The sequence below is a fragment of the Fundulus heteroclitus genome, chromosome 13 (assembly GCF_011125445.2).
Source record: "Fundulus heteroclitus isolate FHET01 chromosome 13, MU-UCD_Fhet_4.1, whole genome shotgun sequence".
Lineage (NCBI taxonomy): Eukaryota > Metazoa > Chordata > Actinopteri > Cyprinodontiformes > Fundulidae > Fundulus > Fundulus heteroclitus.
Window position 1 is genome coordinate 12,019,337 of NC_046373.1, and position 72,089 is coordinate 12,091,425.

Sequence of the window (72,089 nt, forward strand, 5' to 3'; positions counted from 1 at the left end):
TGAAAAGTGCTTTACAAACAAACTTGACTTAAAAGCATCTTGTAGAGAAAATGGGATAATTTCCCAAAACATAGATGGACATGTTTATTAATCAAATCATGGACAAACCAATCATTGCTTCTATCTGAAGAGGCATTCAAGAAGCGTGGATAAAAACCAGACAGATAAATAATCATCAATTACACCTTGAATGTGATAAAAAAAATAAATGTTCGTCATTGGGCAAAAGAGAGCGAGGGTTAAAAAAAAAAAAAGCATCCAATGATGTCGCTCGGAAATCTGAAGTTTGCTAATTCACAGTTTAACTCCGACTGCGCCATTAATTGAGATGTTCTTCACCAACACTTGTCATGATTAATTTCAACCGTTCCCATCTGCTTGTTTTAATGATTGACACGTCAGGCTGAGGGCAGCATTGGTGTTGCTGGTTGGAATCTTGTCAGCAGATTATTGCTCTACAGTTTTTAATCTTTTTTTTTTCAGTATGTTGTAGTAAGCTAAGGCTCCTGGTGGGGTCTAGCTCAACAGGAAAAAACAGAGGGTTGGACTGGAGGCAAAATTGGAACAAGTCATCCTCCTTTGATACTGTTTTGGCTGTTTTTACAGACATGGATTAAATGAGCTTGATCCTACAAGCTGAAGAGGGCTTTCAGCTGAGTCGGGCCGCGTCTTTGAGAATAGCCCCCTTAAGTGGTTAGATAAATATCTTTTGTTCCCATCTCAACACTGCTCATATATTGTCGTCCCCCCATTCTTTCTGTGTCACTTCAGTGCTGCTTCTTGGACTTTTTCAGGTAAAAAACAAGAAAAAAAAAAACAGATTTGTATGTAGTGCATCATCTCAAAGTCAAGGAAAGTGACACATGGTTTTCATAATTAAACAAAAACTTTATGTGAAAAGTGTGGCAGGCCTTCGTATATAGCTGTCTGAATCAAGACACTATAGAATCACTTTTTTACGGTGGCCCTGAGGTGCAAAGCGCTACAACTTTAAGGAAAGCACCCCAACATTAATGAAAGCGCTACAACTTTAAGGAAAGCACCCCAACATTAATGAAAGCGCTACAACTTTAAGGAAAGCACCCCAACTTTAAGGAAAGCGCTACAACATTTAGGAAAGCGCTACAACAATAAGGAAAGCACTCCAACATTAACAAAAATATTACAACATTAACAAAAGCACTTCAATATTAACGAAAGCACTCCAACAATAACGAAAGCGCTGCAACATTTAGGAAAGCGCTACAACATTAACAAACCGGAAGAGGTACGTCCCAGTGGGAGACCTAAGAAATCGCTGATTGGACTACAGCTCGTTTTTACTTTTGAACCGAAAGTATTTCTGGCTTTACTGTGTTTTTTAAAAACATGAGTGTTATCGGTGATCCAAACCGTAAGATGCAGTCTAAAACGCCACTTAGTCTGTTTATAAGTTTCGCTTTTATTCATTATGCTTTTTTTTTTTAACTACGTGCGCTGTGTTTCTGTACCTCAACGCTCTGGTCTGCTCCTCTCCCCTCCCTCCCCTCGGACCCAGGGGCTTTTATCAGCGGCAGCCTTATCACTACGTTTAATGTCTCTCCACTCCTACCAAAATGTCCTAATTAAAATCAATAGGAGTGTCCGTAGCTGTGTTTCATGCTATTTTCTTTTTAACGACACAGAACCAGTGGCGCTTCGGTGGGCGTGCTGCCTTGGCTTGAATTCAGGTGCGCAAAATTACGTTACATATAATTTAGGTGTGCACTTTTAAGGGTCATTTCAACAAGCTTGTAACATCAGGAGCTTCAGTTCAGACCCAATATTCATTCTCTTCCCTCTAAAGGAGCCATATACAGTCTTTATTTATGCTTTCCCCCACTGTTATCCCTCGCGCGCAGCGCACCAGGGTGAAATAGAGCAGCTGCGGATCATGCGTAAAGACGCAGCGTGAACGACGCAGCCCTGTATGCTTTAAGGGTTACAGCTGACTGGAAAATGTTGGACCTTTTAGGCTTGATCAAACTCCGCCTCATTCACAAATGAGACCAACATGGATAGATTAATGATAAGCTGTAGTTTCATTATCAACTACGATAACATAAAATCTGTTTGGGGGGGGGGGGGTGGTCTTTACGCATGATCCGCAGCTGCTTTATTTTACCCTGGTGCGCTGCGCGCGAGGGATAACAGTGGGGGAAATGCATAAATAAAGACTGTATAGGGCTCCTTTAGAGGGAAGAGAATGAATATTGGGTCTGAAACTGAAGCTCCGATGTTACAAGCTTGTTGAAATGACCCTTAAAAGTGCACACCTAAATTATATGTAACGTAATTTTGCGCACCTGAATTCAAGCCAAGGCAGCACGCCCACCGAAGCGCCACTGGTTCTGTGTCGTTAAAAAGAAAATAGCATGAAACACAGCTACGGACTCTCCTATTGATTTTAATTAGGACATTTTGGTAGGAGTGGAAAGACATTAAACGTAGTAATAAGGCTGCCGCTGATAAAAGCCCCTGGGTCCGAGGGGAGGGAGGGGAGAGGAGCAGACCAGAGCGCTGATGCACAGAAACACAGCGCACGTAGTTAAAAAAAAGCAGAATTAATAAAAACGATACTTATAAACAGACTAAGTGGCGTTTTAGACTGCATCTTATAGTTTGGATCACCGAAAACATTCATGGTTTTAAAAAACACAGTAAAGCCAGAAATACTTTTGGTTCAAAAGTAAAAACGAGCTGTAGTCCAATCAGCGATTTCTTAGGTCTCCCACTGGGACGTACCTCTTCCGGTTTGTTAATGTTGTAGCGCTTTCCTAAATGTTGCAGCGCTTTCCTAAATGTTGTAGCGCTTTTGTTATTGTTGGAGTGCTTTCGTTAATGTTGAAGTGCTTTTGTTAATGTTGTAATATTTTTGTTAATGTTGGAGTGCTTTCCTTATTGTTGTAGCGCTTTCATTAATGTTGGAGTGCTTTCCTTAAAGTTGTAGCGCTTTGCACCTCAGGGCCACCGTACTTTTTTATGCAAAATTGGCATTTTTTACCAGTAGAGACAGAAGTTTTTTTTTTTTTAGTAAGACTGGAATGAGAACATCTATTTTCAGCTGGGTTTAGGTTATTGTGGGCTATTCCAGCACATGAATATGCTTTGATCTAAACCAGTCAATAATAGCTCTAACTGTGTATTTGGGCTCACTGTCCTGCTGTTATTTATCAATGAGTGGTTTGTATTTAGGAGAGTCATAATAAAATAAGATTCTGAATACATTGCACATACATTATTTGTAAATCTATTATAACCATGCACAGTTTTCCATCCACTACACACCTACGCCTGTCAGCACAACTTTGCGTTCTTCACAAAAAAACATGTCTAGAAAATACTTTGACTTTTGTGGCTAAACTTGAATAAAAACACACTTGCAATGCACAAAGCAAAGTGTTTGCCGCTCTTGACTTTTTAATGAGTGCACAGTAATATTCATCATATGCAGCCCGTTTTTTTTCCCTCCTCTTCTTCTTACAGTTGTGTTTCCCCTGCAGTGTTGAAGTCGTTTTTTTTTTAAGCTCAGTCTCGGTTCTATTTAAATCTGCAAAATGGAAGCACACACGTCTTCTGGTAAAGATAGCTGTTGCTGTATTGTTTCCGGCACAACCGCTCAACAACGGTTAATTGTTGCTGATTCGACGACTGATGGAAGGCTCAGCTCACCGAATGAGCCACGCTAATCAGGCGTCAATCAGACGGGGTGCATAAGAAATGTAATTGTGTCTCTGTATCTAGGCCTCACGTGTTTTCTGCACCGTCTGTAGTCCCTCCTGAAAGTGAAAGTGTGTCATCTAGAGTATGCCGCCAACAGCTTCAGCTCCTGAGCCGTTCTGGGTATTGGGGGATTACATAAACCGCACCGACAACAGTGTGGAAAAGACTTACAGTCGGTGTGTGTGTGTGTGTCTGTGTGTTCAGTTCCTCCTATGGTTCTCCAGCTCCCTGACAACTGAAGCCTAAGCATCTCCAATGACTCGCTCCACGGGGAGCCTTGTTTTGCATTACCATTAAAGACACATATGGGGTGTGTGTGCGAGAGAGACTGTAGTGCAGCATCTATTCACCGGATCAAAAACTACGCGTACAATCTGCGAGTAGGCTGCGACAACATGCAGGGTTTCCTGTGAATGCGTTTGCAGGATTTCTTTTACAAACCTGTGTCTAAAAGACGAGGCCTGAGAGTGGCGGCATCGCAGACCTCTGCAGTGCTTCTTTTTTTTTTTCTTTTTTTTAAGCAAGCAGCCAAGTGGTTCTGCACCAGAACATGTCCTCCTGGGCCAGGCAGAACATGGCTTGATGCATACCCAGCATCTTCGATGGGCCACGAAGGTGTTTTTTTTTTTTTTCCTTTCTTGAAGCAAAGGATACAGACTAGTAAAATAACATTTAACGTTTTAGGTGAACTGCAGAAAAAGCATGTCGTCCGAAAACAGAGCGCAGAAAAATAAACAGCTGAGCATCTCCAGTGAGTAGCCTAACCGAGACCGATTTCAGGCCCGACTGTCAGCTTCATAGCTTTGGCGCCACATCTCACCACCTCATTCAGCAGCTGGTGACCAATCCAATCAGATATGGCTGGAGAAACTTAGCCCCCCCTCTCTCATTATCCCCTCAGCATCTCGGTTCACATCTCCGGCAGTTGAATATGGGTGAAATGAGTCTTTTTAAATCATTACGGATGTAGATGCTTCACTGTTCAATTGACAATAATAATGGAAAACAGGGGAATAAAAAAACTAATAAAATATGGCCGGTTTTTGCATCCCCGTTTCCATTGGAATATTTCCATATATTTGAAAAACGAAACACTCCAAACTACCTAACATTTTATTGAATAAGACATAAATCAGTAAAAAGGTGGTGATTTCAATAACTGTGGTCCATTATTTTTCGATGGGAAAACAGACTCTGTATATGGAGCCCTGTTTCACTGATTCATTGTAAAGATATAAAAGCCAGTAGCATAACCTCGGTTCTGTCCCTGTGTTAAGTTACTACCCTTAAAAATACCCCCACTAAATATCAGTTTATCACTCGCTGCCTGCTTTCATCACTTACTGAGAAAAAGAATCAGAAAATGTGCAAGTCTAACATATGGTTTCAGGTAATGGTAGTTTCTGAAACCTTAACATTACATACTATTTTTAACATAAATAACTTAAAGAGCCACATTTCCCTACAATAAATAGAATACTGGACACATGGTTGATATAAAGCAGACGGCCCTATTGTGTACCAATAAATAAATACATCTAGCATGGACTCCTGTCCTGCTCATTTTGATGTTCCCTAAATGTAATTTTTAAAGAAAAATGAATACATTACAGGTAAAATATCCTTCGACCGATTTCAAAAGTTTTTTTTTTTTTTTTTTAAAGAAAAAAACATCTGTTCCATACATTAATATTAATAGTTGCACCAGTGATTTGTAAAAAAAAAAATATTTAATATTTTATCCCACTAAGTGTACTCAAATCAAAGGTTGATTTTTTTTTCTCTACATTTTTTTCATTGCTGGAATATGTTAAAGTAATAAAAATCGATTTATTTTTAAGGCATTTCATACCTTTGCATTGCAATCGAAATTACAGTTTCAGTACAAACCGTCCATCACAACCGTTCCCCTATTTGATGGACGGTTTGTACTGAAACTGTAATTTCAATTCCAATGCAAATTGTAGTTGACAACAAAGATTGATTGATTGATTGATTGATTGATTGATTGATTGATTGACCTTTACCAGGGGTGCCAGAAATAAGAAAGAGGCTAATAAAACAAAAACATCTCCACTGCAACTGCTGTTTTTGACAAACATCACATGGTCCAGTTTAATCATTACCATTACAGACTTCCGTACTCCAACATGTCCAGGACAATCTATGTTTATGACACAGGTTTGGTTGCTATACAAAAAAAAATAATAATTAAAAAGTATGATCAAATAATACATACGATCCTGAACTGGCTAAACAGTGCTGGAATCTGTACCGTATCGACCCAGCATACAAAACAACACAACACTGACATGGTCGGAAAACACATGGCGACTCAGGTACAGCGTACATTGGGCTCATACTTGTTTAACTGATCAATAGAAACGTCCGATTGTCTGAATCTAAAAAGTTTCCTACAGGTGATGTGACGATCGCCCGTCCAACCGAGTCGGCTGATCCGTCAGGACTAGAGGCTGGTAGTGGACCATGAATTAAAAAGGTAAGGTCATATTGTTGAGCATCGCCTCATATGGGCCCCTCCAGCTTTACTACACATCGTACAATCATAACAAAACATTTTTTGTGCCCCCCCCCTCCTATCATGAAGGATACCGTTCCCACTGGTCATTTGGTCCACTTCACTTAGCACTTAGCAGTGTACCACTTCTAATCCTAACAAAAAGCCTTCTTATGGACTACAGGGAACTGAAGCCCAGTAATTACATCCATATTTCAATAAGCTTGGTGCTTATTTTTGTGCTTCCCTCCAGCTCAGTACAGCTATCTCACGGTCCGGTCTTCCAAAGCTCTGCACAGTGAAACAAACCTCTGAGTGTAAGGTGCATATTGCAGCGAAAATCTAGCGCTGCGTCTTTGGGCTCGTACGACGCGGGCTCAAATGTGCAGATGTTATCATCTTCCTGCGACAGCGGCACGCATTACTGTACATTCATTGCATTTGGCAAACGAAGGGGGGTTCTCGTCCAGCTCAGTTCCCAGCTTTAGTGCTTTGAAAAACGCCTCCATTGAGAGTCTTGTAAGCAAACACTCTGAATCAATATTGAAAATCTTTTTCAGCATGATGGTCTCTTACCATTAGTTTCTAACAGCGCTCTTTTGAGGCTGATGGTGGAAAGAGCCTGTGAAGGTTAATGGTATGGAAGGGGTCACAGATTGCTTCATTCACTCAGCTCCATTATCAAGAATGGAGCCCTGATTAATCTTTTTTCTTCTTCTTTTCTAAATCAAACCTCAAAACACGTGTATACAGGTGCAAAATCTAAAGTCCTGTGACATGCTGTGGAGAGGAGGGAGGTGTGATAAAGAATTGGGAGCAGCCCAGAAAATCAATCAGGAAGCCATCTGGCATGGCGACACTCTGGAGACACCAACAACTGTCTGCCCCTCTGCCGTTTCCCTCCGCGTGTCATGAGGCAGAGCCACGCGAGCAACGGCGGCTCCAGCTCGGACTGGGTATATTATTCTGATGGACGAACGCCGAGGCGTGTTCCGATCAGCGCCACCCGCCGCCGTAAAGAAGCTGAACTCCACGTGTGTGTGCAAATGTTTGGCGTGGAGCCCGTTGGTTACAATCCTCGCAATCCTGATGCATCTCAGAGTGGCAAAGTACACGTTAAGGCATTTCCCTACATGGATATTATATTATATTATATAACAAACAGGTTAATTTTTTTTCCCCTCTATACAAAAAAAAAAAAGGCACAAGTGGATGAGCTAGGAGCTCCTGTTCTGATTTCAGTGTGTGCTTTTGTATGCAACTATCAGGAAACTTAACTTAGTTCTGACAAACGTGACAAGAAGTTTTAAAGAAACATAAACGCAAACCATAAGCAAGTCTATGTAACAAAGATAGAATTTAACGTCATTATTTCACACCTTTAAAAACAGGCATTTGCAGTTCCACCCAGAAGTTTACATCCAGTCACTACAGGTAGGAATCCAATTCATTTTGGGCTGATAATGTCACATTTGAATTGTTCTTGTACACAATGGGGTGAGGTGGGGGTGGGGGTTATACAACACACAATTAGAGAGTGTACTAAAAAAAGACGTGGGTGCGCAGGTGTGGATTTTTTTTTTAAAACATCCACTCGGAATCACGCATGCGTCACAGTCCGACAGTGAAGTTTCTGGTCAGAACGGCCTTCGTAAAAACCAGAAGGTATTCTACGGATTTTCGGCAGGGATATATTCGCTTGCCTTCAGCGCCGTGCCAGACCGGGTCTGAAGAAAACGTCAACACAAGATGAGGAGGATTCAGTTTTAGGGTCGACGACATGTGCAAGAGTCACAGCGTTGGCGTAAAAGTAAAAAAAAAAAACATGCTGTTTATTGTAATAAAGCGCTTCTTCAAACCAGAGGAGGCTGCTTTGAAGAATACCAAGCGTTCAAATACTTTCTCATTTCAGCGTGTATTCTCATAAGCCAAAACTTGCGTAAAAATAATGTTTTTGGCCTTGCTTCCAAATTGTTGGCCTGTAGTGTCAAAAAGATCTACAGACTACAGACTTTTTGTTGCGCTCGATAAAAATGTGACAGCAACAACAATTGCAGCTGAGCGTTTGGCCATTTCCTTGGTGCCGATCATTTGAATCGTTTGGTTCTCTTGCACAGAGCCGGCTTTTAATCATAGTTTATACACTTTTTAAACAAGATTGAGGGGAAGCCTTAGGGAGGACTTGCCAAAAGCCTGATGTTCACCCGTTTCAACTTTGCCACAAACAGTTGTTTGGGATCCATATTCTACTCGAACAGCTTGAAAACGGTTAGTGCATCCAGAAGCAATCTAGGAGTCTAGAGCTTTCAACCATCCTAAGATGAAAGCTGCCAGAATCAGCAGCTTCCAGCTTGACTGAAATTTGCAGCAGCCCACCATGGACAAGCTAAAGGAGTCCTGGGGGAATGTTTTCTGTTCAAACGGTAAATATTGAGCTGTTGGACCATTAGAACGAGACGCAGATCTGGAAGGAGTCAATGAAAGATCAAACCTAATTACACTGTGACAAATGTGAAGTATGGAGGTGGCAGCTCACTACAATGCCCATCGTACTGGTAACGCACAAAGCGAGTGCAAGAAGAAGATGGAGAACCACTTCCAAAATTCTTCATCTTTGCCCTAAACCTCAGAAATATGGTTTAAACCCTGAGTGAGGAATTTCAACAGGGCAAAGATCCTTAGCAGACATCACGACTGGTTTGAGAAGGGATAAAACACGTGGCTGTTAGGCTTCTTCAACCCTCAACGTTATTGAAGATTTATGGACTGTGATCAAAAGCCGGGTTCATGCCAGGAGACCGGCCAATTTAAACGAGCTCCAAGATTTCCGATGAAAGGAATGGTCCAATACAAGCCAGCGTCATGCCAGAGGCTTGCAATAAAAAGTACAATTGTCTGCAACTTTCTGAATGGGACAATTAGCCAAATACTAACAGAGCTGTATGTGTAAATTTGAGATTGTGTGTAATCAGAAAAAACTAACCATACATCCAAAGCCTAATTCAGATTTTTTAAAACCTGTGGAATTGCAGCTTTGATGACAGAACAGTTCAAACAAATGATTAAAAGCCTCAAATGGACATGACATTCAATGTGACTGATTGGAAACTTCTGAATGGAACCGTCCCCAAGTGACCAATGTCGTTTCACCACAAGCCAAAATAGGAAGTCAATTGATTTAAAGCAGAGTAAGCGTGTTGTTTCCCATGTTATCAGTAGTAATGCAATGTGAAGCCAGCAAACATGGATCTTTGTAAGTTCCCCGCCATAATAAAGCATCAAGCAGTCAAACTATTTAAAAAGGTCTGTATTAAAACACCTGAATATTTTTTGTCGCCCCCACTGTCACATGATGGAGAAAGGAGACGCTGACAGAAAGGATCAAACACAGAAAGGAGTGTTAGCCCCCTCTACAGGAAGAAGTTCAAACACCAAGAAAGGACAAAAAAAAAAAAAAAAACGATGCAGTTCTCTGAAAATCTCCATCAGCCACTTGGTCATCACAAGATCTCTGAACACATGCTTTCTGTCAGACTGATGCACGTTTCTGTGTCCTTAGCCCTGTTTGCATAAAGGCAAAAGGAGCTAAAACAGCCTCTTTCTTCCAGCAGCAACAGCAGTGAAATAAAAAAAAAAAAAAAAACTGAATGCCTCCATATGTGGTTCTGATGATCGCCTCTTCCTTGACCAAGTTTTCCCTCTGACGAATAATCACAAGTCCCGTCATCTGTTTGTGCGCACAGCGCTTCGGGACGCGGCAACGCTAACTGTTGCCGAGGGGTCAGCCGGGGAGATTTTCCACTTATGTTAAGAGTTTACAGCTTCTCCTCGAAAAACCACTTCTGTCGAGGTTTGTCAGAGCAGGGCTGCAGCGCCGGGGCCGGTGTCCCGTTGTCGGTCTGGTCCACCGCTTCAACACACTTCTGGCTGGAGACGTGGAACAGACTCCCGTCCTGGAAACAACCATTTGGAAACTGATTCACAAACACCACGCAAAGGATTTTTGTTAATTACTCATGTGCCGGAAAGGCAGTTAAAAGTTTTTGCACTATACAAAAAAAAGAGGAACAATAGAGAGGAACCATGTCTGGCTCCTGTGAAATGCTAATTCAAGCCCCCCTCCCCCCCTTCCTGGGATGGATCAGCTTCTCTCTAGATACTTTTCCAATTCTCCTCTTTCCAGCATCTTTCACCCTTGCTACATATATTTCATCTCTTCAGATGCATTTACATTTAGATGGCATGGCGGTGCAACAGGCACTGCCATCCTCTGACTACATTCAGCACATGCTGAGCAGCTTCCAGCACTGCATGGTAAACACGCGGCTTGCTTGTTGTTCTCAGACCAGCCCTGAATTTTGTTTTCTTCCGGAGAGTCACTCGTAATCAGCCCCGATCCAACGCTTCTTTAACGAATGTGGGAATTCCTTGTGAAACTGCACACTTCAAAAGAGTTTTGGAGGATTTTATGTTGTGACTAAAACTACGTAATGCCAAATTAAGTGGAAAATGACGGGCTTTTTCAGCTTTTTCTTTAGGATTGAAAAATCTGAAAAGTGTGCACGGACCCGTTTTCAGCCCCTCTAAGCAAATACTTTGTAGAATGACCTTCTTCTGTAAACAACATTGGAACTCAAAGTCTCTCTCTAGAAGCTTTGTACACACAAAACTCGGTCTCGTTGGATAGGGAACATCTAGAAATGTTTATTTATAGGTTTTTCAATACATTTTCAGTTGGATTTAGATATGGACTTTGACTGGAGCACTGCCCTGACTTTAGAGTTGTAATGAGAGGAATCCAGTAGCAGCCGAAGTCCTGAGAAACTAACTTTCAACTTTCTAACTTGATTAAATTTGGTTTCTCTGCAATTCAGGAGCTGCTGGAGTCTTCTAACTAGACTCCTGACCCTCTGCACGCACCTTGGAAGTTGTGCCAGAAATCTTCGGGCTTCATACTTTGGGCTGGTGTCATGCTCTGTCCATTTGTGACTGATGAACCGAAAATTGCTCTGTGAGCGGTTGAACGTTTGGCATATTGTTTTCTAACTTGATTCAGCTTTAAATGTAAGTATTTCATGAACTGTGACGTTCATAAAACATTTTTTATCACTAATACCTTCACAGAACCGCTGTCCTGTCCTTATACTGATATTAAAATACACACAGGAACACTATTTGCTAAAAATTGAAGCTTTATTTAGGGGTTTGAGAGTAAGAGGGGGTTGAATATCAGCACACACTAAATTGTTAAGATTTATTTGCGATGTAAAAACCTTTGTTAGGTTAATAACAATGCATTAATTAATGCAAGAAATGAAGTTTTGCCCCAAGATGGTTTTGCGATACCTTTCGGAGGACAAATTTCTGGTCCAAGGGGACAGCTTGTCCTTGCTTCTTGCAGCGCTGGACAGTCAGGTAGGTGCTGATGTTGTCGCCCACCACGCATCCAGCAGGTTCTCGTGTGTTATAGCAGATTTCCCCGTCCACCGAATATTCAAAAAACTGTAGGCAGAACCAAACCAAGAGAGACAGTCACAAAAAAAACACAATGGGTAAAAGAATTTGCCTGCCTGCATGGGCGTTTGTGGAGATCAAAACCAGCATTGCAATTTAACAGCAGGTTTAAAGTAGCCAACAGACGTCTAAATAAGTTTAAGTATTCATATGTTCTGTTATTATTAGCGTGGCTTTAAATACTTTTGTTATGATGCAACAACGTATGGCTCAAAACCCTGGTCCACATGTTCAGTTCAGGCTAAATCCAAACTACCCAAACTCGACAGCCAAGTGTATGTTTTTGAAACCCTTTACGTACGTTAGCGTAGGGATGTGTTACTTAGGGGAGCTATAAGAAACTAAATATGTGAGTTTTTGGTATCACAAACCTGATACGCCTTACCTGGTTCTGGCCCATGCCGTGACACGGGTAGAGGATGACTCTGTGGCCTTCTATCGCCTGCTCATCACCAGGGTTATAGTCGAAACAGTGGTTGGCCTTTCCCCGACTCTTCAGCTAGCAAAACAGGTCACATGCGGGTATATTACAAAGGCAAACACCCTAATTCCACAATTCTCTTATTCAGATTAGCTAAATATTGCCAGACATATTCACTCCTCTGTCTTCGTATCATCTATAAGGATAATATGACAATCCTTTACAACTTCAACTATTCTGGGATGTCTTTCCACAAGGTGTAAGGGTGTATCTATTAGGAATTTGGTAGGTCAGACACTGATGTTGCACAGCCTGACTCTCAGTTTTTACTCTAATTCAGCCACACTAAACCCGCCCATCCTTGTTTTGTTTGCAGCTGTGCAGCCATTTTGGAACAGGAAGGGCCGATCTGCACACTGTTCAAACCAGGTTGGTAGTTATGCTGCAGCATAGGAGTCAACGGCACTGGAACTAAGGGGCCAAGCACAACTTTAGCAAAAAAATACAGCCCCACACCTTAATCCGCTCTGATTCCCATCTTCACACTTAGCATCATGTGTTTTGTCACTCCTAAGATCATGTCTTCGATGCTGCACATCCACCCCGTTTTAAAACCACAAAAAAATTTACTGTGCAATATTTAGTAAGTGGGCAATTTTCCCGGCTGGACCTCATGCACACGTGGCATCCCGTCACAAAAGCCCCTTCCTTCACTTGCCTGTAGAGGCAGCCCGCGTGTCCAGGTGCTTTTTATTACTGCTGGTGCCACATGGCAGTGATTAAAAGACCCAGCCAAAGATTTTGAGTGGTGAGTAAATATGTTTGGCGATATAGTGCACATTTTTCTCATGTGCGGAAAATGTTTACAAATGGACAGACTTATTCGAAGCTTCCTAACCATTCCAAACATGCCTGGCCGATCACGTGGGACGGGGATGTCGGGGTACACGTTTTCCAGATACCACTTGAAGCTTTTGCAGCCCAGCTTCTCCCTCAGCTTCCTCCTCTCAGTCACATCTCCAAAGGCCTCCTAGAAAACAAACCGAAAAAAAAAACGAAAAAAAAAAAAAAAAAAACACAATTCATCTTTACAGGCCCAATTTCTGACAATTTTTTATAAAACAATCAGACTTCATGTTTTACAGTATATACTATGTTAAGCAGCAAGACAGCTGCTGTGTCATGTATTTATAGCTTAACACTGATGTGAAACGGTGAACAATAGCACCCTCTGTAGTTATTTCTTCTTTTAAACAAGTCAAATATTAACACACACACTGAATCACATCAGACGTTTTACCGGTAAGCCGCTCCTGAATTGCAGTTAAGGACCAGACGGCTGTCTCTGTGTATTTTTACAAGGTTCTGCTGTACATGCCGACACGGACGTCCTTATGCAAATACCTTAAACAAACAGGCATTGTCACACTGACGAGGAATAGCCGATCACTATCAGAGGACAAACACCTGTACATTGCATTGCCAGCGAGCATGAGCTCGCCACACCTTCCCTGCTGGAGGAAGGAGCTGAAAACACACTGCAAGGGTGATGGATGCTGGCCGTGTGCCCAAACACAGCTCTAATTGGCTCGTTATCAGTTTATCTGGTCATGAGACAGATTTCCAAAAGGCGACAACAGTCTTTTATCAACTGCTAGGGAACAACAACAACCCAGAACTAGCCTCGTGTCTCTGAGGGAGAGCGCTGCCTCCATCTGTCAGGAGATGGAGAGGTGGAGCCCCGGCAATGATGCGTTGGTGATGTGCGTGATATTTTTATCTGAGTTTATTCGTCAAAATAAAACATCTAAGGTCTTGGCAAGATTTTGCCAAACTACAAGCATTAACATAAATGTGTTTTAATTCTGGGTTTTTTTCAGGTTATAGACCTACACGTAGTACAGCTAAACTGAATAGAAAGAAACATTATAGTCAGTTTTAAAAAAAAAATTACAAATTACAAATTAAGAGGGAGTACTTTGTTGGACCACCATCCGCTGCATTTAAAGCTGCGAGGAGTTGGAGTCTTTTTAACAACTCTGGCCAGCTTTTTTGTCCCTGCTTAAAGGAAATACCTCCCCATAGCATGATGCTGCCGCCACCATGCTTCACAGTGGCGGCAGTGCTTTTAGATGGCGTGCAGTGTTAAGTGTTACCTAAAGAAAATACATAGCATTTTCCCACCACTTCAGAACTATACTCGACATTACCGTGGTCTGTTGCTCAGATCCCAGTAGCATACGTTAACAGTTGCCGTTGTAATGCTGCATAGTGAATTATCATCCAAGGCACTATATGGACTCAAAATAAATAACAACACCATTTGGAGTAATGGACAAAGTTAAAACTAGGGTTGTGTGATATGGCTGACAAATGTATAACGATACAAGCCTTTCACATCAGTCCATATTGATAATAATGAATTTATTTTTTTTTACCTATTTGAAAAAAGGATCATGGGGGGGAAAAAGGCTCAACTTAAATTGTAACCTCAACCCTATTTAACCATAACCTTTATCCTTTAAAACAGATCAGCTCTATCACCAACTTTGCTTAGCTTGGTTGCAAGAGGTTGAGAGGCTCAGTCCTTTCCTCTGCCTACATTGCCCAGAATGCTGTGCAGCTCTGGATTGGAGTTCAGTGAGGTTATAGATCATCTTATTGGACATATTTTCTATCGATATTGATTGCAATATATATATTGTTATAGTTTTATTGGCCAGCCTTGGTTAAACTGTGTAAAATGCTAGAAGTGTGTAATATTGCCTGTATTTGTCTTGTGAGCAATTATTCAATAAGGAGCAAAATGCTTTTGGGAGCGGCAAAATACCAGTGAAGGGTAAGGTTCTCGATGACTACATTACAAAAGGTACAACGACCAGTAGACGTGCAGAAGAGCCCAGATTCTTCTCTGCAACAGCTCTAAAAATGAAACGCTGTTAATGCAGATTAAGATTTACGCTGCCCTCTAACCACTCTGGAAGGTCGCCTCCGATCCCGGCACAAACAACGATCAATCACAGAAAGGCTCCTTCACAGTTATACGACATAAATCATTTTACAATCTGAAATGTAAAACTCAAACAACTCAGGCTTTTGTTTTTCACTCAGGTAACACACTATTTAAAAGCAGTCAGTATCTTTATAATCATTTTGCTAAAAAAGAAAGTCTTGATTTAAAAAATTTTGTGGTACAAAAAAAAAAAAAAGGGGGGTGTATCGGTGCATCAAATAGATGCATGCTTTAAATAATGACAAATGAATTGCAAAAAAGCTTGAATGAAAGCGATCCGTGTGTGGCGACATGGTGAAAGGTGACGCAGCGGTGCATCACCTCTTGGCGAGGTTTCCTCCTCTCAGGGAGATGAGCGCCACCTGATCTGTGCTTAGAGAGCTTCTCCTCTTAACTACACTGTCACCACACACTCCATGCATACACACACACACACACACACACACACACATTAAGACAGGACACCCCACAGGTTTGCACTGATACGACCCCGTCAAGGACAGCTAGGCGACACCCGTTGGCACAGAGCGACACGGAAAGGTGGTAATGACACACCGGAATGCCCCGGCACTCCTGTCACCTTGAATGTGTCGCTCGCGTATCCCGAGAGTCACTTAATCAGGTGGGGGGAGCTTTTTACACCACGCTGGGAGAGTTGTACCTACGTGGTTTGTGTGAAACGTACAAGCAGGCGCGGATGTAATTTATTGCATCTGTGTGTCAATCAAGGGCTGGAAAAAAAAAACTAATCTAATCTTATTTAAACTAATCTAAACTCCCTAATCTAACTCCAACCTAAATGTGCCTCACATCCTTTCCAAAGAGATGTTGGCTCTGTTTGACACCCATCAAACGCCTCCTTTACGCCCTGTGTGGACTCACCCGTCGCGCATGGGGGTTGCGGTGGTAGTAGAGATCCTTGTACTCGTCCATCCACACCTCGGCCGCCCTCACGCTGTTCGCCAGCGCTTTGCTGCGAGAGTAAGGGGCACTTTTGGGGAACACGTGACCCACGTGGGAGCACGGGTGGATCTCCAGGCTGCCCCCGCATTGCCAAATCTGAGAGACAAGAAGCACAGCGCCACGAGGATTTGGTTAGGCTCGCAGCGGTGAGTCGATCGGTGGGCTACACACACAGAGACCAATGCTGTGGAGGAGTTTGGAAACAAAAACAGGCTATTGTTGCCGCTACAGAGGCATATTTTTGGTTACAACTCTTTAGGGAAATTGTGTTTACTCCAGGAAAAAGGGATGCTCAAATTCTTCACAGCGATTAAAGTATTTAGGGCCTTCGATCCGTTTTTTTTACTCGGAGCGCACTTTTAATTTAATCACTGTGGTTTGCAGAGGAATTTGTCACATGGTTTCCAGTAAATTTAAGCCAGGCCCAAATGTCTGTTCAGTGCTGCATGCAGTGAATTACTGCGGTAAACGGCGTGTTAACAGTTTGCAGACGCCACGCTGTACATGACACTTGAGCCGAGCGCCACGCATTTAACATAATGTATGATTACACGAAGACATACACCAGATCGCTCCTTACTCTGAATGAAAACTCCAGGTTTTCTCCTCCCCACACCTCCATCCCCGTGTCATACGTCCCCAGGTAATGGAAGTAGCTCTTGCTCACAGAAAACAAACCACCTGCCATAGTAGGAGATCTAAAAAAAAAAGAAAAAGAAAACAGATCGAAAGGAAGTTAATCCGGGACTCCCTACCCATCACTAACCTGATAAGACACATAAAATCCTCAGAAGAAGGAGACAGAGCACAACACAATATCCTAAATGACCACGGGGGTTTGGCGAGTCGCACCTGATGACATCGGTGGGCGAGTGACGGCGTTTCTGTTCATACTCTGGGACCGAGTGCCAGGTAAAGACCAGCCGCCAGTCAAAGCCACCGATCTGAGGTTCGCCGGCGTTGCCCAAGTACTGAAAGGTGTTCCAGTCGATCACATCAATGATGGGGCACACCACGGCGGTCGGCTCCTCTTTGATCCTGGAGAAAGGAGAGAAAAGCTGCTGACACGGCGGAAGGGGGTACAAGTCAGCGAACACCTGCGTCAACTTCCTGTACTGCAAATGCTGAGCTGTGAGCTGCACAATGCACCGCAAAGGTATTCAGCCCCCTTTACTCTGATGCCCCTGAAAGACATCCAGTGCAACCAATTGCTTTGAAAAATCACAGCATTAATAAACAGAGTCCACGTCTGTACATCCAAAAAGCCAAGAAAGCTTCTGCTGGCAGTATCTGTTCACGGTTTTCTTTAGACCATGTCCACAGGAAACATGCGAAAGGTAAACAATAAAATAAACTTATTGTTTTTAAAGTTTACATGCAAAAAGCCAAGTAAGTAAGCAAAGACTGCGTGTCAACCCGGAGACTTCACCCCCAGAATGAGACATGGTAGTGGCTGCATCATGCTGCAGGGGGGTTGCATTGTCTGAGCAGGGACAAGGAGGCCAGTTAGAGTTGATGAAAAGATGCTCTGAGCTAAAAAACAAGGCAAGCCTTGGAGAAAACCTGTGAGAGGCTGCAGGAAAACATACAGCCAGAGCTACACACTGCAAAAATAGAACTAAAAATAAGAAAATATTTCTTGAAATTAAAGCATGTTATTCTTTATTTGAGCAGGTAAATGAGACTATTTGCCAATGGAATAAGATTTTTGCACTTAAAATAGGAACAACTCATCTCCATCATCTTATTTCAAGTGCAGGATATCTAATTATCTTATTTTAGGGGTAAAAAATACTCATTCTATTGGCAAATAGTCTTGTTCACCTGCTCAAATCAAGGGCAAATACATTCATTTCAGGAAAAGTTTGCTTATTTTTAGGTCTCTTTTTGCAGTGCAATAACATGGTTTGGATTGAAGCCCATTTGTGCGTTGGCCCTGTAAAAGACCCGACCTAAATCTACTTCAGAATCTGCAGGAAGACTTGATAACAGATGTCCACAGATTCTCGCAATCCAAGCTGGAATAGGCAGCGCTATTATTGCAAAGAAGAAGGGTCAGAAGTGTCTTTTTCTAGATGTGCAAAGCTGGTAGACACAAAAGAATCAAGGTTTCCAATTTTTAATGGTGGAACTTTGACAAAGATGTAAACCCTTTCTTTGTATCTGTCTACCACATAAAATCCCAATCCAACATATTGAGGTTTGTTGGTGCAGCGGGATCAAATGTGAGTAACTTCAAGGGGTGTGAATACTTTCTGCAAGCCACCGCATGACTGTGCTCCCGCAGAAAGCTCGCGACTAGCTCGGTGACAGGCGAGCTTCAAAAGACGAGCTCCAAATTCACCACTGGAGAGAAATACTTCAGCTGAAGAGTCCTACAGTCTCCTGGAAAGCAATTTCTCACCTCTTGAGCAGAGGCTCGAGCCAGCCCTCGTGGCACTCACAGTGGCAGTCCAGGAACGTCAGCACATCGCCCGTGGCGATGGAGGCCCCGAGCAGCCGGGCCCGGACCAGCCCCTCCCTCTTTGTGGCTCGGATCAAACGCACCTTCCTCAACCCTGAGAGGTACTTCTCCAGCGGCTCCTTCAGGTGATCTACGAGAAATTAAAGTAAAACCAAGAAACCCTTAAAAACCTTTTAACTCTATAAATAGTTGAACCGATCAGGAGTCAATCACGCTATCTGAGTAGCCATCAATTCATAGTCTATAGAACCTGCCGGGGCTGCAGGGGAGCAGAGGTAAAACACGCAGATTGCATGCAGAGAGAGGCCGGGCCTGAGTTTGAACCTGCAAGGCAACAATGCATCTGAATTGTCTGATAATCATGTTTACATTTATGAAAGCTGGACGGCAGCCTGCTCAAACTCCAAACACGTTTTGGGAAGAAGATTCATTAAATTACTTTACAGCCACATCTTTAATTTGCTGGAGTGAGTGGCACACACACCGTCAAGGGACTTCACGTGTGCATATAGACCGAAGACGGATGCTGCGGATGGGTTCTGTGATCAGCTGACATTTGCGACGCAACAGGTAAAAGGAACCGTCCACCTACTCAGATGCTAAATGGATCAGATTTGTGCAGAGTTAGCAGACGCTTATAAGCCGAACCCGCCTCATCACTTCACCTGGTGTTTCTGTAGACTTTTGCGAGAGACAGTCGCGCCTCGATCACCCCACGCTGTTCAGCTCGTCTCTTCCGCTGGTGCGTCCTCGCTCCGGGTCGTTAGAAGGTTACATCACACAGTCTCACAACACTGGCTGCTTAAGATGCACAACGTTTCGCCGATCAGATCCCCCGATTCCCAGCCCGGAGGAAGTCTGCATCTGTCCGCTGCGGTTGAGGTCAGTGGGCAGGGCGAGTTAGGACAAAGGTCTGCCGGTGTGAGACGAGGTGAAGACTGGAGTATGCTTCAAACTCTCTACATGAGTATTACAAGAAACGCAGTCAGGACTATCCAAATCCTATTTCATCTGGGGCTTGCATTTTTGAGCGGGAGTGGCACCGAAAAGCAGTCTCTCCAACTTGGAGAATATTCTCTATTACCGCCAACTGCTGGTAAGTCTAAGGCCTTCAGCACAGCCAGTGGTTACGTGGGTGATCCCAAGTCTTTCTATTGTGAAACAGAAGATGTGGTACGATGACCCCCAGCTTTATAGCCTCGTGAGACCATCCTGATCTCGCGAGCTTTCAAGGTTTCACTCGCAGATCAGTCTGGCTACTCTCCGTTAAAGAAAATTTGGAGCCGTTCACCAAACGAACGTCCAATCAGCGTTGGCTTTGAGGCGGGTTGAGGTGTGACGCAACGGGAAGCGCGACAGTTCAGTCTAAAGAACATGGCGGCTTCAGCCGATGAAACTAGCGTTAGCGTGGCTATCGAGCAAGTTTTATCGGAATTACAGAGTATTTCTTTGCTGAGCTAACGAGCCTTTACCTGCAGCAGCAAGAGTAGCTTGGCTTGTGGTTGTGTTTTCGTCGTCGCTCGTAACAGAGCGACGACGAATCTGATTGGTTTATTTGGCCCGTCTATCACCAACATAGGCCAATCAGCTAACCAGTATTTTCGCCCCTTCCCAAAATTACTTCAACGGAAGGTTTCCAGATGGATATGCGGAGCAAATCTATCTGGCGGAATCAGGTAACCAGCTTTAGCCCTCAGGGGAAAGAAACATTTTCCACTTAAAATGTGCCGTATCAAATAGGCGGTTTGGGAATGCAAACCCATCCCACATCAGATGTCGCCTCAGACCAGAAAACACTGTTTAATGTGTGACCTCCAGCTCTACATACTGCTTCTAACTCTGGATTAAAGCCTTTAGCATCCTGACAGAAATGAGTCTGACACAGCGGCATCGCCCTGGCTTAACCGGACACGTGTGAACATGTGTTAGAGCGGAGCAGGCAGGCCACGCCCCCTCTAATTGTTCTGTTAGAATTACGACACAACAAGAAAACACTTACAAAGCTTTCCCCACACAAAACCACGCAGTCGGGAAATGTCCTTTTAATTCAGGCCTCCGTTCGACTCGCCCATTCCCCGTTTTTTTTCAGGCCGCGGCTCATTTGGCAATCTATTGAGCGCGTCCCTGTCTGTGTGCTTCCATGCGAGCACCAATAACAAGCCCCCCGTCTCCTGTAACCATCAATCAGCCGGCTCTCCCACCCACGGACCCTCCGCCTGGCCATCAGTCGCCTACCTCTGTCACTGTAGTCGTCCACCAGCACCAGCTCCCTGAGCAGGATGTCAGGGGACGTCTCCAGCACGCTGTGGACGGTCCTCAGCAGCGTAGACCAGGCCTCGTTGTAGAAGGCAATCACCACAGAGGTTGTCGGCAGAGACTTGTAGTCGTACTTCAGGTGACTGCAACTGAAATGCACGATGGGAGTTTAATCGCGAGATCAGAGGGGAACCTGGGCAGCGGTTGCACGTTAATGCTTTTGTTGTGCACGTCATATGGAGGCAAATGTAAAGAACACAGCAGGCCATTGTTATTATGTAAAGCAACAGGCAGTTTTACATTAAATTACATTTTCCGTTTTACGTCAAATGACTCTAGCAGACCTTGGGCATTTATAAAATGTTAACACATGATAATATTGGGTAAAAATAAAAGTATTTCATACCGTCATAGCATTTATACAAAACCTGAAGAAGGACTAATGCAGTAATTTTTAATCCAAAACCAAGAAAGCAATTGTTCCTACTGCATCTGGAATACACTGATTAGTAAGGTTGTAACAATCCTGTTTTACATTACAATGCATTTCCCCAAGGCTGATTTTTAGACCCCTTTTTATTTTTAATATTTGATCAATATGTCTTGAATGTGCACGGTGCAAAGCCAGAGGATAAATCATCTCTCTGGCAGAAGATAGACCAGCCCTGTCCTGAGATGCAAACGGCTGGCCTGCACTACCAACAAGGCCAAACTCTTGCTTGACCCCCACTGTTAGCCAGCTGTCAATGGAAAAACCAAAAATCCAAGCCTTCTCCCTCCACAGCCAAACATACCCCTACAGAACAGATTTGCACCACTACAGAACTCTGGATTTCCACCTGACCCGGATAAAGGCTCTTCAAACCAGAACCCAGGACTCTAATTGATGCTGCTGGGGGGAAAAAAATGTAGAAATTGTGTGTGGTAAACATACAAAAAAAAAAAACACCAAACATCCCAAGGATAGACTACTGTATGTGAGAGACAGCGTACAGCAAATTCTGGCTGTACATTGTGCATCCAACTGTAAAAAGCCTTGTATTACATGTCGGCTCAAAACATTTTGTGAAACAGCGGTCTGAAGTATTAGAACGAGACTTCAAGAAACGATGTAATACAATAATTAGTCTGGACGCTGAAGTGTTTATTAGGGGTCTTTTATTAGTGGATTCAGCGGGCTGTTCGGCCTTAACAAATAGCTACCAGGTGTGTGCACCATTTTATTGACAATTACAGCTTTTTATGGCACCTCAGACATTTTTTCTACGGAAAATGGCCTCTACCTGAATAGATCTGGATCTGTTTGCAGTTCATCATTCCGGTGTTCTGCTCTGGCTTACTATTCTGCTCCATTGGACTAACCTTGCCACCACACACAAACTCCAAACGCTAAAACATGGTCTTCACTGACCAGATGAGGCCAGAGATGCTGGATTCTCCTGGGAGATCACCGCTATGGAAATCACTTCATCGCCCGAGTCATCTGAAAAAGCTTGTGAAAGAGGCTTCCAAAACCGCAGCGTCCAAAACCCCCTCCTTTGCACAAACAACAAAACATAATCTCCCAAAACAGCCAGAGAACATATCAGCGAGTTCAAACTGATATGTGCCGGGTCCAGGCGATAGTACTGTGTGTACGCATGGCTCCTTCCAGAATAAGCCGGGGGCCCGATGAGGACGTAGCTTCCTCCATCCCCGTTTTGATACGTAGCAGATAAAGATTAGTCATCCTTAAGAGCCCAAAACATTGTGTAAATTAATCAAATCTTGTGTTCACTGCTCATCAGCCACAGCCAGCCCATAACCCCGACAGGACGGATAGTGCCATTAACACGCCGTAACTAGCTTCACTAAATGTCAGGCCTTTGGCAGGGAAAACTTTAATGAATCCATTTATTTCAAAACCCAAACTAGATTTTATGTTTTTAACAGAAAAACATAAAATCTAGTTTAGTTTCTGTTTAGTGACTCGCTTCAATTTAAGCAAATGTGTTATGATAAATATGCTTCATTTGAATAAGCGGCGATCCGGTCGTTTCTCAGTGTCTAGACCACCTAAGTACCATGCATCCTTCTTTGGTGAATTTACTAGACTGCGGTATGTCATCTGTGTTGATTTTGAGTCGTGCAATTGTTGTTGGTGGTTTTAACATCCATCCTCAGGACATATTGGTAAAGCAATTGAGATGTGCTCTTGAGCATTTTGATCTGACCAAACATGGTGGAAAAAATAAAAAATTGTCTCAACTTAACGTCATTCAAAAGCCTAAATATCTCTAAGGTTATGGTGACAGATGTTACTCTATCTGACCATTTATCTGTCTTTTTGAGTTTTATTAAAATGTGGATAGTGCAAGTTTTGAAGTTAAATATTACTGTTTTTCTTTCCCATGCATGCCCTTATACATACTGGATTAGAGAGAGTGTGATTGGAGCCCCTTCGCTCTCGTTTACTCTGCTACTCGTTCACTACCGCCGTAAATGATGCATTAGCGAGAGAAAATGGGCTAGCATCAATATCTTTAGCTTTCTTACCTCAGAAAGACATTACACCTCTAAACAAAATACCGGTGCAGTCGGAACAGTAGATTATTGTCCTCTTCTCCCATGCAAATTCACAACACTGGTGTAATTTTAACTTGTCGCCAGAGGGGGCAGACGACTGCAAAAATCCTGGAAGTTACGCTATGCTCCTTTAATGCAAACAGAGGCTTCCAAGGCAGAGATAATCAAGAGACGGTACTTCGACCCAACCATGGCTGCAACAAGTTTGCCTCTTTCTTTACAGACAAAATTCTGAAAATATGCATGGCCCCTGTGTCAACAGAGATGAACCATGACAGGGTTTTGTCCAATCACTTGTAAGAACCTGGGTGACATCACACATCACCTGAATTCCACCACTTGTTGCCTTGACCATCCGTCAACAGGTTTCATCAAAACTGTTGCACTTTGTATGACCCTGGAGCGTCTAGGGATTGCAAATAAGTATAATAATTTTAAAAAGCTGATTTTCAACAGCTGTATAACCTCCTGACACTAAATGGCCGCTTTGATGTCTTCCAGTCAGGTTTCGGGCCACATGGCAACACAGAGATAACTCTAGTAAAGGTCCTTGGTCTTACAGGATCTCAGTGCTGCATTCGACCCGGTCGACCACAACATCTTGAAAGATCAGTTGAAGACTCAGCTGGGACCTGCACAGCATTTGCCTGGTCGGAGTCCTAGCTGAGACCCAGGAACTAGTTTGTGTCCTTAGGTAACTACAATGCAGAGCTGACAAAAAAATGGCATGTGGAGTTCCTCAAGGTTCAATTCTTGGGCCTCTGTTGTTTAACATCTTTATGCTCCCACTCCTTCAAATTAAAACGAAACAAAATGTTACCATAACTACACAGATAACATAAATCTATATAACCATCTCGCCAGGAGACTATAATCCAGCTCTATCCAACTGGCAGCTCGCAGGCCATATCCAGCCCGCCAATGGCTTCTTTGTGAGAAAAAAAAAAAGAATAAATATTTGAAATAATCCATGAAACAAATCCCCCAGGCCAGCAGCATGAATGAACAACATGTGAAAGTTGTTCATTTACTATCCTCTAGCGTTATGTTTCATTTTTGTCTTACGCAATCCCCAGTCAAGGTTATCGTACAACTGGCACAGGATCTGACATTTGGACAGTTGTGCCCTGGAGTCAACTACTTCATGCTACACGCCGTGTGGGAGAGCCCGATTTAAGACGCACTTTGTCTTTCATTGTACTTCACTCATTGCTCAACAAAGAGCTGTCAGAAAGCAGATTTAACAACCTGACCGAAGAGCACGCAGAGGCTGTCACTAAACAGAACAGACACTTAACTCGTGGTGCAGAACTGCCGGCCCTCGAGCACACCGACACCAACAAACAGACTATAAAAGGAACAATGGGTTAAACTGAAAAACAGTTAACTAATGAACTGTCCCAGGACAACCTAAGCCCAGCAACAGTACAGTTCCTCTCAGGAGCATGCTATGGTGTTGTAAGAGTGTTTTGAAGAGAAATATTAGCGCTTACTTACCCTCTCAGCGCTAATGTTTTTTGTATTAGCTGCCACTTTCCTGTCCACAAGCTTTTAATCTAAGGCTACTAAGTGAAACTGAAACAGCCACATACTTCTCTGGTATTGTCCGTGTGAACAGAAACAGGTCAAACCGTCACTTGTTTCGGCTGAAATGACAGGAGGGTCGTGCATTTTCCTTTCGTTTGTGTGTTTATTTTTAGACCAACAGCCAACATGTAAAGTGTACAAAAACTGATGCACATTTTCTTTTTCAGTTTAACGTAAAAGATGGAAAGCATTTTTTAACGCTCAACATCTTTCTTTGAATGACACGTCTGGGTTCTGCTGATTACATTTATGACTTGTTGCAGAAAAAATAAACCTAGTTAAAAAGTAACAGATCATTGCAATCATTTAACAGAGGTTTAATGTCCGACACCCCCTGAGCTGTTGGCCTTCAATTTAGTTGACTAGCTCCAAATCAATGGTTGATCAAAAGCATTAATCGCTTTCAAGAGTGTTCAGTTAAATGAAAATGAAACAGAAATAATAATGTCTGGAGTAAAGAGGAAAAATAAAAAGTCAGCACTTTAAGCAGTGAGGTTAAAAGCCGAGCCAGACGTGGTTCTGGACTCAGACCTGATTTTTAACACCCGCATTAAGACAATAGTGAAGTCAGAGCATCCCATCATCACCTAAGGAGCATACAGTGGAGGACTGATCTCTGCGCAGGACGTAGAAAAACTTGTCCATGCTTTTATTTTCAGCAGACTGGACTACTGTCAGACTGTTTCCACCCTTCCCCTTCAAAAATACATGAGACAGCTGCAGTTAGTTCAGATTAACGCCTGCTGTCCTCGCATAGTAGACCATATAACTCCAGTTCTTCAGATCTTTACACTGGCTTCCTGTCTTGTCACAGAATAGATGTTAGAAATCCTGCTGTTGGTTTATAAATCTCTGAACTGTCTCGGGTGGAAAAAAAAACACACCCCTGATCTTATGGTCCGTCATGAACCAAATCAGAACCCTAAAGGTCCTTCTGGGTCATGCCTACTTTCTGTACCCAGAGTTGGAACCAAACAGCTTTTATGCTCCTCGCCATGTTGGAACAAACTCCCTGAATGAATCAGGGCTGCTGAAACTCTCCTCAGCTTTAAGTCGAGAGTGAAATAACTTAATCGACCACTACGCAGCGTAACTTTTATTACTTGTGCATGTTTTAGGTATCCGTTTTTATTTATATTTATTTCTTAATGTATTTGAATCTTATTTTTTAATGTAAAGCACCTTGCATTGTCTTGTAAAAGAATTGTGCAATACAGATAAAACTGCCTTGCCTTCTTCTATCATACTGTTTTTTTTTTCCTCCTGGAGAAAGCAATCCAGCACTTTGTCAGGGCTTTTATTAAAATTAATTAAAAGTAGAAAAAATTTAGCTGTGTTAAAGCCTCATATTTAAAAAAAAACAAAAAAAAAAACTTTATACCTTCAGACTGGTAGAGTCCAATCATTTTTCTAAGTGCGGAGGGATCCACTGTAAAAACTTTTGCGCACACTTACAGCGGGTTCCATCTCTCCGGCAGCCGGCGGTGGAGGGAGATCCTGTCACTCACGTAGGTGTTAATCTGGTGCTTCTGGATGCTCTCCTCCTCCTTCATCCTCTCCTCTTTGTTCAGGTTCAGTTTCACAGCTCTCCCCATCTCACCCGGGGCGTTCGGGTCCAGCGGGGGCTTCTCGTACACGGGCCTCCTCAGCCGCTCGTCCTCCAGCCCTCCGTCCGCGGGGACGTCGCGTCGGTTCGCAGCGGCGACTTCCCCGGAAGGGTGTCTGAAAAACAGCAGATACCCCAGCAGCGTGACGCCGACGAGGCAAAAAAGCAACTTTGCTCGACTCCTTCGTCCGCACGCCGCCATGGTGTCGCTTCTTGGCGAGAACGAGCAAAGTTTGGTCGGGGTTTCATGCCCCCCCACTCCTTCAAACCGGCTGGACTCTGGTGGAGTTGCTCAGCCCAGCAAGATCTTTGAAATCCGCTACTTCGTGTTCCCGGCTGGGTTTACCCCGCATACTTCCACGGGAAGTTCAAAGTTGCAGTTTTTTTTTCTCTCTCTCTCTCTCTGTTGTGACGCTTCAGAATCCCGAGCGTAGCTTCAATGTTGTGTTAACTCATTTACCCGGAACCTCAATGTATTTAACTTCATGGCCGACAGGATTATGGACACTCCTCCTGTTGGACTCCTTCCAAGTCCTGTGCAGGAGGAGCAGGGTGTGAAAGGATTAACACGCACACGGTCGGATTAGACCCGGCCAAATTATCTCCAAGGACTGGCCGTTAGCTCACAAACCGAGGGACGAAACAAATCTAGGTCAGATTAAAATAAATAAATAAGTGACAAGGTTTGGTGTCGTTAAAAAAAAAAACACAAAATGACATAATGGGATTAATTAAATACACTCCCACTACTATAGTAGTCAACAAACCGCTACTTTGTTACTTCCGTCTTCTCTCCAAACACTTTTGTCACTTTCCAAGTTCAAGCTAAATGTTAAACTAGCTTAACTGGTGTCCGCGCTTCCGGTTTGAGAATGCCAAAATAAAAGTGGCTTTTATTGGAATGGATCATTATATAATCATTCTAATTATATAAACAGTATGTTCATAGAAAAAAAAAAGTTTGTGATAAAGTGCGTGTATGCTTGTGTTGTTCCACAGCAGTGTAGGTGACTACACAAGTTGTACAGTGTTCATTAATTTCCTGAGATTGGGTGTGGGGAGAGCAGACCTCTTCCTGACTCTTGACCTGAGCAAGGGATAGAATCCTGAGTCTTGTTTTCAAATGTATTTCTTTATTTATATATATTAGTTAATAGAGGTTTATGAAGTTATTTAAATAATTCCTTGTAGTAAGGTTTAATAATATTTTAGTTATTTAAATGTCTTCTAAAATGTATCACATAATGTCTAATATTAGCAAACCAGGACATTTCTAATGATGGAATTATGGTCTTAAGAAAAAAAAAATTAATTGTTGTTTTTAGTTATCTTTAGCCAATTTTGTGTGCCGGAGACCACGTCTTCAATTTCCATTAAAAAGTGTGCAGCACATTTAATGCTTTTAGTTTGAAGGCCACGGTTTGTTTCTCGGCAGTAGACTTTGAAGTGGATGAACATGAACTTTGGATTTACTGCAAGTCAACCAAGTAAATCTTTTAGACAATTTTCAAGAGTTAAAGTTTTTGATCTCTTGATCTTCATTCATTTTATTTATTTAGATACTTAATTAGGATAGAAGAAACAAAACAACAACAGAAACTGACAGCCAAAATTAAATAAATGATAATAAATAAACCTAACTAGGAAAAAGAAACATTCAAGAATTGTCAAACAACAACAACAACAACAAAAAGAGTAATGCCAACACAACATGTCCGAAAGGGAGTAGGGTGAAGTATATGCTTATTTAATCCTACTCCTTATCCTTTGTTAATAACTACCAAATAGCACTTGATTTCATAATTCTGTCCTTGGACAATATCTGCCCACCCCATATATGCCTATGATATATGCATACCTACAGACAAGAGAAAATATATGATGTAAATAAGTGATCAAACAAATAGATCAAGTGATGATCAGAATCCTTCATCCTCCCTAAAGTCAGCTGCAGACTTCATAGCAGAACCTTTATGTCACATCTTTAGTCTAACTCTCTGAAAATAAGATTCCCTGTATATGGAAGTCTGCTTATGTTCTTCCGTTGTTGAAAGGTGGCAATCCATTTGTAGACAATAGCTACAGACCAGTTTTAAAAAAATTGGTCGCAGAGCAGCGGAAAACATTGTTAGACTCAACAGGCTTGCTCTCATGGCACTAGTCAGGTTTTCGTGAAAAGCACAGTGTAATAACTGTTGCGCTTAAAATGGTGAATGACATTATAGATGCCCTGCCCTAGATAATCAGAAATGTTGCGCAGATCTTTTTGTTGACTTAACCAAAGCGTTTGACACAATAGATCGTATCATCTTGATGGACCAACTACAAGATTGGGTTATCTGTTATGGCTGTGAACTGGTTCTCCAACTATTTATCTGATAGAACTCATTGTGTCCCAGCTTCTGGGTGTTGTTCCTTCCTCCTTCGTGTTTTAAAAGGGAGTGCCACAATGCTCCCTACTAGGGCCTTTGCTGTTCACAATTTATCTTAACAACCTGTGTGATAACTTTACTAATGTTGAATCTCATCTTTATGCTGATGATATAGATATTTATTGTTCATCTCTTTCACTTTTACAATAATTTAGAGTTCTGCAACCTGCTTTTGACACCGTTCAATCCCATTTGGCTGGGCTGAAGCTGGTTTTGAATGCCGAGAAATCAAAGACTGGGGTTGAAATTGAAGTTTTCAGGAGCTTCAAATACTTAGATATTCTGATTGATGAGAATATATCCTTTAAAACTCATATTCACTATCTAGCATCTAAGCTCAAACTTAACTTGGGATTCCTTTTTAGAAACAAAAAGTGTTTCTCACTCCAAGTCAGAAGGTATCTGATTACTTAAACCATTCTCCCTCGGATAGATTAAGGAGATCTTTTATTTTTTATTATGTGTTTTTTTGTCTTTTATTTATATAATTAATTTCAATTAGTTAATTATTATTACTGTCATTTATTTATTGATTTATTTGATTTGTTAGTTATTTTGGTATTGATTAATGTTATGTTTATATATTCATTAATCTAATTATCTAATTTTAGCAAGTAAGAAAGCTGTTTACTTTTTTCAGACATAAAATCATTCATTGTTATTTTGCATATCTCATGTACAGGTAAAATTAATCATAACTACCACAGCTGCACTATATGTAATGACAGCCATCTCTGAAACGCCTTAATTTGCTCTGGGAAAACCCATCACCAGCTTCTACATTCACAGTGAAGGCTTTATTATATCATTCATCAGGCCAGTTGTCACTCACGCGAAACCGATATGAAAACTCTTGACACCAAAGCTGAAATCTGACACAAAATTTGTGTTTGAGCAAATTAAAATGGTAAATAATTAAGGTGAACGTTCAGGGCCAGAAGGTAATTTGAGTGTCATGCTGTTTGATCGAGCGCCCGTGTTGTATAAACTCTACAAAGAGACGCAGGAAGGCAACAAGTCAGCCGCTGTAGCGTTGTAATGTATCACGGTAGACCGAGCTTGTCGCGTCTGTCAAGAAGCACAATGTTAATGTGGATGGATGAGAGCATTTTCATTTAGGACAGGAGGATGGATCAAATTTTCCACGGAAGATATTTGTTGCAAACACGAGGCTATACTGATGGGAAAATCCAGCTCTGGTGACTTCAGACTGAGCTATGTCCTTTCAGGTTTCTGTTTTATATCCAAGAAGAAGTTTTCATCCATTTTCTAAATAAGAAAAAATTTATGAATTTATTAAATATTTACATTAACCACCATTATCTAATACCAGCAGTTAATGCTTATTTGACACATTACATAGGCTGTGGGAAGACTATCCCCCTCTGATTATACAGCTTTGAATGAAGCCCATTTTTTTTGCCCGCTGGTCTTTCACATATTAGAATTTGGGCACATGAGATGGAATGCCAAACAAATGTGGAAAGAAATGTGTGAGCTGAGCTTCTAATGACTAACATGTCTAAAAGTAGAAGGCAGGGTAGGATCCAGACATACCACCAGGCTGTTATTAAGCAACCAAAAGCTTTAAGCAATGTGAATCATGTGCAATATGGCCTGATTGACTCATCTTCTCTTGTTGTGTTGTTCTCCCTTGCAGGTCCTGTGGTGTTTAAGAATATTCCCCACCTTCTGTTTGTTTAAAAGTCAATAACATCAGATTGTGATGGTTAGATGAACGAGGGCAAAGGATTCTCTCCAGGAACAGGAATACTTTATGATTGTTGTCAGTTAACCTGAACGCATCGTGTTGATAACTAGATGAATATGAGTCTTTGTGAGATGGTATCGTGCACACTTGTTTGCTTCAGTTTGCAAATCATTGGATGCAATAATAGAATAAAAAAAATAAAAAGGATATTGTTTGTTTGTTTGTTTCACCCACTTTGTCGTATTCTGGTCTGTCTGCTTGCTGCGAAACTCATTCTGCAACGCTTCAGTCATCGCTTAATGGACCTGTGAGCCATTTGGCATCTCAATCAAGATCATCTCATTCATCTGTTCTTCCGCATATATATATATATATATATATATATATATATATATATATATATATATATATATATATATATATATATATATATATATATATATATACCACACTCCAGCAGACAGGCAGTTGCCAGATTGTTGAAAGACTCATGCCTGTAGACGGCCAGCAGTTTCGCTTCCGCTGCCAGCATTACCAGGCGTTCTGCCAGCACCGGTTTTTCTGGTTTTGTTCAATGAACCTTTTGAAGCGCAACACCATGTCTGGTTTGATCATGAGGTTCTTCGTTTTCTCTGACGCATAACGCACACTGCAGGTTTCATTTTTGTGAGAGACAATATTATAAAAATGTATGCAGTGGAAAAAAGGTGCTCTTGATAGATGGATCAAAAACCGAACTTACAAGCCGATATTGAAAAACGTCTGTGTGAGGAGGAAAATCTTGCACTGCACATCACCCTGAACATCCTGCCACCCCCACTATGAACCTTGGTGGTGGAAGCATCATGCATTGGGAATACCTTTTCTTTATCTGGGATGGGGATGTAGCTTAAAGCTGATAGATACAAACCTGATAAAGCTAAATGCTCCATCTATTTATCAGGTTTTATTCCTGGACTACCTTCCATTCCTGGAAGAAAACCTGCTAGAGGTTGCGAAAGACTTGAGGGGTGGCGGTTCAGCTTTGAGCAGAACAACAGCCCTGATCTCACAGCCAGGTCTATAATGAATTTGGATTCAAATCCAAGCATATCGATGTGTTAGAATGGCCTAGTCAAAGTCCAGACCTAGATCAAATTGAGAAACCTTGGCTAGAGTTTAACGATGACATTCACAGAGGCTCTCCATCCCGTCTATTTGAGCTGGAGCTCAAATAGACGGGATGGAGATTTGTGGAGAACAATGTGGAGAACAATGGGCAAGGATGTGGAGAACAATGGGCAAGGATGTCAGAAGATGTGCAAAGCTGGTGGAGACATACACCATAATGCTAGAGGTTGTTTCCTTAACCTATTAAGACCAGAGAATTTTGGTCCAAACATAGGCTTTTAGACACCTGAAAAAGGCAGAAAATTCTTTGTTTCTCTTCAAACATACATGTTTGATCAGTTTTCAGCTTCATTTACAGACCTGTCAGAAGAAAGAAAAATATATATCTAAAGAGAAATTGATCATTTTTAGGTCTCAAAACGCTGTTTTGACTAAAATTCTCAGGTCTTAATAGGGTAAATAAAATAATTGACATTAGTGTAGTAAATGCTTTCAGCCCCGTAAAGGAGATTGAAGGCTCTTCACCACACCAGTTGTAACCCTTGGGTTGTTTTAAACATAGCATCATGTGTTTTGGAGGTAATTTAGTGACTTCAGCAACAGGATCATGTCTATTTTTGCAGCGCTGCCTCAGGGCCCCAAGATTACAGTCAGACGTTACTGTTGTTTTCCGCCTTGCACCTTTCACACAGCAATATCTAAAGCTCCAGGTCTCCTGGTTGGATATTCACTCCTAAATTTCTTCCCCTGTATATTTCTTTCATCTTGATTGCCTGCGTGTCCTTCCTTGACAGTGTTTGTGTGTGCATGGTGTTTGCAGTGGGAGTTTCCACACGCCTGAATTCTGTTGATACACAAATTAACGACTTCTTTTTTAAATCCGTCATTTACCAATAGACCATTGTCACTCAGTCATGGCTGGTTGTTTGCCGAGGTGACGTTTCTCATCCTTTCTGGCTCACCTTGTTCTCCTAGTTTATAGAATGTGATTCTGCAGGTAAATGTTTATCATACCTCTTTGCTACGAATGCCTCCCTTGTCCGTCCACACATCAGTCCATAATTAATTAAAGTTCACCTTTAATTAACTCTTTTGTATCATCAAAAGCCTTCTCGATGCTTTATTGACAGGATATAGTCATCTACTTGTCTTGCCAAGTTGTTTTTGGTCCCTGTCTAAATATATTCATTTCTTATACTGCTTAATTTGTGCAGGGTGTCCAGCTGTCACTGGATAAGACAGTCTGGGTACACCTTGGACTGGCCAGCAGTCCATCACAGGGAGGGCAACTTAGACACTATGCACACACGCACACTTTGGCCAGTGAGCCCAATGTTATTGTCTATAGGAAGAAGCAGGAGTACCTAAAGAAAACCCAGGCCTGCTCATGCGGGTTTTCACAGCGCTCCTCTTTGTTTGTATTTTATGTTGCATTAGAAAAGAACAGAGAATATAAAGATATTTTAATGTCACACAGTGGGAAAGTTCAGGTGTACCACCACTAAAGTGTAATATTCTGGTTTCTGTTCTGGTTTTATATTTGAGTCATTTTCCTCTCCTGCTTTAGGTTCTCTGCTTGCTTTGAGTTTGTGTCCTGTCTGGGTTTTTATTTACTGTTAGTTTATCCTGTTTTGTCATCTGTCTTAGTCTTAGCTTTATTTTCTGTTTTAGGTTTTTACTTCAGAGTGATTTTGTTTCTCAGTAAGTTTGGTGTAGTTTCTGTCCACTTGTCCTGTCAGCTTTTTAGCTTTGGTTTCTGGTTTATTTCTTGTTTTGATCTTCTTCACTGATGTCTGGTCTAATTACTTACTCTGCACACCTGCCTTACTCCACCCCTGTTGCAATCATCTCTGACCGGTTTCACCTGCTTCCTGCTCCATATAAACAGTTGAGACCAGACATCAGTGCCAGGTTGTCTTATTGAGTTATGGGTGAGTCTCCTGCAAGATTCTGTTTATGATTTGCGTTTAACCCCTTTTGTCTCCAGTAACCTGAGCCATCCTGTTCCGTCTGTTCCTGCCCTGCCTGCACAACTGGACTGTTTGTTTGTCTGCCATTTTTGTTACAACAGTTTTTTTTGGATTTTGTCTCTGTTTTTGATTTCTGTTATTAAAATCCTTCTTTTTAAAGAAACCTCTGCTGGTCTGGCTGAATCCTGATCATTACATAAAGAGCAAATTTACAACATAAGAAATATTCTACAGTTATTAAAATCGAACGTACTCAAGCTCATTGTAACTTTATTGTTCTGCTCGTTCTCTGTTCAGTGTCTTTGAGTCTTCTGAAAGGCCCCTTTTAAATAAAATGTATTATTAAAGAAGCGTGTAACTGAGTAAGATGTTAAGAAATGTGTAAAACGTGTGTGTGTGTGTGTATACAGTATATGCACGAAAACAGAAAAACAGACTAATTCCAAGAATGAAAAAAGCAATGCAAAAAACAGCATAGATGATAAATCCCTATTCAGTTTGTTGGTAGCAGTGATGGCTATAAAGTCTAACAGCTAAGAGGAAAGATCTGCGATAACGCTCTTTTGTGTGCTTAAGATGCAGCAGTCTATCAATGAAGGAGCTCTCCAGCTCTGCAACAGCTTTGTGCACTGGGGTGGGAGACGCTATCCAAAAGTGATGTGATTTTTGCTATAGTCCTTCTGTCTCAGATTTGCACTGGGATGATTACAAATATCTAGTGAAAAACTGAAAATTTTCCTTTCGTTGGCAGACAAAAATGGCACCCATTGTGGTCTGCTTCAACGTGTTTTCAGAGATGCCAAACCAAACTCCTTAGTTGTAACAAGTGGTTATTTAAGCTACTCTTGTATTGTTATCGTCTCAGACCAGTCTGCCTATTATCCTCTTAGAAAATGCGTCACATAAAAACCTCTCGAACACCAGGTGTGTTCTCATCTTCAAGCCGTTCTCTGTAAATATGGTCAGGTGTGAAAATCAGTACATTGGCATTTTCTAAAATACTCAGACTGGCCCGTCTGGTTCCAGCAACTATGCCATATTCAAAGTTGCTTACCTCGTCTTTAACACATCTAAACACCTTGAAGCATGGAGTTTCTGCCATGTGATAAGCTGATGTGCAACTGAACAGGTGTATCTAATAAAGTGGTCAGGGTGTGTAATAGATTCTGGTGTGAGTTCACATCTGAGTAAGATGCCTAAACTAAAACCTTTCTTTTACAGGTCCTGTTTCACTGAATTGTTAACTATGCTCAAACATTTTGTAAGCAACGTTGTACTTAAATAAACGCTAAATATGTAGTTAGTTTAAGCAAAGATATCGTGTTTCTGTCTTTTCTAGCATGAAGAAAAACAGTGAGCCAAAAGGATGACTTCCCAGAGGATTTATCATGAACAAGTGCCACCCAGTCCTGGGTCCATTTTCTTTAATGTGGTTTTTAGATGTAGCAACTCGCTAAACAGCAAGAATGACCTGGCTTCCAACTTCATCCTCAGGATTTCTGTGTGGAGTTTGAGTTTTCTCTCCGTGAATGCCCTTTTTAAACCCCAACTTCTCGCCTTAGTCCAAAGACATGCATGTTTTGCTAAGTCTCTACACTTTCCTTACTGGGGCACAGGGAGGAATGTGCGAGCATGGCTGTCCATCCTGAGTATCTCTGAGATCAAACTGTATCTTAGGGTCCTACACACATTTCCTATCAGCCACTGACCACAGGAGATAAGCAGCCGCAGCCAACCTACAAGGATTAAACAGATGTTCAAAGTGGATGGATGCCTCACTTAACTAACACATCTGGCCCTTCAGAAAGTCATCAAAGTCAGCAGAAGCCTGTAGGAGGTGCATTCATTTCAGTCAGGTTTACTAAAGTGGGAAAACATGCAAGGCAGTGTTCTTGAGAACGAAGCTAATAGTTTTTAGACTTGAAGCAAAATCTCTGCTCCTGTTTTTAACAGCTTGCCATCTGCAGTGAGTGTTATTTGCTCTGCAGTCAGTAGGTGGTGGTAAACAGCTATGAATGATGGGATCCAGATGACGAATGTGAGCGCAATGGACATCAGCACACTTCAAGCCTTCTTTGTTTTTTGAGAGATAAACAGTAACGTTTTTGTGATCATTTGCTTCTTTTTGCTATAATTGGAAAAAATGAAAATTTTCACATTTTACACATGTGTGCACCTACGAGAGACAATAAAAGCATAATACAAGCTGGCATTTGTGGTTAGACTTTTATTTATTAATCCCAACAAATTAATCTTCTCCATCCCTTTTCCCTTTAATCCATCCCATCTATTTAAAGTGATCCACTTCCCTTTTTTTTTCTCAATTTACATTTTCAGTAGTTTCAGAGCTTTACATTAGCACTGTCCCCTTTGGTCCCCTAAAACTGCACGTTATTTACAAAGGCAACACAACACAGAAGCCATGTTAAATGTTTCCAGCTGTACGTAGTGAATATCTCATATTCAGAAACGAGCTACAGACTAAAGAGCCGAGTAAAGAAACCGCTACTGGCTCGCAGTCACATCAGCAGTTGCGCTGTACCTTGGGGTCCTTAAATCCCGACATAACCTAAAACATTTCTTTTTTTTTTTTTGGATGGATGGATTTTCAAGTACAGTCCAATCACAAGAGTCTCAAAAATAAAGGCACGTACAGGTGCTCCCCCCCTTTAAGGCTTTGTGTGTGCGGTGTGTATGTGTGTGACAAAACAAAATACAGTTTATTCTTATTTCAGTTTTTCTTCCCCATTAAAAGAAATGCTCCAAAATAAAAATCCCACACAGGTTGGCACTTTGCATTTTGGCACGTGCAGGTGTTTTACGATGACAGGGTTTTCCTCAGGCAGACTGACGGGTGGGTTAAAAGGGCATCCTCAGACGTGCACAGCGGGTAAGAATAGATTAAAAACATTCCCGTCGAACCGCTGGGCTGGCTGGGGCGAAACGCACTTCACTCTGAGAGCTTAATGAATTCTTCAAGTCCTGTTCAGGCACAACTTTTGCCGTAAAACTGGCACCACAGGCGGGGGGGGATAGAGTTGAGAGGCGAGTGTAGTATGACAACCCCACGCTCCCTCCTTCCTTCTCCCTGTTCCTCTCACATGACGGGGCATGTCGGGAAATCAGCGGTGCAGTGCAAAATGCTGCCGACCTTACATTCTGAGCTCTTGGGTTTAGCAGCCGACATTCATACTTTTTTTTTTTTTTTTTTTACATCATTCGACAACTGCGTACAAAGACAAGAGAATTTAACGCGACACGACATAAATTGCACGGAAAACTTAGCAGTGCAATTCTGACTTTGTTGCAGACCCAACAGTTAATCGTCTTAAGCTTCTTGATTCATGTGCAAGGCGGTCCAAATCCATTTCGCTCCTCACATCCTGTTGCAGGAAATCAAAGGGTTGTGATGTCCTCCGTTCTTGTTTCACAAGTGCTCGGATAAAAACAGTTGGTTTAAAAAAAAAAAACAGAAAAAAAAGAAAAGGTTCTGATACAATTGCAATTCTCGGCAACTCTGCACTCATGCGAGCAATCAGTGGAGCAAATCACTGGCTTAAAGTGACATTTTCAAGACCTTTCTGTTCCCTGCTCCCAGTTCGATCCAATACAAACTCGGGGAGTGAGGAAATTGGGGGTAACGGAAAAGCCCTCCAGTGTAGTAATTGCACAAAGGTCACAGAAGGTCACTTGAGCTCTCCTGCTGAAGTCTTAATCCCTCTTTCTACCACTCGAACTTCCACAGCTGGCTCCTGTCGGCCGGGTTGCAGCGCCTCATCTGTGCGTCCGTGCGTCCCTCCGTGGTGCGGTACGCCGTCACGCACATGTCCGAGTGAGGGTGGTAGATGGTCCCGTCCTGCAGGGAGAGCGGTGGGGGGGGAGGATTCGGGTGAGACGATGATGAAAACATCTCCTAACAATGTGTGCAGAAAGCTGTCAGAGAGAGAGAGAGAGAGAGGAAGAGCCTGGAAATAAACCCTCTCACCTGTTTGAACTCCCATATGATACTGGGAGGCTTCGCTTCTCCATCCCGAGGACAGCGCCTCATTCCGATGGAGGTGTGCGCGTCAAGTACTTCCGCACACAGCTCCGTCACCGAGTTGAAACGGATTTCCTTCTGGGAAGTGTATTCAAAGTACTGCGGGGGGGGAAAAAAAGCCACACTGCGTTATTATTTTTTTTGCAGCAGCTAAAGTGTTCATATCCCTCGAGCTTTTGAACACGTCGGCACATTAAAACATGGCGGCGGCAGCGTCATGCTGTGGGGAAGCTTCTCTGTCGCAGGGACAGGGAGGCTGATCGGAGTTCATGGGAGGATTAATGGAACTAAATAAAGGGCAAGCCTGGAAAGAAACCGCGCTATTACATGTGCTAGACTTAAATCTGGTGAAAAGACTCGAAAATCTATGCTTAGAAATGCTGATGTTCAAAAACTGACTGCGCTCGAGCTGTTTTGTGACAAAAAAAAAAAAAAGGCAAACATCTCGGTCTCTAGATGTGCGAAGTTGTGAGAGATATAAGCCGTGAAACAACTAGGAGCAAATCAAATGGAAGCGGTCGGTGTTCATTTCGGTGTCGTTTGGTGCGCCTGTGTCTGTGACAAGTGAGCTCATCAGCTGTGAGAAGAGGGCTTGGCCCTCTCAATCAACCAGACGTGAACACAAACCCCGACTCTTCCCCTCGGGTGTCATTGTAACAGACTGACCTAGCGGAACAGAAGACGCCACGCTACCCTTTAAACAGAGGGTCAGATAATCAATCTTCATACTTCCTCTTCTTCACGTCTCATCCGTCTTTCAGGCGCGTCGAGGCCTGCGACGCTCGTTTCCAATTAAAAGGATCTCTTGTGGCCAGCCGTTGCCGGCCTCTGACTCGTTTACCCAGGCGCTGCCTCTCGCTCCACCTGCGAGGCTCATGTATCTTTTAAACGGAGCGTGGTTCTTATGTGGGCCAGGCATGCATGGGCGGACGGGAGGACAGGTGGTGGAGGGCCCTCGGGTTTTTTATTTCACAGGGGAGCTACTCAGACATTGATTTTCAGCAACACGTCGCGTCTGTTTGTGACGGAGGGCAGCTGATGTGGAGCATCAGCGGAGTAATCAGAGATATCGGGCAGGTGGAAGATAAAACGTGGGGATTTTGTCTGATTCCGACATGAAATATACATGACAGACGGGATGATCTGCTGCTTCTCGCGGTGCCGTCCATGGCCTGGAGTTGGCAGGAATCAGATTAAAAAAAAAACACACCTGTGATTTGACAGAACAGTCGACTTCGAGGGGATTGGGGAACGGAGCAGAAAACACTGACCTTCCACTGAGCAACGGGCAAAAGAGAAGGGTTAAACTAATCATTACCTGGTTGCCTCCCTGGCCATGGCAGCCAAACAGAGAGAGCTGTGCTCCAGTGGGATTGTGATCTGGAGCGTTGTAATCAAGGCACTCTGATTGTAACCCTGAGCTGCGGACCTGGACAGAAAAAAAACAAGAAAAAAAAAAAAACAATTTCCAGCAACAATAAAGAGGGGACACTGTGGATTGACTCCTGTGATTGACTCTCTACAGGCAGGTCACTCAGAGAGGCCAGACACAGAGCAGAAAACAAAGGTTTCAGCCTGCTGGTTGCCTGTTTTTCCAATAACGACATGCCTACACTTACAGTATACCCAGCTTCAAAAACAGTCATTCTCTCTATTGCTTTCTATCCGTTACAGCTAGATCCTGCGAATGACGTCAGCTGGCACAAGGTCGCTGCACAAACAGGTGAAAACACATGATTAGCAGAGACTTACGGCTCCGTGCCAGCCTTCCCTGTCCTCGGGGACGTGCAGGTCCGGGTAGACGTTCTTCAGATACCATTCGAAGCTTTGGCATTTGAGCTTGTCCCGCAGCTGCGCCCTCAGTGAGATGTCCCCGTAGTTCTCCTGTAAAGCACGTGGATCAGGTGTGACAGAAATGTAAAACGATTTCAATCAAATAACAAGTGGGAGAAGGGAAGATCACCTTGAAATAACAGTTTGGTATCAGTGTTATTTGGTGTTTGCATGGCTGTCTATGGTGATAATTGTAGTTAGGAACATCTAAAACATGCGTTTGAGTCTAGAAACCTAAATATTGAGATAAGTCATTTAATAAATCGTCGCCAAAGTTGTTCCACCTTGAATGTGGCAAATATTCTCAATTTTCAGGGTGGGAGAGTGGACTTTAGGCCTACAATTGCCACATGTGTGTTTCATACACAAACAGCACCGCATGCCACAATCAAACCCACCATACCCACAGTAAAACATTTACTTTGTAGATTTTATTATGGTGGAGCTCATTATTTTTGGTCACTGTGGATGAAATGACAATTTGGTCCAAATCCCACTAGATTTTTGACCCTAAATATTCAGTTATCTGCCAGAAACTTCACAATCAAGAGGGATTTCCATAATTGGCATCACAGTGAGTCCAAACGTACATCTAATTAAACACGGGTTCATGAGAGGAAAATAAAAGTTTCATCCAGACCTAAATCTGAATGAGCGTGTGTGTGTGTGTGTGTGTGTGTGTTTGTGTGTGTGTGTGTGTGTGTGTGTGTGTGTGGTGATCTGCATGCTGATAAGCTCCTATCAAAGACTGGGCGCTGACAATGAATTAAACAATGCATCAGGGAATTTTAGTTTAAAGCTGCCCACAAACAAGGCCGTTTGTTTTTCACATTAAGAGGTGAAAAAAGTCTGTAAATAGATTCATGTTTCGTTTTCCCACACCTAAAAACCTTCAAATTTAAACAGCGCGAGTGTACACCTTTGAGAGCCACCGTACCCACCGTTTATTATGTTTATCATTTAAACGATGATAAAGAAAGCAAATATTAACATCCTGGATATGCGGGCCAACCCGGACGACTCTACAAACACAGCCTTTTGAGATCCTTAAGGCGTCGGACTCCACCTGAAGCGCCTACAACCCTCAGACACCTGCTTCCCCCCCCGAGGGTGGAGTGGCGGGGAAATCAATGTGCTACAGATTCACACGGCTGGCTCAGCTTCTCTATCGACTATTTAACGACAAGACTAAAAGTAACATTTGCTGGAAGAAAAGAAAAATGTAGTAACGTACAACACCCTCCATAGTTATTGGCACCCCTGGTAAAGATGTGTCAAAACCCTTCAAATGTGTTTTTGTCTTAAATCAGCAGCAATCAGAAGACAATCAGAGGCACCCCTAACGATTCCTATGAACTAAATCATGAAGTGCTGAGGAACCATTAGTTAGTACTCAATAACCTTCTCCCCTGCCCCCCCCCCATCCCCCCACCCCCCCGAGGGTAAAAACATTTTGTGAAATAATGGTCCAGTTATTAAAGTTACTCTTCAAAGTTGGCAAGACAAGAGACCATGCCATTAAAGTAAGACACATGTGAGTAATAAACTATGGTTTAAAATGAATACTAATAATTAATACTGATCTAAGGGGGAGGGGCTTTCATGTGTAAAACACCACTGAATACGAGTTTACACATTTTTCCCACAGGTTCCAGGAGTTGTAAAAGTTGTTTTCTTTTTCTCTTTTGCACAACTCTAAATATCGAAATCCATCAGACTTATAAGAATAATCAAAGTAAATAATAAAAAAAATGCATGTGGAAAGTACTTCAAAGGTGTCATCTGACGGTCGGAGTAATTGTACCTAATGAAAGTTATCTAGCCGCTCTTACCAGGCCAATCAGAACCAACGGCACGCTCAGAGCTCCGTTTAAAAGCAGCAGGAGATCAGTGCTGTGTTCACTCTCCCCCTGACCAGGTAATTTATTGTTTGATCAAAGATCCCCGACATTAATAATGTAGGCTTTTTTCAGAAAGGTGTAACTGAGATTCGTGAATTTTTCATGCCGCCCAACTCTGAGACCCGAGAGCCACCCGCGCGCACACGCCCGTGCACGCCCAGGCCCGACACACGGGGGTGAGATCACATGCTGACCGGTGAATTATATCAAATTAAACGTCAAACGCTGACGTCACACAAAGGCCACCCTTTGTTGAAAAGTGGGCCGGGCATCGTGCCTCTCATTCGGCAGCAGTTTAACGAAATTTAGCTAAAGTTTAAATATGATACAGAAATATGTTAAAACAGTGTTACGATTTATTTTGATTTTGTTTGTTTTTTTGGTGACTGACCTTTCTGGCTGGAGGGTTCCTGTTGTAGAAGTGCTGTTTATAGGAGCCCATCCAAACCTCTGCGGCCCGTACGGTGTTCTGGAGGAAGTTGGGCCGTGCGTACGGCGCCTTTTTAGGGAACACGTGGCCAACGTGGGAGCAGGGATGGATCTCCAGACTGCCTCCACACTGCCACACCTGTGGGTGCCAGAAATAAAACAACGCAGTGAAAAATGCCTCTCTGTTCACTTTAATAATGTTGGAATTTATTAATTTATCACTTATTATGTATTTATTATATTTTTCTGTTGTTTATTTTTTACATATTTATTTATTTTAATCACAGTTTTGTTTTATTATTAACATTGTAAGTAACATTTATGTCAATAATACCATTTTTACAGCCATTATAAAGGGAAAATTGTTTTCATTTTCATAGCAAGAACATAAGTTAACAAAACAAAATACTGACAGGCTGCAAATGATAGGCCAGTCATTATAAAGCACTCCACAGCACTCCACAACAGGAACAGACAGGAAAAATTTCCTGCTGCAAATGTCCAATATTAAGCAGATAAATGAATCGTTGTTTTTCATTTTTTATGTTAATCTGATGAAACAATGTTCATTTTTGGTGCCTTATACAGTGAGAAAGGCTTTCTGACCATTAAAAATGCTTTCGATCATCAATCTGTCTGAAGAAAATCAGGACTGATTCTTATGCTACTTGATCGTCCATCAGAGAAATATCAAAAAAACAAAAGGATACATTAAAAATAGAAACATTAAAAGCACTTTTCTAAAGCATTACCATTTTCGCTTATAACAAAATGGACAGAGCCATTACAGCAGGCCTATCGCTCTACTCTGTTTTGATACTCCAGAACAGAGTCAAAAACCAATTCAAAAAGCATTAATTATGCATGGCAAAAAGTCCCAGAAGGGGGTGGCATTTTCTTCTTCGCATACATATCACATCGCCCATTTATCTGCACGGCGAGGAAAGATACAGCTGCAGTTTTGCCAACAGTCTGATATCCTGACTTATCTGGCTGACTCAGACGTTTGAAAAGCAAAGCGAGATGATCGGGTCGTCGGTTTCAGAGACTGGGGCTCTCCGGGATCTCAAAGCAACACAAATCTTTCTAAAACCAACGCGGCAGCGGCTGTTATGTGTGCACTGTGATGAATCACAGACGCAACAGTAGACACCACAGGTTTACCGAGGCTGAATAAAAAGAGACGCAATCAGTTTCTTCTCTGTCTGACAATAGGTCAGTTTAGATTCCCACAATCATTAGTATGTAGTAGAACGTCGTTTCAAACTACACGACTCGGGTCGACCCTTTTGGATATCCTTCAATCAGCTCCTTACAACTGTTCTTGGGAATTTTGGCCTGATCCTCCAGACGGATTGGGTGTAACCGAATCCGGATTGTGGTCCGCCTTGCTGGCTCTTTTTCAGCTCTACCCACAAATTAGACTTAGATCAGGGCTTTGTGACGGCTACTCCAAATTTAGGTAATCCAAATTGACCAAAAACAGGTTGATTTGATGTCATGCAGGGAGTAAAAGGGTTTTGACATTTCAGACAGTGTCTGTAACATCTGGCTTCAGCTCTAATCTATGCTACAGGCACTCCAGTAACTACAGATTCCCAAGCCTCTTCTTCCTAAATGCCATAAGTGGGTGTTCACACTGTGAGTTGGAAAACCTAGCTCACCCTGAAGGAAAGTTCCAGGTTCTCTCCTCCCCACACCTCCATGCCAGTGTCATATGTGCCGAGGTATTCAAAATAGGCTTTGCTCACAGCAAATAATCCACCTGCCATGGTGGGAGACCTGTTGGGAGACGTGGAAAAGTGAAGGTACAACAACATTTGGGCAGAATGAGTATTTCTTGAGTATAATGCCAAAAGGTTAGTATTGTGTGCTTCCTCAAGCTTGGAAACAGTAGATATCTGCCTTTTTATATGCTTGCCTGGTTAAATAATTGTTTATAAAAGTGCTATCCCTCGAAAAAAGCCCCATGCTCTAACCTGATGGGCTCAATGCGAGACTTTCGCCGCTTGCGTTCCGCTTCAGGAACAGAGTGCCACTGAAAGGTGAGTCTCCAGTCAAAGCCTCCGATCATCGGCTCGTCTGTCTGCATGTAAAACTCAAAGCTGTTCCAGTCGATGGTGTCGATCACAGGACACACTATGGTGCTGGCGTTCTCAGCGATCCTAAACACAAAAAAGCCACACAAAAATAAATAAATAAATAAATAAATAAAGGGTTAGATGTAGTTTCAGCTTAGAAATAAGTTTAAGGGTTTGTCTTTAATATCCTGAGAAAGATCCAAATCAACTTCGTTGGCCACCTTTCCAGCAGAGGCTCGATCCAGCCAGGGACACACTCGCAGTGGCAATCCAGAAACGTCAGAACATCCCCCGTAGCATAGGTGGCGCCGATGAGACGGGCCCGTACCAGGCCTTCCCTTTTGTTTGTGCGGATGAGACGCACGCGCTGCAGGTTGCTGATGTATTCAGCTAGCTGGGCTTTCAGGTAGACTGTGGTAAACAAAACTCACGGTTAATCATGCAAGTCGTTTCAAAACAAGACACAAAACTACTTCAAAAAGTTTAAAATTACCAAACAAAACTGAAATTCATGTAATTTCTATGTATTTTGCTACTAAAGAGCCAGGTTGCAGTTTTCCTAGATTTTCTGCACTGCAGCTATATTTGAGCATAAGCTACTTTGTTTAGTGTTCTTTATCAAAGAAGCTGAAGATAGCAAACCTGTCTTCCATTTGCAGACCCAGAGTAGTTCATAAACATAAGAGACACGACAACAGCAAAAAAAAACAATCAGGAAATCTCCAAAGAGCTCTAAATGTTTCAGAAAGCCTGCAAAATTAGTCAGTCAATATCAATTGAACAGAACAAGGAAGGGATTTTCTTTAGTTTTTGTTAAATTGCTTTAATGATGAACATGTGGGTGAAAACAAATGTCTACCTTCAAGATAAGAAAGCACAAAACTGCATCCATCTTCACTCAGGCTTCCAAGAGTAGTTTTACTTCATCCAAACTAAGGCAAAAAGTAATCTGGACATGTCAAGAAGCTCAAAAGATTCAAGAGCTAAAGAAAATAATCCTAGATGATTTTTTTAAATTACCACCAACTCCACTTGTTACATATTTCTCACATGGAGTTAAACATTTGGGTCAATGCTGATTAAAAAATAAATAATGACATGACAGAGTTACTTTTTCTTGGCCATCTGGGCTGGGTAGAGCAGAAATGAGATGAAAACATAAGTTGGCAGCAACGCTGACCCTGTTCGGGTGGATTAAAAGCTAAAGAAAAAGACATTAATGTCTCAGTCATGTTTTTTTTTCTGGTTTGGGAGCGGCGTGTCTAGCACTCGGCTGGGTAACATTGGTCAGAGGAGCGGAAGCGATGTCATCATGGCTCACTGAAGTCATCATTATGGTGTAATGTCTCCGACAGGCTAGACCAGCTGGGTTCTGATACTGATTCCATCAGGACACGCGGACATCCAAGTCTTCCCGTATCCAGTTTCCGACATGGAGTCGTATCATCCCCACAGCTAGTAGCACACGTCTGCTGACAGCCCATATTCCCCTCACTGACGGAAATCTGTGTGAGGAAGCTGGAAGCTACTCTCAAAGCCAGAGGGCACGACTCAGACCCAAGGCCATTATATCGCAGAAACTCCACCCTAGGTCAGGAATGCTCACGCTGCAGGTGTAAACCGTCTCCCACCACCTTGCTGTCTCAGCGCTGACTTGAAATCGGAGATGGCTATCGAAAAACAAAACCTCACATTCGCACAAGCATAAAAAGCCAAGAATGGGACAAGCTGAGGCTGGAGCGGAGAGCTGCAGTAAAATAAAACAAATAACTTCGGCGAAAGCTGCTCAAATATGCGCCACGGGATGTTTTTAAAGGTGCTGCCCTACCCTGCGGCTTACTCTGTGTTTGTTGACAATTCTCCGAAGATAGTCTTGTGGTAACTTTTGGAATTTTTAACCCCTTTTTGACCCCGAAGTCAATACTATGTCGAGATAGGAAGGAAGGCGGAAGGCAAAGCTGCAGCCCGGTCGCGGGTATTTAGCAGCCGCCACACATCGTTCTGCTCGTAAAAGTCTCAACTGACCAGAGAATCTTCCTCTGCATGGCGGCTGTGTCCTCTACATAGCTTGTTGGCAAACTACATACAGACCTTATGACCTTCCAGCAACAATGACGTTCTTCTTGTCGCTATTCCATAAAGCCCAGAAGTGAAGTGCTACTAATATACTAATAATTTGGATTGTTTTCACCGGGGCCGGTGGGGCTCAGGTGAAAACAATCTGGGTCACGGCTTTCTCCCTGACCTGTCTGCGGTGATCTTTGGTCTTCCCGAGATTAGATGCGTTTGAAATTAGACTGAATTAGGGTTGGGCAATGTATCGAGATTTAAGATGAGACTATACCGTTTATATCGATATGGTTTGTCTCATGTTGTGGTTATACTTTGACTTATTCCAGCAGGTTATTTTTCATCTGTGTCTCAGATTTATCTACGGCCGTTTGTTAAAACGTTTTACCTCTGAGACGTTTGAGATGAAGCTTTGATTCAGAGATGCCCTTTTCTAATCACTTTACGGAAAAAGAAAAACATATCGAGATAAATATCGTATATAAGGATTTAGCCTAAAATTATTTTTGGTTCATATCGCCCAGCCCTAGGCTGAATGACACAAAGGTGATGTTTGTAGTCCAACTTGTTTTATATCTGGACCAGCTGCTGCTATTCCACTGCAATGTGCTTTCCTCTGTTTCTTTTCATATGTTCTGTTCATGTACAGAACTTTGATTTGTCGTTACTGAAATATGCAGCACCAATTAAGTTGCCTTGCCTTTATTTACCATTTAATTAATTACTGAGGCTGACTGGTTATACCAGATGTCATTTAGTCGGAATGGAAAATTAAACCAACTTTACATTTTTTCAGATCTTCCTTTGCAAAACTTTTTCCATCCACTCTGCAGTTATGAGGTTTATGAGGTAACCAATTTTGTTACCTCACATTAAGGCTTGTGGTTGTGATTTGAGATATGTGACTTATGCAAGACACTGTATGCAGTAACATTTCACTGGGAGTTTCTCCTTGCACTCCCATCCTCTCAGTGAGGAGGAAAAAAAAAAAAAAACAAGCCGTGGTTTGCTGTGTGTTCCAGACCTCGGTCGCTGAAGTCGTCGATTAGGATGATCTCCTTCAGCAGGATGGCAGGTGTGGTCTCCAGCACGCTGTGAATCGTCCTCAGCAGAGTGGACCAGGCCTCGTTGTAGAAGGCTATGATGACGGAGGTGGTAGGTAAATGTCGGTAGTTAAACTTCTTAGCCTGGCATCTGAGGTGTGCGTGCGCGTTTACATGGGTGGAGAGGGAGACAGAATACATTGCGTTACTATTTAGCACATCTCCAGGCCGTGTTTGCAAAAATAAACAGATAAATTCAGCACGCTCAGTTATTTTCTTTTCCTTTTTTAATGACTTTACTTGGGAGAAGAGGATGTCTAGCTTAAATCCAGATGGCGGTCATTAAAACTTTAAAGAGCTGCAGAAATATGGATGGGGGAATAAGCAACATACCACAGCGGTACTTTGGGAGAGCGCAGAGATGAAAAGAGTCAAAAAGATCAGAGGAAACTGGAATGAAACTAAAGTGGAGATAAAGACGTCAAATGATTTCATCTGAAATATCAGAAAAAAGGGAACAAAATGAGGGATTTAGACCGAAAAGGGAAGCTTTATTTTCTGTTTTACGGATGTGTTATGATGCAAGAATTCTAATAGGCTAACAACGACTGACAGATGGGGGAGGAAAACTTAATAACCAATACCAAAAAAAATTAAACGGTGCAAATAATGAAATAAACATCAGCAGACAGCTTAAAGTGGTAGGTTGCTGACGGCAGTTGCAAAATCAGAGAATCAATCTGTTTCTGCTTGGGTCTCATGAAATCAGCTGCATGCCAAGCAGCACCCAGCTTTAAACCTACAGCGTTTTCATTGTTTGCGCACGTAACCAGTAAATATCCTGTACCAATCTCTGTAGCAAACCTGCACTGTGAGCACACCGAGCCGTATTTTTTTCCCCAACTTGCCTTGCAGGGACGCGTTCAGCTCGAGTGCGATGCCGTTTCTGACAGAGGCATCCGCCTTCTAAAGATAAACGCTGAGCTAAGTAAGGCTAAACGGCGCTATTACAGCGGCGTTGACTGCTTTTCAGGCACACAACGCACCTTGACTTTTAAAGGTCAGTTTTAGGTTCCCACCCCTTTGATGGGTGTGCAATCAACCTTAGCTTTCTGTCAACACTTTTAATGGAGCGCCTCATAAAAAAAATAATTTAATTATATGCATTGCATTTTATATGCATAAACATCCCTTTACTTAAAACCCGCCCAAATCTATAATCTACCATTAATCCTGTTCAATATGACTGAAAAACTAACAAGAAGCTTATTGAGCAAAGGTATCAGTCAGGAGAAGAGCACAGGTGAAATTTCTGCCGCAGTAAAGGCTGTCATCAGTTATTGTAGAGTATAGGGAGCAACAGCGACAGCCCTGACACGGTGGTGGCAGCGTCATCCTGCGGGGTTCGTTTCCTTCCAGTAAACCTGCCCTGTTTTTTTAGGAAGTGGATGAAATTCTGACGGATCATCCGAAGGACAAGAGATGTCAGTTTACTGCATGCTGAAATGTTATCAATGAGTGCTTCGATAAAGTTTTATCTTAAGAGTCTTGTGCAGTCTGTCAGCTTTTACTTGTTTCATTCGCCGCCCCCTCACCGGGTTATTTGTTTATCAGCTGAGTTCTGCAGCATAGACGCCACTTCAAGGTTTCAACACGATGCATCGAGGCCTGAATGTTTAACCCCGGTGTCTAGAGAGCTGCAGATACCTCACAATTTTAAAACTCTGAGTGTATATTAGACCTTTTTTTTTTCATTACGTTTAACAACTGTTTTAACAGTTTAAACCCAGATGGAAACAAGTAATATTTACTGGGAAAGCCGTCCACCTATTGTCCGTAAAGCATCTCTGAGAACATGGGTAAGGTTTGGTCATTTAACAAAGACCGGGGAGCTGTTATGTCTTCTTGTCACGCCCACATAGTAACATTATGAGCAATTTAGGAGCTCCCAGGAAGCCGGATGCACCTCTGCTTGCTGTGCTGCCTGCGTCAGATATACAAATATGTATTAAAACTCTGACAGGGGAAAGCAGTGCACCCGCCAACTGGTAACTCAGCAGTTTCTCGAGACGTGAGTCATTGTTTGTTCCAGAGAAACCATTTCTCCCAGAACTACTGCTTGCCTTTGATAAGGATATCTCTTGCATCAGCACTATTTCCAAGCGCGCGCAGGCCGTAAAGTGAACCTCCCACATGGCTTCCTCAAACGGACGAGGAGATCAAAGTTTTCGTTTTTTCCAGTCTAGTTCTATTTATTTATTGGTCGTGCAGGTATCGCAGCAGCAAAAAGAGTTCATTTCTGTTTCACCCAGGCCACCGATGTCTAAAAGATTTGGGGAAGTCAGATCTAAGTAGGGCGGACGCCTACATCTGGGTTTGCACTGGTGCCAGAAGCCGGTGAAGCATAAAGCACAGGCGGGGAGAGGAAACTACTTATAAAGGATGCTGCACTCACAAGTGGAGAGGTGAGAATAGCTGAGGAGGAAATAAACCAGACAACTTTCAACCATGCAGCTTCACTAAAAAAAAACAACAACTCAGCAGCTTTCAGTATCGAGTCGCACTTTTGTCGCCGACTGATCGGGGACAGAAAGAGACTGAACAAGCTGGTGAGGAAGGCCACTTCAGTCCTGGGCTGCACTCTGGACTCGGTGGAGGAAGTGGCCGAGAGGAGGGTGTTGTCCAAGCTTAAATCCATCATGGACAACACCTTTCACCCCCTGCACCAGACTGTAGAGGAGCTGAGCAGCTCCTTTAGTGACAGACTTATACATCCCGTGTGTGAAAAGGAGTGCTACCACAGGTAATTTATCCCTGCTGCCATCAGACTTTACAATGCCACTGCACTATAACCTGGTGTAATAACACTGTAACAACTGTGCAATAACTATTTTATACCCTGTGCAATAATCCTGTACACTGCAATAACCGTGCAACAACTATTCGATATTTGTATATTATTTTATTTTTTTCCCCCATAAACTGTATATATCTGGATGTACTGTTTATACTCCATGCACCTTTTCTCCTTTGTGCACCTTCTGTTGCTTATAAGAGCCGATGTCACAAGGAAATCTCTCCATTGTGAGATCAATAAATCTATCTATCTTATCTTTTCTGCTGCTGTTGTCTGGTACGCCACGCACGCTGTAATTATGGACGTCTTCGCTGCGGCTGCTTGTGAACAGAACTCTAAAATGTGCCCTTCGATACTGACTATCGTTTTGGCCGGCTCTGGTGAAAAGAAGGGGTGAAGTTTAACTCCGTTTAGTCAGTGGGCAACGTTTCGAATGTAGCGGACACTGGGGTATTTTGACCCACTCACTCGTTCATTCTGTGGTCCTGGATGTGCCGATGGAGGGAGATCTTGTCGCTGACGTAAATATTGATGGCGTAGCGCTCCACGCTCTCCTCCTCCCGTTTCTTTTCTTCAGGGCCGAGGTTGAGGTGAGTGGCCCGACCCCACTCGCCCGGCGCCTTGCTGTCTGCCGGCGGCTTAATGTAGAGGGGCCTGGCCAGCTGCCCGTCTATCCCGCTCTCCTCCACTTCCAGCTGCCTGGCCTGGAGATTGCGCTCCTCCTCGTCTTCGTCGGCGGAGGGAGACGAGGGGAAAGAGGCTCGCTCCAACACAAGGTACCCCAGCCACAGCACGCACAGCAGGACGCCGGCCTTGGCCAGCACGCCCAGCTTTCGGGAGCAGCGCCCCCTCATGACGGCGAGCAGCACGGAGGCACCGTCGCGGGCTTGACTCCGGGGTCAGGACACAACCATCTGAAGGAAACAGGATGAGAAAGCGGTAATCAACATGGTTTGGTACACATTTGTTGCACATGGCTGTGGTGGAGAGGCAGATCTGAGGGACCGAAACACATCAACCCCAGAAAGATTACGCCCCCCCTCCCTTCTAATTTCACACTCGTGCCCTGCAGGGAGGGGGGGGGCGCAGCTCAAATCGAGCCGACCAGCAGTAATCAACATCGACATCATCAGCGTAATCGCGCGCCTGAGGCGGGATTAAAGAGCTTATTAAAGAGAAATTGCACAGATGGAAGAGGCTGAATGATGGCGGGGACGAGAGCGATGCGCCGAACAAATCGAGTGTGCGATACACCCCAGTGAGAAATACTGTTTGCTAGCCTAATGAACGTCATTACTGTGATGCAGCGTGAACCGCAGGACCTCAAAGCAACCCCCCCCACCAAAAAAAAAAGTGTAGAAAACAGCGTCGTACTGATATATCACATTTCTGTTCACACTTTCCCCAACAGGGATCATTAAGCGGCTCTTATTCCAGTTGATGTCAGCATCATTACTAAAAAGTACTTCACAGCGTTTGGGTCGTTTAAGAAAAAGCTCAGATTATTCCTTTTCCAACTAGCGATGCTAAAGCGCTGTCCAGGTTAATTAGCATGTTCGGTGAAGATGTATTAAAAGACCCAAGACCAAACTCACCATTTATTTCCTTGTCTCGGGGTTTTGCGCTGCTGCAGACCGTCATGTTTTCGTTTTAAAAAAAAAAAAATTTAAGTTGACAGGAAATTTGAAAATATGACAATTCCATTGTCTGTTATTATAAGACTTTGGCAGTACTTAAACACCAACTACAGCGGCTTAAAAAAAAAGGCACAGTGTTGAAACACTTTCTTTAACAAAATCAAAAACTAAAATACAATTAAAATGAGCATCACTCGTTTCCCCTTAAGTTGAAGTAAGCATTAAGTAATCAGCCAGCGAAACAATCAGTGTAATGATGGTCACATTTATTAAGTGAAATAAATAAATAAAGTGCAAACACGGAACCAACAACCTAATCTCTTAAAGGCCAAGGAATAAAAATCAGGGAGCTCCTAGAAGAGCTTCTGGGTTTTGATCTCTTCTGCTTTTTCTGGCACCGGCTGCATGTTGGGTCACCACATGAAGCCTGTCCGTGTTTTTCAAAGAACTATTCCAGAGCCTTTTGGTAGCCCATCTCCCCCACAGAAGGTCCATTTGTGTTGATGTCACTGAATTGTCCCTTTTTGTTGCCGCCTCGATGCTAATGGGACGGGTGCAGCACATATTGGCTCGAAGACCTACAAGGAGCTTCAAGACTCAAGAATCTTCACAGCTGTTACATAATGACAATAAAGATTCTTGATCATTGATTCTGCGCCGTCCTATATGCCCTTCTGCACCGATGCTGTTCTACCCGCGAAGACAATCGGAGCGTTTCCTAAGCAGAAACCACGGGTAGACGGCACGGCGCGGGACGCAGTGTGCAGATCAGGAGGAAGCCTGAGCTACAGCAGGGCAGGGAGCGAGGTGAAAACCGCCAACCAAAGTCTGCTACATGTTACAAGCACGCTACTGGGTCCGCCACTGCTAGTTCTGATTGAGATTTATTTACTCTCTCTCATGCAAATGTCTATTTGCGTGCTTTCGGTTTGTCAGCGAGCGCTTGCTTGGACATCCATGCAAATTGCACAGTTCGTTTGAGTTGAAGATTCAAATTTTTGCTAGCGACCGTTTGCAAACTTTTGAGTTCTCAGGGAAAGCCTGTCTAGTAACGCACATGTATTTTCCATTTTTGCTAATAAGTAGTCGCCCACTTTTTAACTTCTCAGGGAGTGTACGTCTGGTGCATTTGCGCAGTATTTTGCATTGCTCTGTCAAAGTGACTGCCATCTGTCTTTTTGCCTCTAACCACGCTTAAATCTCATGAGGTGCTAGGGGCTTTTAGCACGCTTCTCGTCAAAGTGTCAAGTGCATTCAAAACGTCCTTATGGTCACATAATGACAATAAAGATCCTTGATGTACAGACCCAGCTTGACTACGCCGTTCAAAGTGCTCCGCAGGCACAGATGTGAACTACAATGCTCGGGTTTTGGTACATATCAGGTTGTATCACAAAGAGAGGTTTTTTTTTCTTTTTCAGGATGTTTTAGGCTTCAGTTCACAGAAAAAACACACACCAGAACATCCCGTCGAAGAGCCAGTGGACTGCCGTAGAGGTGGGGATGTTCCCGATGGAAAAACTGACACAGGGAACCACAAACGGACCAAAAAAAAAAAAAAAAGACAATTTATATGAATGAGCAGAGGATGTGAAATGGTTTGCTCTGAGGCAAATGGGTTCTGTATTAAAAGTAGACACTGGAAACCCAATAGGTAATAATAATAACAGACACCGGAGGAAAGGGACGTTTACTCAGCAATGAAAGAAATGTTAACTCAAAGACGGGTCGGTCTGAGAAATGTGGTCTCCGTTACCGCTGATGGGGCACCTTCAGCGAGGAGCGGTTACTCGGCTACGAGACGGCAGCCCGGACCTTTACTCACACCACTGCATTCTCCACATGTCTGTGGCACGCTCCTCTCAGAATATGGAGAGGCAATGAATGCAGTCACCATACTCCTCAATTTACTCCACGCTTCTGCATCTCATCGTCGTGTTTGCTTCGCGAATTTCCCAGTAAAGCACGTAGGCGGGAACGCCAGGCCCGTAATACAATGAGGGAAACCCTGAGTCTGGATGAAAGATTTGGAAAGCTAAACCGGATTTTTTTTGTTCATTTGTTTCTTTTTTAAAAGGCAAACAGGCCCACCGTCTCACAGAACGGTCCACTGTACCCTAGCGGAGGTAGGATGTGTTTTCCCACATATTCAGCCCTGAATATGCGTCTGTGGCCGAAAAGCCAGAACTTAGCCTCGCTTGACCAAAAGCTCGCAAGTCCAGTAAGAGTTCCCTTAGATTTGATCTACCTCCTATGATCTAGGTTTCCTCACAGGACGTTTTTTGTTGCCACACAAACTTTTTAAAATCATTGTTGAGGCCGTATATATGTGAACAGTGATCTATTTTCGAGCAGCTACTACCTTTAGCTGGGGCAGATCGACCTCCATTCGCCTAACTTGAACGGCATGTGCTCTTGTGTTCCCCATTTTGAAGAGTGGCTGACAGAGATGGGCTCATGTGTCACAGCTTATTTATGGGCCTCTAAGAAACTCTGATCATCTTCTAAAATAAAGCAGAAATTGCAACAAAAGATTGTTCTGAAGTTTTCCTCCATTGTTTTTTTTTGTTTTTGTTTTTTTTTTGGGGGGGGGGGGGGGGGGGGGATTATACCACTACTATAAAAAGGAGAATTTATTTTAAATGGGCTTAGATGTGCTGCCGACCAACGATCCAGATTTTGGCTTCCAGCTTCTTTTAAGATGCCGTAATGGCTGCCAGAACAGCACCTGTTCGAAAAGCAGCACAATCTCTCGAATCCCACAGACTTGCTGTATTTGAAGAGTCGGGTCCTAGGCAAGACTTTTGTTTGAATTCAGCCTTGAAAGGAAAAAGGACATTGTGAAGGGCTTATCTTTTCTTACCCAGATCCACAACTAAAGACTGCAAAATAACATTTTACAAATGGACAAATCTTTTGCTAATTAAAAAGGTGGTCTTAGCTTGGGTTTGTGAAAGGAAAATCACTGAGTAGATTTAGACACCCATGCCTGACAGATGAGCTTAATGTACCAAAGTGTTAAAAAAAAAACATGGACCGCTAATTTGGTTGACACCAAACTGAAAGTAATCACATAATTTGCTTGCATTAATATTAGAGCAGGGTGACATTTACCGTTGTGCTAACCACTAGGGCTGAACAATTTTGGAAAATAATCTAATTGCGATTTTTTTTTATCTTAATATTGCGATTTAATGCGTTTTTTTTTTTTTCAGTTTAATTTATCATGTGTTTTTAAACATATACAAACAACATATCAACCCGTTTCATTGATGTGCAGATTAGGTGCTAAAAGAGCCGCTGCGTCTCAACTCAGAGCAGAAATTATTGCGTTCTGCCTACGATATATTTCAACCAAAATTGCGATTTGATTTTGACTTTTCTCTGCATAAACTGCAAGCTACAAAAATGGCCTCTAGATAAAGATGTTTGTAAACAGGGACTATTTAAAATAAGAACTTTCAATGTTTTTATTAATCAGAATATTGTTCAAGAGAACAGCTTTTAATTGATTTGGACATCAATCCTTGTTGAACATAAAGTGCAACCAACAAGGAAGTCTATGTATTAAACTGATTGACCAGTACTTAATGCTATGGTGAGATTCCTGAAAGTTTCTGGTAAAACAGTATGACTATATAAACTCTAAAACAAGTAATAAAATTAGATTATCTCACTGCTGCAACTGTCTTCCCTTCCATGTGGAGGCAAACCCACTTTAAGCATATTACACACACCTAAAGGATGCGTCTGATTCACTAATTGTTACATAGCCAAAAATTGCAGACCTCTGCGATTTGGAAATTGCGTTGTTGTTTTGTTTTTTTTAACTGCGATTATATATTGCAAATGCGATGAATTGTGCAGCCCTACTAACCACCATAAGACAGGCTCGGTGTCAGTACCGATGCTTGTGCCGCACAAACCAACAGGGCTTCCCCTTTTTGTGGCACACTAGAGCCCAGCAGCTTCCCACTTCTACAAGAGACTCGTTTATTTGTCAGAGGTGTTGGTCTTGTCGTCGCTTCACGTTAAAAGCCGCAGAAAGAAGAAGAAGACAACAGAAAAAAAAAAAACTGTGAGGCAGAGAGGCGTGAGAGCCGGCCGGGCCGTGACACAAACGGAGCTTCATTTTCTCCGAGTCCTCTAAGGCGGCGGCAGCACAGCCCTTTCACTCCAGCTTGGCCTCTGGCCAGAGGACTCTGGACTCCTGAGGTTTCAAAATGGAGACGCCTGCAAACAAAACCCCCCTTTTATTGGCCGTCCATCACACCTTCCAGCTCCCTCCCTCCGAATCCGATAGCCACACCGGGGAGCTTTTCTGTGAGAGGGCCAGTGGGACGCAGCTTTAATCCTGACCCACTTTTCTTCTTCTTTTTTTTTTTTTTTTTTGATCTAGTGCAAATGTCAGAAAACCCGATAGACGCGTGTTAACATTCGCACTATCAATTCCTGGGATAAAACAAACTCAAGGCCTCGATTTTGGACTTGGACGACATGTCTTTCGACAAAGAGGTGACAATCTGCAATCAAAGATATGCAGAAATGTCTGTTCTTCCTGGTTTGGCCTTGGAAGGTGCAGACTGCGTGGCATCAAGTGTGCCCGGCTCATTCGTTCGCTCATCAGTCCAGAGGAGAGAAAGACAAACAGCCATAAAGGGCGTCATATCCGTGTCAAAAAGCACCAGTGGAACAGGTTTCACCAGCGGCAGCTGACAGGAAGGCATGTGTCTCACACACTGCCTGACCCTATCTCTTTTTTTCTTCTTCTCTTTTAGATTGTTGGGGGGAGTTGATCACTGATTTTTACTCGATCTGAGCTGACCTCTCCCTGAGGACAATAAAGGCACCGATCAGAATATTTTAAAGGGAACAAGAAGCGTACACACAGACTAAAGCGACTACTTCCCTGGAGAGATTAAAACTCTTTAATACTCCATGCGCTTCCCGTGGAGTTTGGGTGCTTTTGGGTCCAGCGCCCATCTCAGCAGCCAGTCTAGCGTTCTTTATTCTTATTCTCGTCACATTGCATCAGATTAAAGGGGGACGCGCTGCTGAAAGACCATGAGAGATCCCAGTCCGGCTCAGCAACAGGTCCAGAGATGTGTCGGACTAAATCACTGTTACGAGCCCGATTCGTCTCAGACTCGGCTGGAGAGAAAAAGAAGGCGACAACTTTGGCTGTTGTTTTGTTTGCTTGTTTGTTTGTTTGTTGTTTTCGGTGTTGTTAACGATAATCGTCGCTGCCAATAAGCGGACCATCAGCAGCGGTGATGCGGAAGCGCAACGTTGAATCTAAAGTTTCTCCCAGGCGCTATTTCCAGCTGGAAGTCAGCTTATTTCCTCGCACCGTACAACTTCAGAGTAAAACGAACTGGTTTAACGACGTCACCAAGGCAACCTGTAGCGTACTTCGTGAGATAGCGAAGGTGACAGCTGAGTTGAGAATAGGGGGGGGGGGGGTGCGATAGTGGTTTCTGTTCAAAAGAAGACGAGCTCAGCTTACCTTCTCGGGAGGGTTACATGTCTCGGAGGTTCCTCGAAGTCGCCGGGGCCGTTTTCCTGCCCGCCTGCCTGCGGTCGTCCTCCAGTTAAACCGCTGGCGTGCAGATGTCAGCACAGCCACATCCTCTCCTCCGAACTAGGCTCTCTCCAGTCGCGCTGACCTGTGGCAGGAGGCTCGCGGAGACCACGCGGCTTCCGCTTTGGCCTTTCAAAGTAAAAGCCCGATAGGAACCGCGTCAACCCTCCGATCTGTTAACTGAACTTCCCGGAAATTTTATATATATAAAAAACTGTGGCTCTCACAGCCTGTTAAAAAACTGTGCGTCTTCCTACATAATTCAAGTGAGAAAAATATCTTATAAGGAGTAAGATAACAGGTTGCAAAGGTGCACAAACCAATTGTTTAACCAACTTGAATATTCATACCTATACCTGCATGTGCATGTATTTGTACAGAGCACATATTTTTACTCAAGTAAAAGTAAAAAGTTGTCAGCCAAGAAATTACTCACGTAAGAGTAAAAAAAAGTATTCAGTAAGACTCAAGCACCGAATAACTAATCAAAGCAGCATGTGATACTTAAAAATTAAGAAATCAAACAGACAAAAATATACGGTTATGTGCAAATTCTGGTATTTTCAAACAAAATAGATACTAAAGACAAAAGAAACACTTTTCTAAATATTTTTTTTCTTCAACATAAAACTTAGAAGGAAAATTATAGCCGTCAATGTATGGTATGTTAGAACAGTGCAAAATACTATTGTTTACTGAACGTTCATTTGAGCTCCAAAAGTCTCAATGAGCTCAGTAGATAGAAAATAACAATAAAATAACAAAACGTGTGTACAAATAAGAAGAAGCCTCACTTTAACATAAAGTCTATTTTTTTCTCTGGTGCATTTTTGGTAAAAAAAATAAAAAAAAAAAAAACAAGTATGTTCTTTATTCATGAAGTTACTCACAATGGGTAGAGTAGTCAGAAAATTTACTTAAGTAATAGTAGCGATACTTGAGAAATAAAATGACTCAAGTAAAAGTAAAAAGTACAGTGCAGTAAAGCTACTCCTAAAAGTATTTTTTTTCTCAAAAAGTTACTCAAGTAAATGTAACTGAGTAAATGTAACCACCTCTGTATTTGCATGCACATACCTTTACATGCACATATGCATAATCTATATACTTATACACAAGGAATAAACTTACCCAAAGTGAAATATTGTAAGCATAGGATATGGTTATGAATTTTTAGCCAGGCCTTTATACTTTCTCTGAAGGAAGAGAAATCTGTCATGAAATTGTCCCGTAAATGGCAGGTTGCCAAATCGATCCCCTGCTCCGACTGTCACTGTGTCCTTGGGCAAGACACTTCACCACCGTCAGGGTGTGAATGTGTGTGTGAATGGGTGAATGACTGACTGTAGAGTATAGCGCTTTGGGGTTGTCAAACTTGATAAAATAGTAGCCATTTACCATGAAACCCTGATACCCCTGTTCCAGACATGTGAAGGAAAATACAGGAGATTGTTGTCACATGTAGAATAAAACCCACCTGTTGGAAGGTCCTCCAGCTCCTTCAGCGGTTTCAGTCTACTAGTTTAATTTCAGTTTTGGAGAAATGTCCAGATTTGGTAGTGCCACTTTTGTCCCTTGCTTTTCCAACCTGCAGAGGAATGCCTTGACTGTATTGTTGTATGTACGCTGTGGCTTTTTTTCCCCCTGTACTTTCTTCCTGACTGATACCTTTGTACAATAAGATCCTTTTAATATTATGTCATTTGTCTGCAAAGAACAGGTTGAGCTAATGGATCCAAACAAGCAAATGGCAGGAGGACTCCCACTATGAGAGCTAAACTGTGAATCAGATTCACTGTAATAGAATAATCTTCAGTGTTCATTGTTTATCACAGGGTTTTTTTTTTTTGTATTTTCTCTGTCCTCTTATTGTATTTAGGGAACTTATTTTAGTTGTTTTAGGGCTCACATTGATCACATGTGATATGTTGTATATTCACATTTAATTTGCTTGTCATGAGTATTTTGTATTGATCATAATGGGAAACGTCTGTCCCTTCAGTTCTGCTATGCAGTACTCATTCCTACTTTAGTCTCTCTTTTTGTAATTCATGTCATGTTTTGATCCTTTTTTTTCTGTTGGATTTGTGCCTCTTTCAAATAATAAAAAATCTCGATCCATTAACCAAAGCCATGAATAAAGTGTTCATTGTGAGCTTTGTATAGTAGGCGTACTCCGTCCTGACATTTCTTTTTATCGTTGTCTTTCCAACATGGTATCAAGACAACCTCTCTGTACCTCACTTCCTTTGGTGCCAGCTTCACTCCAGTTAACTTGACCGAAAGGAAGTCACAGCTCATAGCTGTTGCCTTTGGGTATAATTACAACTTCAAAGTTGTTTCCATTTTGATTCAAACGTTGAATTTATTCATTTGTATGAAGCAGCACGACGTTCCAAATCATTCAGATGCGATCAAGATAAACACCGACAGGCTTCGGCAAGTCTAAAATGAACAAAAGTAACGATATTTGCAAAACACACGTGAATCTCAGCTGAATGGAAAAAATACTGGCTTAGTCTGCTGTGCAGCTGTGCGGTCGTTTTGTGGTTGCCTTCTCACTGTGTGGCCTTAGAATTCAGCACTGCCAATGTCACAATAAAATAGGTGGGCATATTTTTCTTCACAAAGATTCAGCAAAGAATCTGAGAAAGCTACCAAGTATTGAAAGTCTGTGATATATTTTTTCCGCTTCCTGTTCAGGAGTCTGACAGGTAAATATTGATAGTAGTAATGGACACTGCAGAGGCAGATTAGTGGTTATTGTGAAATAATCCATGAGCTGGTCTGCAGTGCAAAATGTTGTCTCAGCAATGAAGGAGACCATCTAAGGCCTTAAAGGAAATAGATGTTGCATAATGCTTAGAAGGAAGGTCTTGTCTGGGTCAAATATAAAACTGTTTCTCTATCTACATGTGCTTCTCAATAAGTTAGAATGTCATCAAAAGGTTTGTATATTTCACATGTTCAGTTCCAAGTAGAAAATAAAACTTATATATGACTTTTTTATGCACACATTAATTTCCATTCTATCAATTTCAACAATTATTATGGCTAAGAGAGCTAAGGAAAACCTTTCCTCAGAAAATTAGAATGGTACCCAAAACCGCAAATAAAAAAAAAAAGAGGTTTCTAATGCAGACATTTTATGCTACGTAATTATGTGGGAGATTGTTGACTGGATAGTTGATACTCTCCACAAGAAGTGTAAACCATCAAAGGTCATTTCTTTAGAAGCTGTTTACAGAGTGCCAATCAAAGCATATTTGTGGAAAGTTGAGTGGACGAAAACAATCGTTGTACAAAATGGTTTACAGGGATAATTGCTATCTTGAGGGTATTGTGAAGTAAATTATATTCAAGAGATTGTTGGAGATTCAAACGATGAAGACTGCTGCTGAATTCAGAGACCACTTACAGATGTATTCAGGACATGGGCTACAACTGTCACATTCCTTGTCTTAAGTCCGTCCTGAACCAAAGGTAACATCAGAAGCATCTTACCAGGATAAGTACAAACTCGGTGCAGCCAACTATCAGGAAATGTTAGAACACTTCATGCTCCTCTCTGCTAACAAATGTTATAGAGATTTATTTTTCCAGCAAGACTTGGCACCCAGGCTGCTAAGCAGCAGTACAGTGATCAGTGCTGTCACCTTGCAGCTAGAACATCCTGGGTTTCAAACCCAGTCTTTCTACATGGATCCTGCATGGATTCAATGGTCCAAAAGCATGCATGTTAAATTAACTGGTACTCTCCGGATTAGGATTAGGTTTGAGTGTGTTTGTGCATGGTGATTTGTGCTATGTTTCTCCGAGTTGCGGTCAATTTTAGCCTGATTAATTTTCTCATTTTGAGAGTTAAAGTTAGATTCTCTAATTTCATCCAGTATTAGGCTACATAATTCACGCACATTTTCTTAATCCTTGATATTTCCAAGAATTATGTATTGTTTGTTTTATTGTTTGCTATTTTTAACGTCTATTGTAAAATGAACAAGAACCACACACAAACAGTCATTCCCTGTGTATGTTTGCCATTGTGGCTCAGTTTGTTTTCCCATGCTCCCCAGCTCCTGCTCAAGCCGGACCGTGCTTGCAGATAGCGTGCCATGTGTAAGTGGGGCCTGTTGTTAGGCAGACACCTGCGTCGCTTGGTTCCCTGCCAATGTCTTTTATTCCTTCCACTCTTTCTTTTTCCTTTCCTGCTCCTCTCTGCCCTTTCCTAGTTCAACCCAGTTTTAAATATTCTCTCTGAGGTTGTGTGCGTTCGTTTACTTGAGAGGGATTTGCAGATTGACTTACACTGGGCAGGTTGATTTTATGCTAGACTAAAAAGAATTTGGACTCAGCACTGGTCATTTTAAAATGTTTGGGGAGACATTTTGAGGATTTTTACCGCTCGTAGTATGAATAAGCCTCTAGCAGTATTTTATCATGGCCCTAAGCAGCTCATCGCTGAAAACTTTTGCAACAAATCCAAAGATCTCAGGTCCAGCAGATCTGAAAAACAGCAACAGTCTGTGTTTGATCTGGAGCCATCAAGGCTTAGGGACCAGATGGAACTGTTCAAGTAAAGAGCGCCATCTAGTGAAGATATAGCTATTTCAAGTGTAATTACATATGGGTAATAGATTGTCACCTTAATGGAAATAAGTCAAGCTGATTAGAGAAGTCAGTAAATGACAGCCTTAAACCGCCTGGTGCTTTTATTTCCCCCGGGGGCAATCTGAAAACGGATCTGCCAAACCGACACCAGCCACTGCCCTGAATCACCGCCAATATACCCGTCTGAAAATGAAACCATGAAATAAAACAGTTCAGGCCTGTTTTCTGCTTCAGATCCCCCATTTATTTAACTGAGTCATTTAACCTTCTAAGATTAGATGCTGGCATTCATGCTGGGTTTATTATTGAGTGCAGACATGTGCTGAGTAATGGTGAATCAAACGGTGTGTATGAACTTAAGCTGTCCTCTGTGCCTCGTGTTCATTTACTCTCCTCGTGCAATAAATCAGTGGGAGAGGAGGAGGGGTCACATTGATGAGACAGGCTCCTTACAATATAATAGAGATGGATTCTAGCTCTCACTCTCCCTTAGCTTATAAACTAGACATGATGCTGAAGACACAATGACCCCCACCACTGGCGAAGCTTATAGGTCTCTTTATGACCTTGGTGATGGGATTAGTCATTTTCATTACACAGGCCAGTCAGATGTCACCTACTTATCTACATTTGCTGAACTAGGTCGGGAAAATATCCATCATTATTACACGTAATTGCTACTTCACTGCTTAAAATGTTATATTTTATTAATTTATAAAATAGCTTGAATAGTATGGAGTGTGTTTAGCTTGTGTGTGTGTGTGTGTGCACGTGTATCTGAGTGGTTTAGACTGTGGCCCTCAGATGGAGGAGAGAGGAAAAAAAGACAAGCAAGGAAATTGGATAACAGAACCTCAAGGTCAGAAGGGCATCAAAGATGAGATGTACTGTTAAGAAGGGGAATCGGTTCTGCTCAGATCCTGTTGTTAAGATGGCCCTTTTATCTTTCAAGGAGAGTTGTGCAAACCTTTTTTGATAAAGGACTGTTTGCACTCCTGCTTTCACAGTGTAGCTGCAGCCTCCCTTGTGCAGCGTTTTGATCTGGTAATTTGGTCAGGGTGGTTTGCAAAAGTGTTAATACCCGTTAAACCCTTTCGCTTTTTACATTACAAATGTAAAAGCTATATTCCAGGATTTTATTCAACAGGCCATCCCAAAGTAGTGCATTGTTGTGAAGAGGAATGAAAAGGATTCCTGGTTTTCAATTTTCTTTATAAATAAATATAACTTGTAAATAGTTGTTTGCTTTTGTATTTAACCCCTTTTTTTATCCAATATCCCAAAATAAAGTCCAGCTGAACCTAATTGTAATGCTGCAGAGTATGTTAGTTTTGCTCTGCTCTACTCTGCTCCATTCCTGTCTGCTCTGACTGCCTTGTTAACTCTGAGCAGCTACACCTGTCACCACTAATTAGTGAGAGCTGAGCACCTGCGCTCAGCTCGATAAATACCTGACTCTCCCTGCTTGTAATTGCCAGATTCTTGAAAGCCTTTCGTGTGATCAGATCACCTGCGTTCCTTGATTGCCTTCCTGTGACTGTCCCTCAGAGTTCTGTGGATTCCTGTTTCCCTTGCCACTGCCAAACACTTCCATTGGTTTGGGACTCTGGACACTGAACCTTCTGCAAATAGTCTGATCAAGCCTCTCAGCCTAACCCTCTGATATCTCTGCCTTTGTGTGATTCCTGAGAAACCCCGGACCCTTCTCTGACTAAGCCAACCTACCCAGACCGCTTGTATCACCGCATTGCTCAGTTTCTCTATATATGACCCTGGACTGTTCCCTGGACTACCGTCACACTGCTACACTGCTCACTAGCTGTCTCAGACCTGTGCTGCTCCTGTCAAGTACAAAGCAAGTGGAGCCTTAGGACCCACATATAGGATCCAGTGCAATTCAGAGAAGGTAAATGGCTATCTTTCAGTGCTTCCAACAATCCATTGAGTTCCCCACAGCCACTGACATGATCTTCTCTCTTTCAGTGGTTTCTTGTGTGTGCTCCAGCCTGTTTCCTGCTGTTCACCTTTGGCTTAAATAAATCTTTTAAAACTACTCCTGTGTTTTGGATGAATTATTGGGTCCACTGCTTGATTCATTACACTAATGCCTGACTGGCACCAAACTCTGGATGGACACTAACTTTCTAAAGCTCATAAGCAACAAAACAGAATTACTCATCACTGGTCGCAAATCTCTCATACAGTTACTACCTCCCCCACAGTGCAGAAGTTTGGCCTCACTTTTGACTCCATCTTTTCCTTCCAACCCCACGTCAGTACCATCACCAGGACATCCCTCTTCGACCTATGCAACATTGCCAGTCTCCGTCCGTCCCTCTCTCACCCAACTGCAGAGATGCTTATCCACGCCTTCATAACTTCAAAACTCGACTACTGCAACGGCGTCCTTCATGGACTTCCTCATGCGTCTGCAATAATTACAGTATATCCAAACTTACAAAGCCCTCAGTAACCTTGCCTTCTTCATTGACACTCTCCTACCCCCACCTTTGTTTTTCTGGCTAAAGCCTCCTGACCCCCATCAAAACCAAGCACTGTATCATGGGGGACCAAGCCTTTGCTGCCATTTCTCCACCTCTCTGAAACTCTCTTCCTTGAAAACATCAAGGAGTCTAACTTTTACCCACCTTTAATCACTTTACCTACCTACCTTTAAATTACTAATCAAAACTAACCTCTTCAACTGACCCATTCACTGTAATCCCCTTTTCAACTTACAGCTATTTGTTTGTGTTTCCCTTTTCTTATAAAGTGTCTTTGGGTGTCCTATACACACTATATACTGTAAGTTTTCTGTATTATTAATATTAAATGTCAAGTCATAATGAGCAATCCCCCCTAGACACTACACACAAATACCCCAAAAACTGTTTATATGTCACAAAGCATCTAAAAATGTTTTCTATAAATGTGTAACCTCTTTCTTGAAGGCTTCTAGCCTTTGATTGGCAATTATTCAGGGTGACAACCAAACAAAACCTTTCCCTTGTGTTAGCTGGAATAGGCTCTCTAACTGTATCAAACTAAACTGGGAACAAGAAAATGGGGACCAGACATAGAGGGTGTTTTGAATTATTTATTATTACAGGAAAACTGGTGGGAGTCAGGAAACCTCGGCAGGACTGAGCAGGGACCTCTGAATAGGGAGAGGACAGGTTAATGTCTGCAAAGGAGTCAACAACCACAGAGAGATTCAAATAAAAAGCCACTAACCTTCTCAGGATCCAAAATTGGGGATTCAATCTTGTGGGTGTGTTTCTCTATCCTCTAATGAGGCCAGTGAGAACCATCAGCGGAGAGAATGCTGTCACAGCAGGTGGCAATTTAGCAGTGAGGAGTGCAGGGTTTAAACACTGCCGCACCATCAGGCAGCTTAGATTGGCAAAGAATACTCCAGAAACTGAGTCAAAAACGTAGAGGCAGAAGTCAGCGTACAGATCCAGCTGAAAGTCAATCCTCAAATGCTGCTGCACAGGAACAGTGTCGTAATCCAGAGACCAGAAGCTTGGTAGAAACCAGACAAGGCAAAGGGAAAGAGAGATATCCAGGAGATAGAATCAAGGTCGTAGAGTATAAGCTCAGGCAAGGACATGGAAGAAACGCTGGACATGTACTCACAAGAGCTTTTGATAATCTGGCAGAGAGCTGTAGGCAGAAGAGCATTTAAGTAGAGCACATCACAGGTGGGAGGCATGAGGCTGACTGCAACGGAGAAGGTGGGTGTGGCGGAATATGGAGAGCAGACAGGCACCAACCCAATTTTTAACTTAAATGAGAGCATTGAGTTTCAACTGCTGAAACCAAAAATGGACACTGCACCACACTCGCATAACTGCACTTTTACACATTTGCACATATGCTTCATGCTGCTGAACTGATGAAGCCACAAAATGGACTCTGAAATGCTGAAGCCACAAATAGACTATTGCTTACAGTGTTACATTGTTTTTCATCTCAATCGTTTACATAAATCGCTGCTGCATCTGGATACGTGAATAGCACACTGTCTATTTCCCATGCATTGTTTACATTGTTACATTGTTTTTCATCTCGATTGTTTACATGAATCGCTGCTGCATCTTTGTCCTGAGGAATGGTGCGGTCTACTGTGATTTTTGGAGTGATTTCTAGAGTGATTCTTTTCAAGCTGTATGCAAGCGAAATTTCGTTCTGTACGCACTTTGTGTATACAAAATGACAAGATATCTATCTATCTATCTATCTATCTATCTATCTATCTATCTATCTATCTATCTATCTATCTGTCTGTCTGTCTGTCTGTCTGTCTGTCTGTCTGTCTGTCTGTCTGTCTGTCTGTCTGTCTGTCTGTCTGTCTGTCTGTCTGTCTGTCTATCTATCTATCTATCTATCTATCTAACTATCTATCAAGAAAAGATGCACAAGACCAAGTCAAGTAACAAGCTATTCACGTCCAAGTCCCCACCTCTGCAATATCCCAAGCCTTGAAAATCTCACAGTTCACTGTTTACTCCATCATCATAGTGATAGAGAGTGACTGGCACGTTGCAAACCCATGGACCCAAAGACATGGCCGTCGACCTAACGTGACAAGTTGGGCAGGGCATGGTTTGTAGTAACTGTCAAGATGCTGCGCAGATCCCTCGCTCAGGTGGAATAATCTGTCAGAGCTGTTACTTGTGCCTTCTACCATTCTCATGACTCCTACAACTGTGGTTACTATCACATAAATGAAGCCTGCCTACTTTGATGCTACATCGGGTGTGGATTTGACGAAGTCAATCACGCAAGCAGGCTTCCACCTTTGCGATATTGTTTTGGCTTCCCTGGCACATGTACGGAAACAGCTGCTCTGTACCATGTGGCTGAAATGTCACGACAGGACAGAACTTCAGTTCTGCCTCTGCAATTCAATGCTCTGTTTGCAGGCTGATGATCTAAAACATTTGCACTCTTGTTATCTTCGCTACACAGACGAATCGACCTTTGAAAAGGAAAAAAAAAAAGCACAGAAAAACATGGTTGTCAGATTGTGTTAGTGTGAATCATATTAATGGAAAAATGCTTCAATTGGATTATAAATATATCTGTTGGAGGAGAGTCGGTGCTCTGAGGAGGGAGTTGATCAGGCAGCTGGTGGCAGCGAGCCACGACGAACGTGTTTGGACGAGATTTGAGACGCTCGGTTTATACTGACCAGGCATCCACTCGTCTTTTCGTTGCACTTTCTGTTTTGAATAAACAAAGCGGAGTCCACTTGTTTATTCAGCTGAAGTAGAACCAGAGGAGAACCAGCGTCGGAGATCGAGGAAGGAGGGAGGGTTGCAGGCAGATGAGCGCAGAAGGAGAGGGAGGGAGAGTTTGTCTGCGTGCCAATCAGCCCACTCAGCAGTCAGTCCTCGCCAGCCAGGGGTCCCAGCGGGAGCGTCTCAAAGGCAAACACACACCACCACCACCACCCCCTCCGTTTTCCCCAGTCTCGCTCAGCCATCGCCAGACTTCTCAGGTCTGTCCCTCTTTTACCCAGGCAACCCATCTCATTCAGGCTGGTGTGCGTCAAACTTGTTTGCTTCACTTCTGCTTCGCGGTCCGAGTCGGTCGGGTGTTGGAGAGGAGAAAGAGGGGAGAGGACCTGGAGAGAAAAACAGAGCAGAGAGCTGTGACATGTAAACTAAAAAAGTAGAGACAAAGGTCTGAGGGCCGGGAAGAACGCCTTTGTTTGTTTCTTTTCGAACACAACACGGATGGTAGAGTCTCAGTCTGACAGAGTGAGGAATTGGACTCTAATGTGTTCCTGTTTTTCATTTGTTTTTCATCCGTTTCGTTTTCAACATGTAGTCATGTTACAGCCACAGAATTTCATTGGGATCTCATAGGAGAGGCCAACACAAAGGAGCACATAATTGTGAAGAGGAGGTAAATTAACGCATCCTTTTCAACATTTTTGTTTTCTTCACAAACAGAAAATGTATTCAGCCCTCTTTCCTCTGACACCTAAAAATAAAAGGCAAACCCAGCACAAGCAATCACTTTTAAACATCAGGAAGAGAATCCATTTGTGTATTATTCAGTATCAGTGGAAATACAGATGCTAAAAAAGATGAGATATTAAAGCGAAGAGGTGATCTGGTAGCTCTGGTGTCAGGATACCAAGGGGTGTGATTACTTAGCTTTAGGTTCTGTACTTGTGTTTGAATTTTCTCACATTAGTATTATTTATCATCTGTAAATTCTTGTTCCTGTCAGTTATTTTTTTGCTCGTTATGATTTAGTAGTGTTTTCTTCCTTATTTTCCTGCCAGTCTTTAGTTTAGCTAGTGGGTTTATTTTGCCACATCTGTTCATTCATCGTGGTTTTGCTTGTTCATTCATCATGGTTGTGTTATGTTCTGTTTTCCTTCTCGTCATGATTCGGGCCTTTGTGGTTTTTGGACTAATTGGCTGTTCTCTCTCCATTCCAAGCTCTGCGATCCTCGGCCACCGTTCAGTTTATCCTAATTAGTCTCACCTGCTGCTGCTAATTAGGCTCATGCCAGTTCACCTGTGACTCTGCCTGTTTAAACCACCATTCTCTGCCAGATTGGTTCATTTACACTACCTGTATGCTGCGCACTTGGATCGTGTCCTCAGCCTGCCAGACCTTTTGTTTTTTGTAAGCAACCCCTTACTTAAGCATTATTCCAGTGATTGTGTGCTTGTTGTTTTGCCCCGTTTTCCTGGAAGGTTCTGCATCCAGCTCTGTCTGCTCCGGTGAGCCATCAGTCTGCTGTTTTCTAGTCAAGATCTGGGCCGTCTTTGTCAAGATTCATCACCTGGTCAGTTAACAGCCATCACCCGTGTGTTTTGCCTGTGACCACTTCCACCCTTGCAATAAACTTTTTAATGCAACACCATGCCTGGCGTGAACATTGGGTTCCACTCATACAAATCATAACACCTTCTGCCCCAGCCATGTCAGTGCCCACACCCTCCTTCAGCTTAATTACCTCTATTTCCTTCACCTGCGTTAATTACGTCACCTGCCTTTCCCCCTTGTTTTCCACCCTGCTTATTCATCCAGCTCACCTTCGCCCTTTGTCAGGTCCTCTGTTATGCTACCCCTGTTCTGGTTCCCTCCTTGTCATGTTCCTGATCCTTGTTTGGTCTACTTGCCTGTATGTATTTATTTATTAATAAACTAGCTTTCACTTCAGCATGCGACTCCTGAGCTCTTGTCTGCACTCCTGTGCTTTACTGATGACCTACCTCTGTGTGGGGCATGTGGATGCCCTTGGGTGGTTCCTTATCTGTGTGCCTGGGACTGCGGCAGCCTTTGCCTGGATTCGACAAAGTCAATCAAGCAATTTAGATACTGTCATGAAATATCCTTTTTTTAGCTTCCGCTATTTGGCGAAGAAGAACGAGAAAAAATGTCCCTCTAGAAAGTTGTGGATGCGCAACGCTGGTAGGGATATCACCCAGAAGACTTGCTGCAAAAGGTAGTTCTACAAAAGTACTCACTCAAAGGTGGATACTGTTCAAACAAATGCACACTAACCTTTTCAAACCATTCTTTCCAATCTATAATTGTTACTTTTATGTAATCTTTTCTGCAAAATCTAAATAAAGTGCTTTGAAGTTTGCAGTTATAAAGAACACATGCAGGCACCGTAGAAGGGGGCCAAATATTTATAAGAGCGGTATCACACTGAGTTAAGAAGTGCGCACCGATCGTATTTAAACGTCAGTATTTGCTCCTCTGTCTCAAAGCAACTCCTGGTGCAGGAGAATCACTCCTCTTTTTGTTCAAAATTAAGTTTTACATTATGCAGACACGATTCTTAAAAGTTGTATTATTTACCGCATTTAAGCAGATGATTTTATTTTTACTTGCATGGTCAAGCAGCTGAGTATATTCGAAGAATATACTCTCCATTTCGGCTTTGAGCACTGGCACAGATGCACCTGTCGGTCAACGCAAACATTAGATATAAATCAGCCCAGCTGTTGGAAACACATCCAGGCAACATAGGGACCCATTCTCTGGGCCCCTGCTGATCACCAGGCCCTGTTGTTTCCCTCTGTTTGTTCCTGATAACACTGCTGGAATTGTTCCTCAGCTGCATTTCCCATTAATCAAAAGCTCCCAGACAAAAGAAGTGTTCAGAGCCAAAGTGAACAGGGATGCTTTCATGGCTGCTGCTCTTGTAGAAACACCAGAGCTTCATCCCAAACAAATATTTTTTTTACCAGCAGGATGCTGCTGCACTAAAACCTCTGTTTTGGTCAATGTATTTCACTATAACAACACATTTCACTGGAGTTTTTACGCGACAGAGCAACACAAAGTTGTAAACAGGATGAAAAATTACACATGGTTTGCAAATTTTACTACCGATAAAAACACAAAGGTGTGACATGCATTTGCATTTAATCTCCTTTAACATCTTTCCCCCCCACAATAAAATCCAGTATCACTAATTGCCTTCAGAAGTCACCTTATTACCTTTCAAAGTCAAGCTGAGTGTCATGTACTCTCATTATAATACTGATTGAAGTTCTCAGAGAGAACGCACTGTGACGCACAAAACAAACGTGTGTCCCAGTCCATCATCTGATAATGGAAAAGTATAGCGCAGCCGCAGCCCTAATAAGACATGGCTGACTGAAGCAATGATCAGAGAAGCAGCTCAGAGGTCTATGGCAACCAGCGACGGACTGGGCCTACAAAGCAGCCCTGGAGTTTGACGGAGCCGGCACACAGCAATCCGTACCCAGAAAGTCATCAACGCCTGGCACCGCTGTCACAATGATTGGATCATGCCTCAGGACACGAGACCACCCAAATTACAGCAATAGTGCTGATGCTGACTGGATATGCTAAGACTATTCTAATCTTAAATATTCTCAAAGACATTAAGAACTCATCACACCACAGTCCCTCTGGCTGAATCAATGCAAAACAGGAATCTGAAATACACAACAGATTTTAAGAGTTATAATGAATCATTACAGAATTAGTGGTATTCTTCACAGTATGTTTGCCACTTTCTGTCTTTAAGCACTTGCTGTACTGTCAGGTATTTTGTCCTCTTCTGAGGGTGGTAAGGAAAAACACTTCTTTGCCAGTGGTCTGCAACCTATGGCTCCAAAGCCAAAACTGTTATTTTGAACCTTCTGCAATAGCTTTGGCTAAACATTATCAGGTACTTTACAGTATTTTTTTTTAATAGTTGCATTGAATTCCACTACAGAATACATAAAAAATGTATCTACTGTATGTTTTTTTCTTAAAGTATAAAACCGTTCTCTATGTTTTTACATGATTTTCCAAAAAAATATCTATATTCCATAAAATAATTTATATGGATCCTCTTTGTGCAAAAGTTTAGCTTTTATTTATCCTAAAACCTGAAATAGAAATATAATGGTGTTTATTTAAAAATGACAAATTCCCTATAGTATACATTTCTCCAAAATTACTCACGTGGGCCCAGTTGAGAAAATTGTTTAAACTCCACTTCTAAAGAATATGAAATAGTATTTTTAAAAATTGATGCGAGCATTAAAAAAAATCCAAATTGTTTTTCTTTCTGTAAAGCCATTTAAACATACCTGATGAGATTTAAAGGTCCTCTAAACATGGCAGACGTTTAGAAAAATAAATGTGTTGACCAAAGACTATTTTATTTGCATAAGGAGTCTGATTATGGATATCAACACTTTTATTTCACCAGATTCCATTTTATGAAGCAAAAAACACATTTGGCACAATTTTGGCATGTTTTGCTAAACTGTACCAAAATCACAGCTCCGCCTGGTGCACCACCCACTAAAATCTTTGTGGCGGAAATATGCTTCAACTTATTCAGTCCAGATTGGCTCCATCAAGAAATGGATCTAAAAGATGTAGTTGATGCTATTCAAAAAGGCTTTCATGGTGTTTTGCAAAGTTTATTTAGAAAAAAAAAAATCTCTCAAAAACAATTTTGTCATTCAGGAACAGTTGCAATAGTGGTTCCAATGGAAAAATACTCTTTTATGTCTTACCGTTACACAGGCAACCAAAGTCTGCAATTATACTTTAGAACTATGGAGCTTTATTTGATTTGCATCAGTGAGCCCATGAGGTGTCCAATCGAGGCATGGCGAGGCAGGGAA

At 42.4% G+C, this 72,089-nt stretch overlaps 2 protein-coding genes across 2 annotated transcripts; both read right to left on the reverse strand.

Moving 5' to 3' along the window:
• Positions 1 to 7,843: 7,843 nt before the first annotated feature.
• On the reverse strand, positions 7,844 to 27,478 carry galnt12 (UDP-N-acetyl-alpha-D-galactosamine:polypeptide N-acetylgalactosaminyltransferase 12). The gene is made up of 10 exons (XM_036145057.1): positions 26,498 to 27,478; positions 20,870 to 21,039; positions 18,575 to 18,764; positions 17,023 to 17,208; positions 16,751 to 16,868; positions 16,090 to 16,266; positions 13,093 to 13,224; positions 12,159 to 12,272; positions 11,606 to 11,761; positions 7,844 to 10,212 (listed from the first exon to the last, which is right to left on the reverse strand). The coding sequence occupies exons 1-10, from the start codon at positions 26,848 to 26,850 to the stop codon at positions 10,075 to 10,077; spliced, it is 1,734 nt and encodes a 577-aa protein (XP_036000950.1). The 5' UTR covers positions 26,851 to 27,478; the 3' UTR covers positions 7,844 to 10,074.
• An 8,605-nt stretch (positions 27,479 to 36,083) lies between these two features.
• Positions 36,084 to 57,472, reverse strand: poc1bl (POC1 centriolar protein homolog B (Chlamydomonas), like). Its single transcript, XM_012878888.3, has 11 exons — positions 57,268 to 57,472; positions 50,593 to 51,038; positions 47,249 to 47,418; positions 44,376 to 44,565; positions 44,053 to 44,238; positions 43,738 to 43,855; positions 42,036 to 42,212; positions 39,663 to 39,794; positions 39,229 to 39,339; positions 37,857 to 38,009; positions 36,084 to 37,727 (listed from the first exon to the last, which is right to left on the reverse strand). The coding sequence occupies exons 2-11, from the start codon at positions 50,976 to 50,978 to the stop codon at positions 37,596 to 37,598; spliced, it is 1,755 nt and encodes a 584-aa protein (XP_012734342.2). The 5' UTR covers positions 50,979 to 51,038; positions 57,268 to 57,472; the 3' UTR covers positions 36,084 to 37,595.
• Positions 57,473 to 72,089: the final 14,617 nt, after the last annotated feature.

Bases quoted from the DNA above. Each gene is read 5' to 3' on its own strand.
- galnt12 (XM_036145057.1), bottom strand. From the start codon at position 26,850: ATGGCGGCGTGCGGACGAAGGAGTCGAGCAAAGTTGCTTTTTTGCCTC. The intron at 11,762-12,158 runs GTAAGGCGTATC...TTCTGCCTACAG, and splicing joins ACGGCATGGGCCAGAACCAG to TTTTTTGAATATTCGGTGGA. The intron at 10,213-11,605 runs GTATCGCAAAAC...GGTTGTTTCCAG, and splicing joins AGAAATTTGTCCTCCGAAAG to GACGGGAGTCTGTTCCACGT.
- poc1bl (XM_012878888.3), bottom strand. From the start codon at position 50,978: ATGAGGGGGCGCTGCTCCCGAAAGCTGGGCGTGCTGGCCAAGGCCGGC. The intron at 42,213-43,737 runs GTGAGCTAGGTT...TGGCACCCACAG, and splicing joins ACCTGGAACTTTCCTTCAGG to GTGTGGCAGTGTGGAGGCAG. The intron at 37,728-37,856 runs GTGAGAGGGTTT...CTCTCCCTGCAG, and splicing joins TCATATGGGAGTTCAAACAG to GACGGGACCATCTACCACCC.